This window comes from Castanea sativa, chromosome 6 (genome assembly GCF_040712315.1).
Source record: "Castanea sativa cultivar Marrone di Chiusa Pesio chromosome 6, ASM4071231v1".
In the NCBI taxonomy this organism is placed as follows: Eukaryota; Viridiplantae; Streptophyta; class Magnoliopsida; order Fagales; family Fagaceae; genus Castanea; species Castanea sativa.
In genome coordinates this window covers 17,403,657-17,473,223 of record NC_134018.1, presented here as the reverse complement: position 1 = coordinate 17,473,223, position 69,567 = coordinate 17,403,657, and the positions used below count along the sequence as shown (strand labels likewise).

The 69,567-nt window shown below is 37.5% G+C and overlaps 1 protein-coding gene across 1 annotated transcript; it reads left to right on the top strand.

Annotated features, from left to right (window-relative positions):
* The first annotated feature begins 13,981 nt into the window (after positions 1-13,981).
* Positions 13,982-33,572, top strand: LOC142639556 (uncharacterized). The gene is made up of 6 exons (XM_075813716.1): positions 13,982-14,256; positions 14,578-14,805; positions 16,870-17,793; positions 18,010-19,291; positions 32,358-32,469; positions 33,184-33,572. The coding sequence occupies exons 4-6, from the start codon at positions 18,284-18,286 to the stop codon at positions 33,570-33,572; spliced, it is 1,509 nt and encodes a 502-aa protein (XP_075669831.1). The 5' UTR covers positions 13,982-14,256; positions 14,578-14,805; positions 16,870-17,793; positions 18,010-18,283.
* The last annotated feature ends 35,995 nt before the right edge of the window (positions 33,573-69,567 follow it).

Below are 69,567 nucleotides of genomic sequence, written 5' to 3'. Positions count from 1 at the left end.
CATTTAACTTCTATAAAACTCATACAATTTAAACTACTCTTAAATTCAAGTTTCACTTTTTTGTTGTTTTTTAAATTCAATCTAAATTGTAAATTAATTCAGTCAACAATTTTAAAAAATATATATTTTTTGTTTACAATTTGTTTAGCATAGGATTCTAATAGCCCACTAGCCACTAACAAAAACCTCTCTAAACTCGAATTATGATTTTTCTTTTTTCTAAAAAAAAAAAACCCACATTTTTAATCAGTTAGTTTAGCATAGGATTCTAATAGCCCACTACCCACTAACAAAAACCTCTCTAAACTCGAATTATGATTTTTCTTTTTTCTAAAAAAAAAAAACACCACATTTTTTATACAGTTAGTTTAGCATAGGATTCTAATAGCCCACTAAGCACAACTTCTCCTAAATTCACTATCTCTAACGTGGGGGTAAAATGGTCAAAATATGCATTTGAGCCTTGTGCCTGATTTGGTGGTGTAAGCCTGTCCGAGAAGAGCCTGTCCGAGAAGAGCCTTTGGGGGCCACAAGCTAGCTTTTGCTGAAAAAGTTGGTTATGTTGTCCGAGGAGGGGCATCTCCTCAGCGGAGTCTAGTAAAAATTGTATGACACATCATGGTGTTTGGTGAGAGAATTCTGGAAGGTTTGGTGGGTAAAGATATGTATCATATGGTTATAGGAAAGAAGAATATACGAGGTTGATCAAGGGAAAAGCTGCTACCACCGCATTAAAGACCCTGCACCTACCTCCCTGGCCCCAGTAATGGAGAAATGACCTCTGAACAGTAATATTCAGCCTTCTAGCTATTGTTTGAAGAATTCAAGAATGTGATGGATGAGACAAGTATCTATTTGGAAGATTTGTGCTACACGTGGATGAAAAAGGGAAGAAGAAGATGGATATAAGAAGACGAGAGAGGAATAGAGAAGGGGGAATTTTGAACTTCATTTGTAATCTCTTGCTTAAAGAAAGAAAAGCAATACAAGTGATCCTCGACTTACGTCCGAGGAGAGTTTTTTGGTTATATTCATCCATTGACTGTGTAGATAGCGGCAATCTAGCCAGTTTACCATTTGTCTAGTATCCATAAACCTAGGTTTCAAGCACATACTCTACAAATTTCATTGTATAAGGCTCTTTGGGCCTGAATCCATCTAGTGATTGGACCGGGTACAAATTGTGCACATACATCTAATTTATACTAGCCTTTGAGCGTGTGCTCAGAGGCTCTTAAATTTTTTATTTATTTATTTTATTTATTTTTATTTTTTTTGTAAAGATTAGTTTTCATTCATCATAATTTGGTATTGCTACATTTTTCAATCACGAAAATTCTTATAGGTGTGATGAGTGTTATGCATGTATATCTACTATTTAAAAAGAAAAGTTAAAAAGAAGTAAGATGTCATTTTATTATTATTAGTGCATGGAGTGGAACACAGCTCATAGGACAGAAATAGGGAACGAATAAAGATATGGGTAAAAAAGAAGAAGGAAAATCTCATGTTATTTCAATTTTACCCGTTACCATGTAACCTTGTTCAGGAGCATTCACATATTTTAGCACCAAATGTACTAAAAATAAACATAACATCAAAAGTGTCAAAAGTCAAATTTTTTATAACACTTTACTGGTATACACCAAAAAAATATTATTTAAATGAAAGTTGAAGAACACTTGAGTGGTAAAAAAAGTAATAAATAAATAAATAATATTTAAAATAAACAAAAATAGTTTTTGTAAGTTGGGAAAAAATATTTTTTTAGCAGCTCTTAGATAAAGATTCCCTTGCATGATTAATGTTGAATAGTTACTTGAATAAAACAAATTAAAGCAATCCATTAAGGCATTTTTGCTAATGTTGATAAGGGAAAAATTAAAAAGAAGCCATGTATATTTTTTATTAGTGGTACATGGAGAGAATTGGGAATGAAAGAAAGAGAGATAGGAAAAAAAAAAAAAAACTCATGTTATTTAAATTCTAAAAAAATAAAAATAAAAATAAAAATTCTACCTGTGGGGAATAAAAGGACCTAAGTAAGTATTTGGGCATTGGGCTTTATTGATGGGCGCTAATTCGTTTTAGACTAAAAGCCTCTAGAGCTGCAGGTCGGCCCATAGGTCGAGAGTCCGAGGATTCGTCCGAGGACGAACCTCTCCTCGGAAAGACCCACGAAGACCCTGGGATTTGCCAAAAAGATCAAGGCAGTGTTCTGGACGAACTGTTGGTTAAGAGGGGGATCTAAATACCCTTTAGACACCACGGAATGAAAGAAATATCTTAGAAAAAGGCTGCTATCTCCACATTAAAGACCCTACACCTACCTCCCTGGCCGCATTAATGGGGAAATGACCCTTGAATAGTAGAAGTCAGCCTTCTTGCTATCATTTGAAGACTTCCAGAGGGTGGTGGATGGGACAGGTGTCTAATAGGGTGATTTGCGTTACACGTGGATAAAGAGGAAAAAAGAAGAAGTATTTAAAGAGGGAAGAGAGTAAAGAAAAAGGGTGGCTAAACAAACACTAAGAACTGTAACCTTTGAAAGAAAAAAAAGAGAAATAATACATAAATCGTCCTCGGCCTACGTCCTCGGAGGTTCATTTGCCTTATTCGTCCATTGTTTGCAAATACTGTAACATTCTAGCCTGTTCATCAAGCTTCGAGTATCACTAAATTAGATTGCGAGCCCACACTCTACAAATTTCATTGTTTAAGGCTCATTGGGCCTGAGCCCACGTGTGTTTTTGGGTCCAGGCGCAATTGTGCACTTACAATTGGCGCCGTCTGTGGGAATCTAGTGTTGAAGGAACTGGAACACCATGGCAGGCTTAGGTTCACATCATGCAGAATCTCAGGGATCGCAACCTGAGGATCTTTTCGAGCGTCTTGAGCGCCGGAAGGATCGAGAGGGTAGCGTTCACACTGAGTATCCTAGAACGAGTCATACTCACGGTGGAGGAGATAGTAGCACCCATGAAGATGGTGCCAAAGCCATGTAGAAGGAGATCAATCATCTTAAGAGGAAGCTACGCCGCGTCAGACGGAGGCATTCGCCATCCTCATCTAGTCCTTCTTCAGGGAGATCTCGGGGAAGTAGTTACAGTTCAAGGTCATGGTCGCCCCCCAGCAAAACATCCTCTTGTAAAGAGAATGGCTCACCAGGTCATAGGCACAGGAAGCTCCCCTCCAGGGGCTTGGGGAACGATGCTATGAGCCAGGCATTGCACCAACTCTCCAAATCACCATTCTCACATAGGATTGAGAATGGAAGACTCCCCAGAAGGTTCATCTAGCCCATCTTTACCATTTATAATGGCCGGATTGACCCGGTGGAACATGTGAGCCACTTTAACCAGAGAATGGCAGTGCATTCTCACAATGAGACCCTGCTGTGCAAAGTCTTCCATTCTAGCTTGGGACCTATTACTATGAGGTGGTTCAACGGTCTTAAATCTGGGTCTGTAGGTTCGTTCGGGGAACTGACTAGAGCATTCGCGTCACGGTTTATTACATGCAGCAGAGTTCCTCGACCGTTGGACTCGCTGTTGTCTATGGCTATGAAGGAGGGCGAGACGTTGAAAGCATACTCCGACAGGTATTGGGAGATGTTTAACGAGATAGACGGTGATTTTGACGAGGTAACGATTAATACTTTTAAAGTAGGCCTTCCAGCCGATCATGACTTGAGTAAGTCCTTGACCAAGAAACCCGTACGGAGTGTACGTCGCCTCATGGACCGTATTGACGAATACAAAAGGGTTGAGGAAGACCAATAGCAGAGGAAGGGTAAGGCGAAGGTTATCCCGCAGGAGAGAAGGGATTTCAGGTCGGACAAATATCACAACAACAAGCCGAGGAGAGATTACTCCGTGCAGTTGGGCTCGGCAGTACCTCAGACAGTTAAGACTGTATTCCGAGAACCGGTGCACCAGCTACTGGAGAAGGTCCGTAAGGAACCCTACTTCAGATGGCCCAGTAAGATGGCGGGGGATCCTGCCAGGAGGAATCAGAATCTCTTTTGTCAGTACCATCAAGACGTGGGTCATACTACCGAGAACTGTCGGACCATTTGGAACCACTTGGAGCAGCTTGTCAACGAAGGAAAATTAAAGCAACACTTGTACCAACCTAGCGGACAGGGCAGTCAGTCTGGCTCGAATAATCAGAGGAATAATTCATCTCGGCCTCCTTTGGGAACGATCAATGTTATCTTCGCTGCGCCTGGCAGGACTGGCTCATGTCCCACCAGGGTGATGGCAGTTTCGCACTCCTAAGCCAAGGAGGGGGGCTCCAAGTCGAAGAGATTGAAGTTGAATGTGCCTGTCTTGGGATTTTCAGAGGAAGATAAAGCTGGAACCATCCAACCCCATGACGACGCCCTAGTGGTCACTCTGACGATAGGGAATTATGATGTAAAAAGGGTGATGATTGATCAAGGCAGCGGCGCGGATATCATGTATCCTGACTTGTTTAAGGGGCTGAAGTTGAAATTGGAGGACCTCACCCCTTACGACTCACCGTTAATAAGTTTTGAGGGGAAGGCCGTTATACCAAAGGGACAGATTCGGTTGCCCGTGCAATCTGGCTCGGAGACGGTTGAGGTGGATTTTATTGTGGTCGATGCATATTCCCCATACATAGCCATCCTTGCTCGGCCCTGGCTGCACGCTCTGGGGGCTGTTTCCTCCACCTTGCATGTTAAGGTTAAGTTCCCTTCGGGAGAGTGCATTGAAGAGATTCTCGGCAGCCAATTGGTGGCCAGGCAATGCATATCGGCCGCAGTGCTGCATCAAACCGAAGCGCAGTCCTCAACCTCGGCTGTGAAAGACTTATAGCAATTAACGACTCTGGATATGCCCGACGTGGTGACAGCAGAGGAGGCCATATGCGAAGACCTGGAGAAGTTTCTGATATCGGATGATCCCGAAAGGTTCTTCCAGGTTGGAGTATGTTTACCACACCAAGAGAAGATGGAATTGGTGGAGTTTCTAAAGAACAACATTGATGTTTTTGCCTAGGACCCCTATGAGGCTCCGGGTGTTGACCCAAGCTTCATTTGTCATCATTTGAACGTCAATCCTGCTATTCCTCCTAGAAGGCAGCCCCCTCGGCGTTCCTCCAAGGAGCATTCTGAAGCCGTTAAAGAAGAGGTGCTCAAGCTCAAGAAGGCTGAGGCTATTAAGGAAGTTTTTTATCCGGAGTGGTTGGCGCATATGGTTGTGGTCAAAAAGAAGAATGGAAAATGGCGAGTATGTGTAGACTTCACAAATTTAAACAAAGCCTGCCCAAAGGACTCGTTCCTGATGCCACGCATCGACCAGCTAGTGGATGCCACCGTCGGACATCCTCGGATGAGTTTTTTGGATGCCTTCTAGGGTTATCACCAAATCCCACTAGCGGTAGAAGATCAGGAGAAAACTGCCTTTATTACTCCAACAGGGAATTATCACTATAAAGTGATGTCGATCGGGTTGAAGAATGCTGGGGCTACTTACCAAAGGATGATGACCAGAATGTTTAAATTGCAGCTTAGAAAGACCATTGAGATATACGTGGATGACATGGTAGTGAAGAGTAAGACAATATCTGCGCACGTGAAAGATTTGGATGACACTTTTCAGGTACTTAGAAAGTACAGGTTGCGTCTTAATGCCTCGAAGTGTTCTTTTGGTGTGAGTTCTGGGAAGTTCTTGGGTTATATGGTTACTCATAGAGGGATAGAGGTGAATCCGGCACAGGTCAGAGCCATTCAAACCTTACAGCCACCTTAGAATCCAAAGGAAGTTTAGAAATTAACCGGAATGATCGCTGCTCTCAGCAGGTTCATCTCGCGGTCAGCTGACCGATGCAGGCCTTTCTTCCAACTGTTGAATAAGTGGAAGGGGTTCCAATGGTCTGAGGAATGCGTTGTAGCCTTCCAACAACTTAAGGAATATCTTTCCTAGCCACCCATTATGTCTCGGCCTAAAGTAGATGAGGTCCTATTTGCGTATCTAGCAGTGGCCGTCCATGCGGTCAGCCTGGTCCTCATAAGGGACGACGGTGGGGTGCAAAGATCGGTCTACTACGTCAGCAAAACGCTGAATGACGCCGAGGTACATTACTTACTTTTGGAGAAAGCACTTCTAGCCGTAGTTCATGCCACGCGGAGGCTTCCTCATTATTTCCAATCCCACACCGTTGTAGTTTTGACCCAACTGCCTCTCAAGTCAGTGTTGCGTAGTGCCGACTACTCTGGAAGGGTGGCTAAATGGGGAACTATTTTGGGAGCCTTTGACATCAAATACATGCCACGTACCTTGGTGAAGGTCCAGGTTCTTGCAGATTTGGTGGCAGAGTTTGCTGAACTATTGTTGGAAGAAACTTTGAAGGAATCACACATGGATGAGAAATTAGTTGGCATGATTACGAACGAAAGACCTTTGACTTGGAACGTATCCGTTGATGGGGCAGCTAACCAGAGAGGGTCTGGCATCGGACTCGTCCTAGTATCCCCCGAAGGGATTGTCTTCGAAAAATCCCTAAGGTTGGCGTTCTCGGCTACTAATAATGAGGCCGAGTACGAAGCAGTCTTGGTCGGCATGAACATGGTACATAGGATGGGCGGAAAGGAAGTTCACATGCTCTCGGATTCTCAGTTAGTGGTCGGCCAGGTGGCGGGGACCATGGAGACTAGGGACCCAAGAATGCAAGAATACTTGACCCAGGTTAAACGTTTACAATCTAAATTTGATTCCTTTATCTTGTCTCACGTTTCTAGAAGTGGAAATACACATGCAGACTCTTTGGCTACCTTAGCGACGTCCTCGGCTCAGGGTTTGCCTAGGATTATCCTTGTCGAAGATTTGCTAGAGCCAGCTCTTACCACTGTTTGTGCAGCCTGGATCCATTTAATAAGGCCTGGACCTAGTTGGATCGATCCTGTGATATCTTTTCTGAAAAACGACGTTCTCCCGAAGGACAAGTCTGAAGCAGACAAGATCCGTCGAAAGGCACCGCGTTTCTGGTTGTCCAAGGATCAGAAATTGTACAAACGATCCTTCTCCGGACCATATTTGTTATGCGTGCACCCCGAATCAATGGAGGCGCTTTTGGAAGAACTGCATGAGGGAATTTGTGGGAGCCATACTAGGGGAAGGTCCCTAGCTCATAGGGCCCTGACTCAAGGATAGTGGTGGCCCAATATGCAGAGGTAAGCTCAAGACTATGCAAGAAAGTGTGACCGATGCCAGAGGTTCGCTCCTAACATTCATCAGCCTGGAGGAGTCCTTAATCCTCTCTCCAGTCCTTGGCCTTTCGCTCAATGGGGATTGGACATAGTAGGACCATTTCCGAGGGCTGTAGGAAATAAAAGGTGGCTGCTTGTGGGGACCAACTACTTCACCAAATGTGTAGAAGCTGAGCCCTTGACAAATATTAGGGACGTCGATTTCAAGAAGTTCATCTGGAAAAACATCATCACTAGATTTGGGGTACCACATACACTCATTTCGGACAATGGCGTTCAATTTGATAGTAGAGCTTTTAGGAAATATTGTGGTGACATGGGCATCATAAATAGATACTCCACTCCAGCTTATCCTTAGGGAAACGGGCAAGCCAAGGCTGTTAACAAGGTTATAGTTAATGGACTCAAGAAAAGGCTGGACGATGCGAAGGGCAGATGGGTAGAAGAACTACCACACATTCTATGGACGTATCGAACTACGCTGCGTAGATCCACAGGAGAAACGCCATTCTCTATGACTTATGGGGCTGAGGCAGTGATACCTTTAGAGTCTGGTTTCCCCACACTAAGGACGAGTACTTTTAGCCCAGAAAATAACAACGGCCTCCTGGAGAAGAGCCTAGATTTAGTTGAGGAACGGCGAGAGACAGCTATGGTCCAAATGGCTTATTATCAGCAGAAGCTTAAACGAGGGTATGATGCCCATGTGAAGCTCAGGCCACTTGTGCCTGGGGATCTGGTTCTGAGAAAGGTTGTAGGTACTGTTAGAAACCCAGCTTGGGGTAAACTAGGACCGAACTGGGAAGGACCATACCGGATTATTTTTGTAGTAGGCATAGGGTCATATCGACTAGTTGATCTAGATGAAAAAGTTGTACGATGCCCGTGGAATGTAAACATCCTTCGAAGGTATTATTATTAATAAAAGGCACATTTGTCGTTTGTGGTTTAAATTATAAATGTATATGGGCTTATCAATTACAACTCTCAAAATATCAAATAGAAACTTGGTAATGCATGGTCCTCGGACCACATACCTTGTGGAAATTGATATGTTCTAAAATATCAAATAGAAACTTGGTAATGCATGGTCCTCGGACCACATACCTTGTGAAAATTGATATATTCTAAAATATCAAACAGAAACTTGGTAATGCATGGTCCTCGGACCACATACCTTGTGAAAATTGATATCTTACTAAATATCAAACAGAAACTTGGTAATGCATGGTCCTCGGACCACATACCTTGTGGAAATTGATATGTTCTAAAATATCAAACAGAAACTTGGTAATGGATGATTCTCGGACCACATACCTTGTGGAAATTGATATGTTCTAAAATATCAAACAAAAACTTGGTAATGGATGGTCCTCGGACCACATACCTTGTGGAAATTGATATATTATTAAATATCAAACAGAAACTTGGTAATGCATGGTCCTCAGACCACATGCCTTGTGAAAATTGATATATTACTAAATATCAAACAGAAACTTGGTAATGCATGGTCCTCAGACCACATGCCTTGTGGAAATTGATATGTTCTAAAATATCAAACAGAAACTTGGTAATGCATGGTCCTCGGACCACATACCTTGTGGAAATTGATATCTTACTAAATATCAAACAGAAACTTGGTAATGCATGGTCCTCGGACCACATACCTTGTGGAAATTGATATATTACTAAATATCAAACAGAAACTTGGTAATGCATGGTCCTCGGACCACATACCTTGTGGAAATTGATATGTTCTAAAATATCAAACAGAAACTTGGTAATGGATGGTCCTCAGACCACATACCTTGTGGAAATTGATATGTTCTAAACTATCAAACAGAAACTTGGTAATGGATGGTCCTCGGACCACATACTTTGTGGAAATTGATATATTACTAAATATCAAACAGAAACTTGGTAATGCATGGTTCTCAGACCACATACCTTGTGGAAATTGATATATTACTAAATATCAAACAGAAACTTGGTAATGCATGGTTCTCGGACCACATACCTTGTGGAAATTGATATATTACTAAATATCAAACAGAAACTTGGTAATGCATGGTTCTCGGACCACATACCTTGTGGAAATTGATATGTTCTAAAATATCAAACAGAAACTTGGTAATGCATGGTCCTCGGACCACATACCTTATGTTAAGTATGGAGAAATTAACATCTTAAGTTACTATTACTAAATGACAAACAGAAATTTGGTTAAGTATGGTCCTCGGACCACATACCTTGTGGAAATTGATATCTTATCATTTGTTAAACAGAATCATGTTTAAATAGAATTTTAAGTCATACATCTTTAAGTATCAAGCAGAAATTTGGTAAGGTAGGGTCATCGGACCCCACACTTTACTAAAATTAGCGTTCCAGGTTACAAATTGTAAGTATCATATGGTTTTGCAAAGTGTGGCACTACTTACCATCTAAACCAAGTTTGTTTTTGGTAGGTTCTTGAACATTTTACTTTTCAAATATTTGCAAAAAGTTAAGTTAGCCTATTAGGCGTTCGTTATTACTTCGTGCTTGATATACTCATGAGATGTAGTTTGAGAGGAATTCTTATGGCAAACACAAAGATAAAATAAATACAAGTCAAATGAAAATCAAACGAAACTGTTTTTCATTAATTGTTCTGACATACATTACATTCAAAATCTCAATACAAAAAGAAAGAAGCCCTAAGCTTGGCCCTAAACTTTTGGAGGGGGTTTTGTTGAGAAGTGCTGGTAGCCTCAGTATTTTTTAGCTCCAACTCAAAGGGAGACAGGACTTGTTTCCCTTTGTCTGCTGTAGTTGTTGGAGGGACGGTGGGCTCCGCACTTTGGCTTGGGTCTTTCTCGGCACCTCCACACCCTTCCTTCTCTTTATTGGAACCTGTATGTTCTGTAGGATCCGGAATGGGTTCAGGAATCGCAGGAGGGAGAGCTGAAATGGTTGTCTTAGGGGCAGGTACGACAGCAGGAGCCTCATCTATCTCCTGTATGTCAAGGGAAAGCCAAACGTTCTCAGGCTTCCTCAGCTCGGAAGCTGAAGGAACCCCTGCTGAGTTTAAGGCTTCGCCCCAGACCTGCTAACAGTATTCTCGGCACAAGGGTTCGAACGCCTCTGTCAGCTGGTCTTCTATCGCCGTCACCCCTTCCTTGTAGCTAGCCTTCTTCGCAGCCTTTAGTGAATCCTTAAAGGTGCGAGCTTCCTTCTTCATTTGCGCAAGCTCCTTCTCCAAGTCAGAGCGTTCCTTCTGTGCGTTGGTGAGCTCATCGTCCTTTTGATAGAGAAGCTTGCGCTGCCCCTCCACTTGAGTCCTCATCGTTCTCAGGCTGGCCTCGGCACCATCTCTTTCTCTTTTTGGGTTGGCCAGCTGAGAGGAGAGTTTCTCGTTTTCTGCGAGGGCCTGGCCTAGGGACTTCTCAGTCTCCAGCTGAATCTCCTGCTCCATTCCGGCCTTCTTCCGAGAATCCTCCACAAATTTCTCGACAGCAAAGACCTCTTGAATGGCCTGTGACAAAGTATCAGAGAGTTAGATGCAGGAAAACACTTACTAATAATCCGATATCATGAAAAATGAAATATTCATAAGAAGTGAAACTTACTAGGGCCAATTCCCTTTTCAAAGAAAGGAATAGCTAAGGCTGGCTCATTTTTTCCAAGGCTTCCATATCCTTGGGCAGCAGAAGGGGACGTTCCAATGCCTCGGCCAGGTGGTGGGTGTGGCCTTGTTGGAATGCCCTAATGCTGGACTGGCAAGAGATTGGTGCTCCGTCCAATCTCAAATCGGGAGACCAGGTAGCCGGTGCTCGGCGCACTTCGGCCATGTCCCTGATTTTCCCGCTTTCAACTGAACGAGCACGTCCCTTGCCTTTGTCCAGTTTCTGCTGCTGAGCTTGCTGTGGCTGCTGTCTTGGCTTCTTCTGTTTTTCGCCACCAGCCTCCTCGGCCTCCCCCTTTCTTTTCTTCTTGGGCTCCTCAACCGGAGGTTTAGGATTGGCTGGAGGAGGGGGTGGTGGCAAGGACGGAGGAACTTGGGACCCTCCCGCTCTTTTTTGGGTGACCTTCTCGCCTCTCTTAGTCAGAAGGCCTTGGAGCACATCCATTTCCTCCTCCTCGGAATCGTCGTCAGGTCAGGCAACTATTAAACCTGCAACTCCGAAGGCCTCGGCGGGCTCGTCTTCCTCGTTAGTGAGTACAACAAACTGGCTTCCTCGGGGTCTTTCGACGTCCTCGAGTTGGAATTGGTCTATCTCCTCGTCCAAGGAGTGCGACGAGGACACTTGCTCCTCCGGGGCAGCGATTGTCTGAGAGTGCGTTGAGAGAGGTATCACCGCGATGGGTCGCGTGTATAGGATGGTGTTGGGCTCGTCAGAAATGTCGTGGTCGGCGAGAAAGTGCGGCCTTGCTACATTTATTCTCTTGCGCCTCCTATCCCCCGCGATAATCGCGTTCTCTATCTCTTGGAAATCCGAGGATATAGGGTCGTACCCTAGTATTAGGTGAGCCGCTCTAAGTTGCAGGTCTTCACTCACAAACACTTCTGAGCGCAGTACGCGGTTTAGGTCAGCAACGTTGCAGTGGCTCAGACGTGGGCGCACGAGTTGTTTATCTGCGAGAAAGGATACCAAAGAAGCCAAGTATGGTCAGATCTGTAATGCATATGAGAAATCGAAATTGACAGTGTGGAAAAGGAAATAAATATTAGAAGATTTTGAGATTAAAGTTCGGGGTAGAGAAATTAACTCCTAAGGAGTCACACCTGGGTCTCCCCATACGACCGGGCAGTGAGGGCCGTCGTGCTAGTTGCCTGAGGCGATGAGGTAATCGTCCTTCATGCCTTTATTAGACTTGGGCAGACAAGAAATTAACCTAACTACACTAGACCGGGATTTAATGTAATAACCTACGCTTCTAAGTTTGTGGCATTCATACATGAAGACAACATCATGCCAAGTGAGGTTCAAGCCCATCTGCTCATTTAGAGCATCGACACTTCCTAAGACCCTAAATACATTAGGTGCGCATTGGTCTAGACACAACCTGTGGTTGCAAAGGTATTCCCTAGTTACGCTTCTCATAGGGAGGGTCATCCCACCTTCTATGAAGGCAATCATAGGGATGATAACCTCTCCCGTCTTCCTAGAACCACCTATGGCTTCCGCCGGACAGTACTTCAAGCCTATGTTGCTGGAAATCTGATACTTGGCCCTAAAGCCTTCCATCCCAGCGGCGGTATCAACTAAGCACTTAAATCTACCCATCTAAGAGAAAGGAAATGGCAAGTTTCAAGAGGAAAGTGGTTAAGGAGAAAGCCGGGGACAGAATCCAAGGAGAAAGGAGTAGAGAAAGTAAGAACTTACAAGTTTGTAGTTATGCGAAGTTCCACGGGTTTCTGGAGAGAAAAGATGATGATTGACGCTCTGATGTGATTGAATTCTGAAGAAATGAATGAGGGCACAGATTTCCAAACGTCATGACGTGCGGGAGGCGGCCTCGAAATTGGATTCTTCCCGCCCAAATTTTTAAGGGGGGACACGGGCCGTTGGATGTTCATCTCACCGTTGAACGTGGGGAACAGGGTGTAACTTGCGGTCATAAATGCGCGCATTCTGGAATTCGAAGCGCCAAGCAGCATTTTCTAGGAACGAAACGGTCTCCACACGCGTGTTGATCTAAGAAATGTGTGGAAGGAGCTTTGGTCGGATCAAAACTCTATTTTTCTCCTCGGATGAGGAAAAATAAAGTTTTGAGGGGCTATTATGGGGAATAAAAGGACCTAAGTAAGTATTTGGGCCTTGGGCTTTATTGATGGACGCTAGTTTGTTTTAGACTAAAAGCCTCTAGAGCTGTAGGTCGGCCCATAGGCCGAGAGTCCGAGGATTCGTCCGAGGACGAACCTCTCCTCGGAAAGACCCGCGAAGACCCTGGGATTCGCCAAAAAGATCAAGACAGTGTTCTGGACGAACTGTTGGTTAAGAGGGGGATCTAAATACCCTTTAGACACCACGGAGTGAAAGAAATATCTTAGAAAAAGGCTGCTACCTCCACATTAAAGACCCTGCACCTACCTCCCTGGCCGCATTAATGGGGAAATGACCCCTGAATAGTAGAAGTAAGCCTTCTTGCTATCATTTGAAGACTTCCAGAGGGTGGTGGATGGGATAGGTGTCTAATAGGGTGATTTGCGTTACACGTGGATAAAGAGGGAAGAAGAAGAAGTATTTAAAGAGGGAAGAGAGTAAAGAAAAAGGGTGGCTAAACAAACACTAAGAACTGTAACCTTTGAAAGAAAAAAAAAAGAAATAATACATAAATCGTTCTCGGCCTACGTCCGAGGAGGTTCATTTGCCTTATTCGTCCGTTGCTTGCAAATACTGTAATATTCTAGCTTGTTCATCAAGTTTCGAGTATCACTAAACTAGATTGCGAGTCCACACTCTACAAATTTTATTGTTTAAGGCTCATTGGGCCTGAGCCCACGTGTGTTTTTGGGGTCCAGGCGCAATTGTGCACTTACACTACCATTTCCATGTAAATGAGTAATATTGTTCAGCTAGTTGGATATGGATTGCCTTTGCATGATTAATGTTGAATAGTTACTCTAAATAAAACAAAAGCAATCCCTTCACTTTGTGACCTATACCGACTATAAAGCCACTTTACCAAAAAAACGTTACCCCACAATGATAATTTCTCCTTGTTTCCTTGTCCAGCAGAGAAAAGCAAGTCCACGTACGTGATTCCTTCCTCATCTTCTTCAATTATTATGCTACATTATTACCTTCACTCTAATTTCTTCCAAAAGATTAGCATTTAGCAAGAAGGGTTGCTTTGTTGTTATCTTCTTAGCTTGATCTGTGTGTTTTCTTTATCATCTAGATTTCTTCTTGTATGTTATCAAGTTCCTTGGAGCAACAGCATGTCTAAGTATAGCCCATCAACTTATCCTCTAATTTCTAAACGTTGCTAATTTGTAGATTTGGCTTTCTTTTCGAGAGAGAGATAGAGGACTGGTAAGATCTTTGACTGGATTGTGCGTCTGAATTTATTTATTTATTTATGTTTATAATTTTTTTAATTAAAAAAAGAAAGATTTTAAGTATATTAGGAGGAACTCTACCATTTCTTTCTACGTCTATTTATTTGTTTCTTTTAAAGCTAATTATCTCTCTCTTCCACGTGATTTTCCTTTTAAAGTAGTAATTTATTATCCCTTTCATACAATACAACTTTCTCATATTCGTATCTTTGTTCATATTGGGCTTTAAAAGACACCCAGGAGCTTGTCGTTCTCTAATTGCGTTGCTAACTAGCTGTATGTCCTTCGCTTTCAGGTTATTCTACAAAATATCTGATCAAGGTCGTGAATGATAGAGAACTATCAAACTCTGAGGCTTTGTCTATTTGATTTGTTTCTTTATTTGCGTCATATGATCACCAGTGGTTTGTGCTCCCGAAGTGTGATTGTTGCTGAATAGTAGCCGTCGTCTCGGCCAAAGTGCATGTGTTCACAGTTAAAAGACTCTTCTGTAGCTCACTGATTTGCTTACAGATATACAAAGGTACCCCCATTCTCTTGGCTTTTATATCTCTTTCTGAAGAGAAATTTATCGTCTCGGCCACTTATCCGAGGCCCAAATATGCCTTCGCTCTTTTGCCTTAGGCAGTTAGGCGGTTACCAAGTTTTTGAATGCCATGGATATGGTTGAAATTGGAAAGATTTAAGGGCGTTTGGAATGACATCTTAAGCAAGTTTTTAAATTATATTACACGTATTTTCATACACTTTTTTATCTACACGTATTTTTCAAAAAATATAAACAACTTTAGTAGAACAACGTAACCAAACAGGTACTTATTTTTTCAAATTTTATTATTATTATCATCATCATTTTACATAGATTTAATATATTATCGCACCTATGGATTTGAAATTTCCATCCTCAGAAAAATCCCATATGTGTAAATCTTCCTACAATGGATTTGAAGCAAGGAGAATCCCTTTAATTTCCTGCATGATGTAATCCGGTAAAACAAAGGAAATCCCAATATCATTAGAAAGGAAATCCTTAACAGAGATGTTCCCTTCCCCATCCATTAGGGGGAATTCAATTTGTTTCCTAAGAGGGCCTGAAGCCAACCAGAAATCATCCCAAACACTCACAGCTTCCCAATTGGAAATTGACCATTTAATCCTTTGTTAAACACTACACCCCCTTCCTTACAAGCTGCCCATATTCGAGATGCAGGTAATCCCCTTCCCCTTTCACTAATTAATTCTGGAAGGCGTAAGATATTATTTAATAAGCATTTGAGCCCAAGATGCATTTGAGTTCATAATATTTGCGTGATGGAATCCTTAAATTAGGCTACATAAAATTGCAGAAGCGTATAGAGAAAAAGGTTTCTCTTTTTTGTTTGAGAGATGGTTGACATATTAGCTGCAATAAGAAGCTAGGAAAAAAAATTGATCTAAACAAAAAGTCACCTGAGGGAGAGTTTACACAGTTTACCAACGTTATCTTTGGATGAAACATGGACGTTATCTCAACTAATGTTGATAAAAGAAAAATTAAAAAGAAGCCCGTTGTCATTTTATTATTAGTAGTACATGGAGTGGAACACAGCTCATAGGACAGAACTAGGGAATGAATAGAAGATATGAGTATATGAGTACAAAAGAAGGAAAATCTCATGTTATTTCAATTCTACGGTTCCACCATCCATTATCGTGTAATCTTGTTTTGGAGCATTCACATATTTTAGCACCAAAAATACTAAAAAAAACACTGCATCAAAAGTGTCAAAACTCAAATTATTTATGGCACTTTACTAGTAAACACCAGAAAATATTATTTAAATGAAAGTTAAAGAGATAGACTTAAGTAGTAAAAAAGTAAATAAATAAATAATATTTAAATATATTGATAAAAAAATAATATTTGATATTGGATGTAGAGTATAATAAAAGGTTAAAATAAACAAAATAGTTTTTTTAAGTTGAAAAAAAGATATTTTTTTTAGCAGCTTTTAGTGTACATTTGGATACCGCTTATTTTGCTGAAAAAAAAAAATATATATTTCGATTACTGTTTATTAATGAAATTACTGTTTATAAGCTTGTTTGCACTGTTCGTGTTCCATGAACAGTACAAGAGCTGCTGGACTTTCAAATTTTCTTGTATGTTATCAAGTTACTTTAAGCAACAGCTAGCTAGCATTTGACAACAGCCAATCAATCTCTGTTTCTAAACTTATCCTCGAGTTTTGTAGATTTGGCTTTCTCTTTGAGAGACAGAGGACTGGTGAGATCTTTGAGTGGATTCTGCGACTGAATTTATGTTTTGTTTTATTTTTGATGTTTATAAAAAAAAATTATTTAAAAAAATATTTAAGTATTTTAGGAGGAACTATCATTTTTTTCTACGGCTATTTATTTGTTTCTTTAAAAGTCAATTATATATTTCTTTCCCACGTGAATTTCCTTTTAAAGTAGTAATTCATTCTCCCTTTCATACAACTTTCTCATATTCGTATCTTTGTTCATATTGGGCATTAAAAAGGCACCTATGAACTTGTCGTTCTCTAATTGCGATGCTAACTTGCTATATGTCATTCGCTTTCAGGTTCTTCTACAATATATCTGATCTAGGTCGTGAATAAGAGAGAGAACTATCAAACTCTGAAGCCTTTGTCTATTTGATTTGTTTCTTTATTTGCGTCATATGATCACCAGTGGTTTGTGCTCCTAAAGTGTGTTCTTCGCAATTTAAAAGACTCTTCTGTTGCTCACTGATTTGCTTATAGTACAAAGTGGGGGTGTCCAACAGCAACCGAGACTCGATCCACCCGGCCAACCCGTCCGACCCAACGCCGATGACAGTTGACGACGGGTCTTTGCCACGGAAAACCGATTTAGGCGGGTCGGATGGCGGGTTTTCTTCTCCAAAACCCGATGAACCCGATCCAACTGATGAAACTCGTGAAAGAAGACCGGATCTACCTAGATCCACTCAGATCCAGTGAAGATTTGGTAGTTTTTGGTTAGATCCGGCGATGAGATGGGAGTTTTCGCTTAAATCTGGGCTTGAGGTGGTGTTTTTTGCTTCGATCTCGTGATTGTCACACAGATCCAGCGAAGACCAGTGATGATACGGTGAAGATCCGGTAATGAGATGGAAGTTCTCGTTCAAATCTGCGCTTGTGTTGGTCTTTCTTGCATCGATCCCGTGGTTGTCGCACAGATTGGGCGAAGATTCAGCGAGATCCAGCGAAGATTCAGTGAAGATTGTGCGAGATCTGGCGAAGATTTGGTGATTTTCGGCGAAGATTCGGTGATTTTCGGCGAAGATTCGGCGAAGATCTGGAGGTTGAAACTCACTCCGACTTCGACCAACCCGACCGTTGTCCACCGGAGCCCGATCCGACTCGACCCGAGGTTGCCGGCGGTCGCTACGAGTCATTCAACCTCCCACTCAATGTGAGCGGGTCGGTTCCGAGTTGGGCACAAACCTGACCCGAATTGACTCGTGGACACCCCTAGTACAAAGGTACTCCAATCTCTTGGCTTATATATATAAGTATTTTGATGTATATTCAACAAACAATTCTGTTTTCGATACTTTGAATTATTTTGATATAACAACTGCTTGGCTGGTTCTACCGCCTTACTTTCAATTATAATTTACTTTGAATTATTCCACATATCTGTTATCTGTTGTGCTTCCGCCTTCTGAGCTGTCGTCCTTCCCCCTTTATGGTATCAGAGCCATTTTTTCCTTGGCCGATAGCGTTGTTGATTCTTTCATATTATGTCCGTGTTTGCCTGGCCTTGTGATACTTCGTTGTCGTGTTGATCTAGCCGTCGTTGGCACCACCGCCATTGTAAAAAGTATCAGATCCTAACAGTAAGACCCATGAAGCCAGGAGAGCATGAGGGCGTGAGAGGAATAAGGTTGATGAACGGTATGTGTTACGAAATGCAACGACTGTGAGAAAAACATGATAATTGAGTGTTATAACTAAGATAGATATTGATAGATGTGGAGATCCGACTCCTCTGTTAGCTCTAGGACTGGTTGTCCTCCTGATATTGTAAATAAAGAAGACCTCACTGTTGGAGAAAGTGAGTACCCAGATTTTAGAAAATGGAATATTCTTAAGATTTCTACTAAATCTGTTTATGATCTTAACTGGACTGAAAAAAGTATTTTCTCTGAATATAGAGCTAGAACTGTTGAACAAACCTTTTCTATTTCTAAAACTCATGAAAAATGTTGTTTATTTTCCAAGAAAAATATTAATGAGTTTTTATCCAAGAAAAATCTTAAATATTTACACATTGGTTTGGTTCAAGTTGCTATTAAACCTTTAACAAGAAAAGGAGTTGATGCTTCTATGCTTATGTGTTTACGTGATGCTAGATTTAAGAAATTTAATGATAGCATTCTTGGCATGATTACTGCTTCTTTGTATGATGGTCCTGTTTACTTTGATTGTTATCCTGATCTTGCTCTTGCTCTTGATGATCCTAATATTATTAAAGCCTTAACTTTGAATATATTGACTTCTGGTTATGATATGGATGATGGTAATAGACCTTTTACTCTTATTTACCGAATTTTTTATAGATTGCTTGATTCCCAGCTAACTCCTCGGTCTAGAGGACGTGATCCTGCTGGAAAAACTATGTTGATTCAATGTTCCACCCCTGATGCTAAAATCCAAGTCCCTAAAATGATTCAATGGGAAGATATTACTCTTCCCAGAGAATGGACTTTGGAACAAGTGGCACCTCCTGTTAAACTTGTTTTTGATAAACTTGATCTTACTAAAATTGCACAATATACTGATGGAACTGTTAAAATATTTTTTGATGATACCAAATGTTTTCCTACTAACAAACCTTTGAGAATCAATGTAGGAAGAAAGTCCTTTGCTAGATTTGAAAGCTTTGTTGAAAGAAATACTGATGTTGATGAGTTTTTAAAAAATAATTTTGAACCACTTGATTTAAAGTTAAAAGGAGTTGCTAGCAACAATTCCCAGGTTAGCAATACTTATTATTCAACTAAACCTGAGTTTCTCTTAAAAGATGATCAAGAAGAAGAAGAAGATGCAAAATTTGAGGCTCCTTCTGGATCTAATTTTCCACCTATTGAACTTCCTCCTCCTTTTAAACATCTGCGTGTGATAAATTTGATGGATATGGATTGTGAAACTCCTACTTTTCAAATTGATATGGTTGCTTTAAGTAATGAATTCTTTTCTAAAGCAAACCGTGATAAAAGAAAGTATTACCAAAGTACTTTTGCTCAGTCTGAAAAAGACAGAATCAAAAGGAAATGGAGAGAAAAAATGAATTTGTTAAAACAACATATTTTGTTTTTTGACTATCTTGAGAATTATTATGTTTCAAGAAATGAGGTTCATACCAATTACTTGAATGTAATAAAAAAAATCTGCTTTTGTTAAACTTGATAAAACTGTTGTTAAATCCAGTCATCCACCCCTTGGAACTGTTTTGATTACCTGCAAAAATGATAAAGAAAACACTGAGGTGAAAGCCTCCCCTTTCAAAATTGCTGATGATAAAACTCTTGTTTTTGCCATTATTGAACAAAACAATTTTACTAATGAATCTTTGCATATTATTGGTTAACAACTTAACCGTATTGAATAAAAAATTGTTGAAAAACCTGCTGTTTCAAAGCCTGAAAAGCCTTTGATTGATTTACCCAGTCAAAGAAAAAATATTGATTTTAAAACTTCTCAGAGTAAGACTTTTGATTTAGTTAATTCCCAAGGATCAACTGTTGAAAAGATTGAAAAAATGCTTGCTGATTTAAAAGTTAAAACATAGCAAACTTCTACTTCTAGAAGCGCTGCTTGTGCGATTTCAAGAAATGAGAAAGAAATTGTTTCTGATGAAGACACAAATTCTGACTCATTACCTTCTGATTCTTTAAAAAATGCTTTTGATCATGGTTTAAGTTTACCTGAAATTAAAAGATTTGTTGGAAAACCCAATCCTACTTCTTTTACAAAAAACTGGTATTCTAAACCTACTCCTGATTTACAGTTTGAAGAAAGATCTTCCCAAACTCAATTTTCTGTTTCTGCTGATAAACTTTATGAATGGAATATTGATGGTTTGTTTGAACAAGAAATTTTTAACAAAATGGCTCACATGTCTATGGTTGGCATTGCATACATAAACAGTTATGACAATCTTGATCATCCTGATATTGTTGATTTGCTTGCTTCTGGTTTTACTGGTTCCCTTCGAGGCTGGTGGGATTCACATCTCACAGAAGAATCCAGAGACTCTATTAAACATGCTATTAAAAGAGATACTGATGGTATGTCCATTTTTGATGAAAATATTAACCGTGGTGTTCTTGATGGTGTCAATACTTTGGTTTACACCATTCTTAAACATTTTGTTGGTACTCCATCTAATATTTCGTCTTGAATTTCTGACTATTTGAATAATTTGAGATGTCCTACTATGTCTGATTACAAATGGTACCAAGATGTATTTACTTCCAGAGTCATGCTCAGAAAAGACTCTACGAAGCCTTATTGGAAAGGGAGGTTTATTGACGGACTACCTCCTATCTTTGCTCATTAGGTAAAAAATGAATTAATTGGTAAAAATGATTCTATTGATTTTGATAATTTAACTTATGGTGATATTTTTAGCACTATTAAAAAACTTGAAATTAATATGTGCAATGATGAAAAATGGTTAAAACAACAGTTAAAAGATAAAAAGAAAGCTAAATATGAAGTGGGTAATTTCTGTGAACAATATGGTTTACCTCCTATTGCCCCTTCCAAGCAAAAAGGAAAAAGTAAACATGATAAGGTTTACAAAAGTTATTCCCATAAAAAGCATAAAAGATACAGAACCCACTTTGTTAAACCCAATGATTTTTATGCTAAAAACAAATCTGCTTTTCGAAAACATGATAAACAGAGATCAGGTAAAGGTAAATGCTTTAACTGTGGCAAATTTGGCCATTTCAGTAAAGACTGTAACCAAAAGCCTGGTAAGTTAAAAAATAAGTTAAACATGTTAAACATTAATAATAATGAACAAAATGAACTATTTCAAATCCTTGAATCTGCTGCTTCAACTGATTCCTTTGAAGAGGATTTTTCCTCCTCATCTGATTCTGATTATCACTCCCATAGTGATGTTTCTAAATCCCCTAATATTAAACTTGGCTATAGAGATTCTTGTTGTAACGTGATTAAATCTGTTAAAATGTTAACCAAAAGTAAAGAGAATGATGATCTATTATTAACAATGATAAGTAAAATTGAAGACCCTAATTTACAGAAAGATTATCTTGACAAGTTTTTGAAAAACTTAACAAAAGAAGATAAGGTTAAAAGACCTAATTCTACGATAAATTCTGAAGAAACTCTGAAAAGATTTAATAAAAATAAATCAAAAGATGTAACTGTTAATGATCTTCAACATGAAATAAAAACTGTTAAACAAGAGATAATTCAATTAAAAAATGATGTTAAAACTATTAAACACGATAATGATCATCTTAAACAAGAATTGTTAATTCTAAAGATTGATAAAACTATGGAAAAACACCAATCTGATGATGATGAGCAAAAAGACGGAGATGAATCTGATCAACAAGCTTTTCCTTCTGGTAATGTTTCTGATCGTACCTTGATTAATTTGATTGATAATCAATTGTCTCTTGTTAAACATGCCCAAATGGTACACTAAAGTCAAAATTGTTGTTACTCATGATTATGCTTTTGATGTTGTTGCTATGATTGATTCTGGTGCCGATGTTAATTGTATTCAAGAAGGATTGATCCCTTCTAAATATTTTGAAAAATCTACTGAGAGGTTAGTTTTTGCTAATGGAACTAAAATGAAAATCAAGTTGAATTAAACAATGCTCATGTTTGCCATGATAATGTTTGCCATGATAATGTTTGTTTTAAGATCCCCTCTGTACTTGTTGAAAACATGACTGATAATGTGATTCTTGGTTTGCCTTTTATTAATTCTTTGTATCCTTTCCTTACTGAAGATGATGGAATTACTACTGATCCTTTTGGACAGAAAGTAGAATTCAAATTTTGTTCAAAATGTGAAACTCATATTGATAGTGCTTTTAATCCTGTTAATAAACATCTTAGCTTCATTAAACACAAAAATAGCTCTAAGAAAATTGGTGGACAATTCTCTACTAATTTGTTGCCAACAATAACTGCTATTTGTCACAGAGTCTTAATGAATGATAGTTATCCCGATAGTATTGATGTCTTTCCTGTTGACTTGCATGATGACAAAAACTCTAGTGAAAAGCATATCTTCAATAAAGCTTGTTCTACGGATGCTAAAATTCAAAAAAGCATTCTTTGCACTAGGCTTTTGACCAAGTCTTTGCTTTAGTCCAACCTTGTCCGTAACATGTCTTCCTCCTACCCCAATATTCCCAAAAATAATCATAATCATCCTAACACTTATTGTCCTGCACAACTAATATATACACTTTGGCTTTTGAAACATATTTTTCAAAAGAATTTTATTGATAGTATTTACTCTCATTTTTCCAAAAGACATTATATACTATTAACTATGCCCAACTAGCTTACCATCTTCTCCCTTACTTGGCAGGAGAAAGTAAGATTTAATACTACCACTACTAAGTGGAATATTATGACTTCTTCAGTAGAGAAGAGAGACAAGGGGAAAGCACCTGCACAGGACTTTCCTCAAGACGAAAGGTTCCCAGCGGGACACCCTTTTGTAATGCATGAAGGCGCATCTTCTGGAGTAAAATCCAGTAATGCAACATCCCTTCAGGAATTTGTCCCGGCAGAGGTGACATATTCCAGTGGTGATATCATTTTAACCTTACAAGAAGTATTGAACAAAGATTTGCAATTCCATAATGGAATCTATAGTGAATTACCAGATTCCATTAAATTCATTCTTGACAACCTTCAAGCTTCCCATTCTTCAAACCACCACAAACTATTTGACAAAACCATGAGAGCACTTGAAATTCACCTTGTTAACCTTACCACCCAAATTGTTGACCCCACTACTAAAGATGGTTCCTCTCCTGACCAACTCTTTAATTACCTTGTTAACTCTCAAAACCATTATGATGAATCAAATCTGATTAGTCAACTCTTTGGCAAAGAGGAAATCCATTCAATGGATAGAAAGACTATAATAGGTACTAATTTTGCTAGATTGAGTCCAAAAAACCAATCTTTGCTTAAAAGTGCTGTTGCCAACTTGCCTCCAAAAGTACAATCTTGTATTTTTGAAAGCAAGGCTATGACTAAAGAGCTTGATCTTTGGTTAAAATATTTCAAAACCCTTGTTTCAGTTGCTCCTACCATTGTCGAACCTGATGGCCCCAATAAAGGCTACATGAAAAAGAAATGGGGAAAATACTTTGGGAGCAGCCTCAGAGTACATGAAAAAACCCATCCTTTCCCTGGCCTTTTGATTAATTATGAAGATGGTTCTGATAATGATCCCTTCTGGCTTTCTCAAATGTTTGAATTTGGTTTCGTCAGACTCATCAAATTAACAAGTCATGATCAAATTAACCAATTCCCTGATATTATCCAAAGGGCTGTTGCAGATGTTGCAGTAACCCCTTATGTTTCCATCCGATGTTGGAGTACTTTGCCCAAATGGGAAAAGAATAATTGGATGAATGTTCAACCTTCCAAGCATCTTGTTTTAATCAATGGATATACTCACCAAGGCCAATGGTATGAAGGAAATGCTTATGTTTCACATAGGCGTCCCTATGCTCTTACTGAATGTTGGAGCAGTTACTTTAATAATCAAATTCTTGATGTCTCTGAAGAATTATCGAAAGAATACCATTTCTTTGGTTGTATAGACAGAATTTCTGTTTTTGTTAACAAACCTTTTGCCTCTGCGGTCCGACACTTACAATGGACAGAACATGATGACCCAAGAATATTTCTCACAAGAGATCCTATTTACGAACCATTAATGTATTGTTGTTTCTGTAACCAATATTCAACTTATCGTGAACATGAATGCAATGATGATCCACCATGGGATCCTTGTCCCGAATGGGAACCTGATGAAGGATACTCTACTTAATTCACTTCTGGCTGACACAATGGCTTTCGATGTTACAATATTCACTCGTTACTATTTGCCGAAAATGCTTTCCTGATAATAATGATTCCTTGTTGACAAACCATTTTGGCACCACCACTACGTACCAACACTGCTGCAGCTTTCCTCTATTATTGACTTTCCAAGATGAGGATTTTTTCCCAAAGAAAAAAGCTATTTTTTTGCTACTTTCATAATTGCTGATATTTTGGGCACAACATGCCAAATTACTTTCGGCTCTAAAACCAAGCTGATTCCTTCCGGATTTAAGACTACTGTTGCTCCTGTTACCCCTCACGGGTCCTGATATTAATAGTAAAATGTCACTATTCACTTTGTACTATTCACTACTTTATTTACCTATATAAGGGGGTTGCCCCTTATTGAAAAACTCAGAATCTTTTCTAAGATTTCCCTTAGAACTCTCTAGGACTTCCTTAGATCAAGAAATCTCACTGATTACACAAAGCTTGTAACTAGAACCAGGACTAGCTTTCAAGCCTTGTATCTATTTACCCAACTTGTTGATCACTGTAATCTTGTTGCTACTACTACTGTAAGTATTTTGATGTATATTCAATAAACAATTCTGTTTTCGATACTTTGAATTATTTTGATATAACAACTGCTTGGCTGGTTCTACCTCCTTACTTTCAATTATAATTTACTTTGAATTATTCCACATATCTGTTATCTGTTGTGCTTCCGCCTTCTGCGCTGTCGTCTTTCCCCCTTTATGGTATTAGAGCCATTCTTTCCTTGGCCGATAGTGTTGTTGAGTCTTTCATATTCTGTCTGTGTTTGCCTGGCCTTGTGATACTTCGTTGTTGTGTTGATCTTGCCGTCGTTGGCGCCACCGCCATTATAAAAAGTCCAAGATCCAAACAGTAAGGCCCGTGAAGCCAGGAGAGCGTGAGGGCGTGAGAGGAATAGGGTTAATGAACGGTATGTGTTACGAAATGCAACGATTGTGAGAAAAACATGATAATTGAGTGTTATAACTAAGATAGATATTGATAGATGTGGAGATCCGACTCCTCTGTTAGCTCTAGGACTGGTTGTCCTCCTGATATTGTGAATGAAGAAGACCTCACTGTTGGAGAAAGTGAGTACCCAGATTTTAGAAAATGGAATATTTCTAAGATTTCTACTAAATCTGTTTATGATCTTAACTGGACTGAAAAAAGTATTTTATCTGAATATAGAGCTAGAACTGTTGAACAAACCTTTTCTATTTCTAAAACTCATGAAAAATGTTGTTTATTTTCCAAGAAAAATATTAATGAGTTTTTATCCAAGAAAAATCTTAAATATTTACACATTGGTTTGGTTCAAGTTGCTATTAAACCTTTAACAAGAAAAGGAATTGATGCTTCTGTGCTTATGTGTTTACGTGATGCTAGATTTAAGAAATTTAATGATAGCATTCTTGGCATGATTACTGTATGATGGTCCTGTTTACTTTGATTGTTATCCTGATCTTGCTCTTGCTCTTGATGATCCTAATATTATTAAAGCCCTACCTTTGAATATATTGACTTCTAGTTATGATATGGATGATGGTAGTAGACCTTTTACTCTTATTTACCGAATTTTTTATAGATTGCTTGATTCCCAGCTAACTCCTCGGTCTAGAGGACGTGATCCTGCTGGAAAAACTATGTTGATTCAATGTTCCACCCCTGATGCTAAAATCCAAGTCCCTAAAATGATTCAATGGGAAGATATTACTCTTCCCAGAGAATGGACTTTGGAACAAGTGGCAACTCCTGTTAAACCTGTTTTTGATGAACTTGATCTTACTAAAATTGCACAATATACTGATGGAACTGTTAAAATATTTTTTGATGATACCAAATATTTTCCTACTAACAAACCTTTGAGAATCAATGAAGGAAGAAAGTCCTTTGCTGGATCTGAAAGCTTTGTTAAAAGAAATACTGATGTTGATGAGTTTTTAAAAAAGAATTTTGAACCACTTGATGTAAAGTTAAAAGGAGTTGCTAGCAACAATTCCCAGGTTAGCAATACTTATTATTCAACTAAACCTGAGTTTCTCTCAAAAGATGATCAAGACGAAGAAGAAGATGCAAAATCTGAGGCTCCTTCTGGATCTGATTTTCCACCTATTGAACCTCCTCCTCCTTTTAAACATCTGCGTGTGATATATTTGATGGATATGGATTGTGAAACTCCTGCTTTTCAAATTGATATGGTTGCTTTAAGTAATGAATTCTTTTCTAAAGCAAACCATGATAAAAGAAAGTATTACCAAAGTACTTTTTCTCAGTCTGAAAAAGACAGAATCAAAAGGAAATGGAGAGAAAAAATGAATTTGTTAAAACAACATATTTTGTTTTTTGACTATCTTGAGAATTATTACTTGAACGTAATAAAAAAAATCTGCTTTTGTTAAACATGATAAAAGTGTTGTTAAAACCAGTCATCCACCCCTTGAAACTGTTTTGATTACCTGCAAAAATGATAAAGAAAGCACTGAGGTGAAAGCCTCCCCTTTCAAAATTGCTGATGAAAAAATCCTCATCTTGGAAAGTCAACAATAGAGGAAAGCTGCAGCAGTGTTGGTACATAGTGGTGGTGCCAAAATGGTTTGTCAACAAGGAATCATTATTATCTAGAAAGCATTTTCGGCAAATAGTAACGAGTGAATATTGTAACATCGGAAGCCATTGTGTCGGCCAGAAGTGAATTAAGTAGAGTATCCTTCATCAGGTTCCCATTCGGGACAAGGATCCCATGGTGGATCATCATTGCATTCATGTTCATGATAAGTTGAATATTGGTTACAGAAACCACAATACATTAATGGTTCGTAAATAGGATCTTTTGTGAGAAATATTCTTGGGTCATCCCATAAAGGGGGAAGGACGACAGCGCAGAAGGCGGAAGCACAACAGATAACAGATATGTGGAATAATTCAAAGTAAATTATAATTGAAAGTAAGGCGGTAGAACCAGCCAAGGAGTTGTTATATCAAAATAATTCAAAGTATCGAAAACAGAATTGTTTATTGAATATACATCAAAATACTTACAGTAGTAGTAGCAACAAGATTACAGTGATCAACAGGTTGGGTAAACAGATACAAGGCTTGAAAGCTAGTCCTAGTTCTAGTTACGAGCTTTGTGTAATCAGTGAGATTTCTTGATCTAAGGAAGTCCTAGAGAGTTCTAAGGGAAATCCTAGAAAAGATTCTGAGTTTTTCAAGAATGGACAACCCCCCTTATATAGGTAAATAAAGTAGTGAATAGTACAAAGTGCATAGTGATATTTTACTATTCATATCAGGACCCGTGAGGGGTAACAGGAGAAACAGTAGTCTTAAATCCGGAAGGAATCAGCTTGGTTTTAGAGCCGAAAGTAATTTGGCATGTTGTGCCCAAAATATCAGCAATTATGAAAGTAGCAGAAAAATAACTTTTTTCTTTGGGAAAAAATCCTCATCTTGGAAAGTCAACAATAGAGGAAAGCTGCAGCAGTATTGGTACGTAGTGGTGGTGCCAAAATGGTTTGTCAACAAGGAATCATTATTATTAGGAAAGCATTTTCGGCAAATAGTAACGAGTGAATATTGTAACATCGGAAGCCATTGTGTCGGCCAGAAGAGAATTAAGTAGAGTATCCTTCATCAGGTTCTCATTCGGGACAAGGATCCCATGGTGGATCATCATTGCATTTATGTTCATGATAAGTTAAATATTGGTTATAGAAACCACAATACATTAATGGTTCGTAAATAGGATCTCTTGTGAGAAATATTCTTGGGTCATCATGTTCTGTCCATTGTAAGTGTCGGACTGCAGAGGCAAAAGGTTTGTTAACAAAAATAGAAATTCTGTCTGTACAACCAAAGAAATGGTAGTCTTTCCATAATTCTTCAGAGACATCAAGAATTCGATTATTAAAGTAACTGCTCCAACATTCAGCAAGAGCATAGGGATGCCTATGTGAAACATAAGCATTTCCTTCATACCATTGGCCTTGGTGAGTATATCCATTGATTAAAACAAGATGCTTGGAAGGTTGAACATTCATCCAATTATTCTTTTCCCATTTGGGCAAAGTACTCCAACATCGGATGGAAACATAAGGGGTTACTGCAACATCTGCAACAGCCCTTTGGATAATATCAGGGAATTGGTTAATTTGATCATGACTTGTTAATTTGATGAGTCTGACGAAACCAAATTCAAACATTTAAGAAAGCCAGAAGGGATCATTATCAGAACCATCTTCATAATTAATCAAAAGGCTAGGGAAAGGATGGGTTTTTTCATGTACTTTGAGGCTGCTCCCAAAGTATTTTCCCCATTTCTTTTTCATGTAGCCTTTATTGGGGCCATCAGGTTCAGCAATGGTAGGAGCAACTGAAACAAGGGTTTTGAAATATTTTAACCAAAGATCAAGCTCTTTAGTCATAGCCTTGCTTTCAAAAATACAAGATTGTACTTCTAGAGGCAAGTTGGCAACAGCACTTTTAAGCAAAGATTGGTTTTTTGGACTCAATCTAGCAAAATCAGTACCCATTATAGTCTTTCTATCCATTGAATGGATTTCCTCTTTGCCAAAGAGTTGACTAATCAGATTTGATTCATCATAATGGTTTTGAGAGTTAACAAGGTAATTAAAGAGTTGGTCAGGAGAGGAACCATCTTCAGTAGTGGGGTCAACAATTTGGGTGGTAAGGTTAACAAGGTGAATTTCAAGTGCTCTCATGGTTTTGTCAAATAGTTTGTGGTGGTTTGAAGAATGGGAAGCTTGAAGGTTGTCAAGAATGAATTTAATGGAATCTGGTAATTCACTATAGATTCCATTATGGAATTGCAAATCTTTGTTCAATACTTCTTGTAAGGTTAAAATGATATCACCACTGGAATATGTCACCTCTGCCGGGACAAATTCCTGAAGGGATGTTGCATTACTGGATTTTACTCCAGAAGATGCGCCTTCATGCATTACAAAAGGGTGTCCTGCTGGGAACCTTTCTTCTTGAGGAAAGTCCTGTGCAGGTGCTTTCCCCTTGTCTCTCTTCTCTGCTGAAGAAGTCATAATATTCCACTTAGTAGTGGTAGTATTAAATCTTACTTTCTCTTGCCAAGTAGGGGAGAAGATGGTAAGCCAGTTGGGCATAGTTAATAGTATATAATGTCTTTTGGAAAAATGAGAGTAAATACTATCAATAAAATACTTTTGAAAAATATGTTTCAAAAGCCAAAGTGTATATATTAGTTGTGTAGGACAATAAGTGTTAGGATGATTATGATTATTTTTTGGAATATTGGGGTAGGAGGAAGACATGTTACGGACAAGGTTGGACCAAAGCAAAGACTTGGTCAAAAGCCTAGTGCAAAGAATGCTTTTTTGAATTTTAGCATCCGTAGGACAAGCTTTATTGAAGATATGCTTTTCACTAGAGTTTTTGTCATCATGCAAGTCAACAGGAAAGACATCAATACTGTCGGGATAACTATCATTCATTAAGACTCTGTGACAAATAGCAGTTATTGTTGGCAACAAATTAGTAGAGAATTGTCCACCAATTTTCTTAGAGCTATTTTTGTGTTTAATGATGCTAAGTTGTTTATTAACATGATTAAAAGCATTATCAATATGAGTTTCACATTTTGAACAAAATTTGAATTTTACTTTCTGTCCAAAAGGATCAATAGTAATTCCATCATCTTCAGTAAGGAAATGATACAAACAATTAATAAAAGACAAACCAAGAATCAAATTATCAGTCATGTTTTCAACAAGTACAGAGGGGATCTTAAAACAAACATTATCATGGCAAACATGAGCATTGTTTAATTCATACTTGATTTTCATTTTAGTTCCATTAGCAGAGACTAACCTCTCAGTAGATTTTTCAAAATATTTAGAAGGGATCAATCCTTCTTGAATACAATTAACATTGGCACTAGAATCAATCATAGCAACAACATCAAAAGCATAATCATGAGCAACAACAAGTTTGACTTTAGTGTACCATTTGGGCAGCATATGTTTAACAAGAGACAATTGATTATCAATCAAATTAATGACAGTACGATTAGAAAGATTACCAGAAGGAGAAGCTTGTTGATCAGATTCATCTCCGTCTTTTTGCTCATCATCATCAGATTGGTGTTTATCCATAGTTTTATCAACCTTTATAATTAACAATTCTTGTTTAAGATGATCATTATCGTGTTTAATAGTTTAACATCATTTTTTAATTGAATTATCTCTTGTTTAACAGTTTTTATTTCATGTTGAAGATCATTAGCAGTTACATCTTTTGATTTATTTTTATTAAATCTTTTCAGAGTTTCTTCAGAAACTTATCGTAGAATTAGGTCTTTTAACCTTATCTTCTTTTGTTAAGTTTTTCAAAAACTTGTCAAGATAATCTTTCTGTAAATTAGGGTCTTCAATTTTACTTATCATTGTTAATAATAGATCATCATTCTCTTTACTTTTGGTTAACATTTTAACAGATTTAATCACGTTACAACAAGAATCTCTACAACCAAGTTTAATATTAGGGGATTTAGAAACATCACTACGGGAGTGATAATCAGAATCAGATGAGGAGGAAAAATCCTCTTCGAAGGAATCAGTTGAAGCAGCAGATTCAAGGATTTGAAATAGTTCATTTTGTTCATTATTATTAATGTTTAACATGTTCAACTTATTTTTTAACTTACCAGGCTTTTGGTTACAGTCTTTACTGAAATGGCCAAATTTGCCACAGTTAAAGCATTTACCTTTACCTGATCTCTGTTTATCATGTTTTCGAAAAGCAGATTTGTTTTTAGCATAAAAATCATTGGGTTTAACAAAGTGGGTTCTGTATATTTTATGCTTTTTATGGGAATAACTTTTGTAAACCTTATCATGTTTACTTTTTCCTTTTTGCTTGGAAGGGGCAATAGGAGATAAACCATATTGTTCACGAAAATTACCCATTTCATATTTAGCTTTCCTTTTATCTTTTAACTGTTGTTTTAACCATTTTTCATCATTGCACATATTAATTTCAAGTTTTTTAGTAGTGCTGAAAATATCACCATAAGTTAAATTATCAAAATCAATAGAATCATTTTTACCAATTAATTCATTTTTTACCTTATGAGCAAAAGATAGGAGGTAGTCCGTCAATAAACCTCCCTTTCCAATAAGGTTTCATAGATTCTTTTCTGAGCATGACTCTGGAAGTAAATACATCTTGGTACCATCTGTAATCAGACATAGTAGGACATCTGAAATTATTCAAATAGTTAGAAATTCGAGACGAAATATTAGATGGAGTACCAACAAAATGTTTAAGAATGGTGTAAACCAAAGTATTGACACCATCAGGAACACCACGGTTAATATTTTCATAAAAAATGGGCATACCATCAGTATCTCTTTTAATAGCATGTTTAATAGAGTCTCTAGATTCTTCTGTGAGATGTGAATCCCACCAGCCTCGAAGGGAACTAGTAAAACCAGAAGCAAGCAAATCAACAATATCAGGATGATCAAGATTGTCATGATTGTTTATGTATGCAATGCCAACCATAGACATGTGAGCCATTTTGTTAATAATTTCTTGTTCAGACAAACCATCAATATTCCATTCATAAAGTTTATCAGCAGAAACAGAAAATTGAGTTTGAGAAGATCTTTCTCCAATCTGTAAATCAGGAGGAGTAGGTTTAGAATACCAGTTTGTTGTAAAAGAAGTAGGATTGGGTTTTCCAACAAATCTTTTAATTTCAGGAAAACTTAAACCATGATCAAAAGCATTTTTTAAAGAATCAGAAGGTAATGAGTCAGAATTTGTGTCTTCATCAGAAACAATTTCTTTCTCATTTATTGAAATAGCACAAGCAGCGCTTCTAGAAGTAGAAGTTTGCTCGGTTCTCATTTCTTGAAATATGCTAATGGCCCACTCACAGTAGCTAGAATCAGAAGAACAGGTTTCTCCTACTGCTTCAGTAGCATCAGTTAATCACAATCCAATTGATCCTCTTCAGGATTCCCAAGATCCATATAGTGGGTATAATTTGGAAAGTGATTAAAAGCATCCTGATTAAGCAACTTAGGATAAGATCCCAATCCGGTTACTATTCAAAAATCAGCACCAGCCACTGATATGAATAGTACCCACGTCATGAACAGTACCAGGACTAAGCAAATTCCCCGACAGACTACTATTCATCCAACAACGACAAATGAAAAATACTCCGGAAAAGCAAGGGGACAAGTCACTATTCATGAATAGTAAAAGTTACTGTTCACAGACACAATCATTCAGAAACACTATTGCTTTCGGTGGAAAGAGTTTTCACCTCAGTAAAAGCAATTCACCTTCTATGATTCCAGGAATCATCAGAAACACTACTGCCTCCATAAAAACTTACACGAGGTAGCTCTCCCATATGTCAAAGATTTCAATGAAAAGGATATCCCTACCAAAGCGCGACCTATCCAAATGAACCAAGAACTCATGGATACTTGCAGAGCAGAGATAGTAGACCTCCTTAAGAAAGGAATCATCAGAAAGTCTAGATCACCATGGTCCTGTCCAGCCTTTTATGTCCAGAAAAATGTTGAGATAGAAAGAGGTGTTCCTAGATTAGTCATCAACTACAAGCCCCTTAACAAAGTCTTAGAATGGTTAAGGTACCCAATTCCTAACAAAAGAGACTTAGTCAATAGGCTTAGTAAAGTAGTAGTTTTCAGCAAGTTTGATATGAAGAGTGGATTTTGGCAAATACAAATCAGAGTCTGATAGGTATAAGACAGCCTTCACCACACCCTTTGGACATTACGAATGGAATGTAATGCCCTTTGGCCTAAAAAATGCACCTTCTGAATTCCAAAATATCATGAATGAGATCTTTAATCCTTTCTCTAGCCATGCAATTGTGTACATCGATGATGTACTCATCTTTTCAAAATCTTTGGAACAACATCAGAAATATCTAAGAGCATTCCTCCATACTATCAAGCTCAATGGTCTTGTTGTTTCAGCCCCCAAGATCAAACTTTTCCAAACTAGAGTTCGTTTCTTAGGTTTTGATATTCATCATGGTGTTATAAAACCCATAGATAGTGCTATCCAGTTTGCGGATAAGTTTCCAGATGAAATCCTAGATAAAACCCAGCTTTAGAGATTTTTAGGATCTCTCAACTATATCTCAGATTTCTACCAAAATCTCATACAGCAATGCAGATCTTGTTCTGTGAGCAATGGGTTGCTGGATTGGAGGAGGATAGGCCTTATAGACTTGGTTGATGATTTGTTCAATCCTTAGACTGTCCCACCATTTTACTGAGAATTCTCTATCCAAGAGATTGGTATTAATCTTATAATCCCACTTGCTAATCCAGTGGATTCTGAACCTTTGGGAAAAAAGCAGAATTACTAGAAATTGGGAACGATGGCTTGAAGTCTTATACCTTGAATCAAAGTACCTCAAGGCATCCTGTAAAGGTTCCGAAAAAATCTGAGGAATTGATCCAAACATTTCCCACCATTTGAGAAACCAAGAGGGAAGCTGACCGAAGAAGTCTCTGCTAAACATTAAGAACCAGGAATGGTTGTAATTCTGATTCTGAATGAAGAGAACTTTTTCAAAGGCATCAATATAGTCATAATAACTATAATAGAGTGCTGAGCCTGAGGGAGATCTGTAGTTCTTGAGGATCCTTAATTCCAAAGGATGTTGTCCCCCATCTTGGCAATTGACGAAGCCTGTGATTATAAATTTGTGATAAAGGACTACTGAGGGGTTCCTGTTATTGAAGATGTTTTCTATTTGAACTGACTTTTCCTGGCTGAGGATACTCTTATAGAACTTGATGTTTTTCTCTGGCTGCCATCCTTGTGGCAGAACTTCCATGGCTAGGGCAAGAGGATCTGTAACTATGGCCGGTTGAGGCCATGTGCGAAAAATACAGATAAAGGCCGGTTGAGGCCATGGGGTTACAATTGTGAAAACCGGCTAGGGTGTTACAAAAGTAAAGAGGAGCCATATAATTACAATGCTAAGGGTTGTAAAGAGGAGGCAAAGCTGGGTAAGACCTCTGAGGTATTCTGGAATTCTTCCTAGAATTGAACCTGGGAGGGAGGCGATTTGCTACAATTGGACCTGCTTCAGAATGGAGTCTTGGCTGCCTTATATAGACTGGAGGGAGCCTTGGATGCTATCTGAAGATTGCTAGAATCACGGAAGGTGAATTGCTTTTACTGAGGCGAAAAGTCTTTCCACCGAAAGCAATAGTGTTTCTGAATGATTGTGTCTGTGAACAGTAACTTTTACTGTTCATGAATAGTGACTTGTCCTTTTGCTTTTCCGGAGTACTGTTCATCTGTCGTTGTTGGATGAATAGTAGTTTGTCGGGGAATCTGCTGAGTGCTGGTACTGTTCATATCAGTGGCTGGTGCTGATTTTTGAATAGTAACCGGATTGGGATCTTACCCTAAGTTGCTGGTCATGATAATTTAGTCAGTATCAAGAGCATCTGATGGATACCTTTGTAGGGATCCCACTGGGAATCATCGTCACAATTATGCTCGTGATACATGGCATAATGGTTGCATAATCCACAGTATATTAATGGCTCATAATTTGGTTCTTTTGTGATGAACTGACTGGGATTAATGTAACCAACCCTGTGGAGATCTGGAATAGCAGCGGAGTAAGGTTTGTTGGTGAAAACAGAAATTCTTCCTGTGTTACCAACATGATGGTAGTCTCTCCATAAATCTTGCACAGTATCAAGGATTTTATTGGTGGAATGCTTTTTCTAATAGTCTACAAGAGTGTATGGATAACTATATGATAAGTGGGAATCTCTTTCATACCAGGGCACTTGGTGGGTATGGCCATTAATAAGGACAAGATGAGTGGATGGTTGGACTGTCATCCAGTTGTTTCTTTCCCATTGTGGGATTGTGCTCCAGCATCTGATAGAAACAAAAGGACTTTTAACCTATTTCACAACCTGTTGAATGATTTGTGGAAACTGGCTGATCTGGTCATGGCTTGATAGTTTGATCATTTTTCTTAAGCCATATTCGAACATTTTTGATAACCAGCTAGGGTCCTTGTCAAGTTCTACTTCAAAGTTTATGAGGAGTCCTGGAAAAGGATGTTGTTGCTCATATACTTTGAGACTGCTCCCAAAATATTTCTCCCACTCATTTTGAACTGGGTTATCACCTATATTTCCTAAATTTGCATATGGATAAGGAGTGGTGATCAAGACTTTGAAATGCTTAAACCATTCATCAGATGATTCGAACATTGCCTTGGATCCTAAATTACTGGTTTGTATCTCAGGAAGCAAGTTGGCAACAACACTTCTTAAGATAGACTAAGTCTTAAGACTGAGTCTAGCATAGTCAGTGCCTATGATAGTCTTTCTATCCATGGAATGGATATCCTCTTTGCCAAAGAGTTGACCAGGGAAGGATAGATTTTCTGCCTCAAGGTTTACTAGGTGGATTTCTATTGCTTTGAGGGTTCTTTGGAAAAGTTTATTACTGTTTTGGGTAAAGGCCATTTGAAGGTTATCAAGGATGAATTTAATAGAGGCTGGTAAATTTGTATAGGCTCCATTTTTGAAATGGTATTTCCTGGATAAGACTTCCAGCAAAATAATAGCCATATTACCACTAGAATATGTCACCTCTGCTAGGACAAATTCCTGAAGGGATGTCGATCCTCTATGGCTTGTAGAGGATGCGCCTTCATGCATTACAAAAGACTGTCCCACTGATAGTCTTTTGTCTTGAGGATAGCCCCTTTCGGGTGTTTTCCCCTTGTTCTTCTTCTCTGCTGAAGAAGTCATTGTCCACTTATTAGTGGTTTTAAATATTGCTCTCTCTCTATCCTGCCAAGAAAGGTTTGGATCATTTGGGATTTTCAAATAATTGTTAAAAAACCTTTTGTTTTTAAAATTGATGGATGCAGAGATGCAAATATGTTCATGATGAATGCATGATGATAACTGGGACCGATTGGGGTTAAAAGAATCATTGATGGAGATGAAAAAATCAGGGTGCTGGGCTTGATTATGAGATGGAAGGGATTGGATGGTGACAGTACTGAGAGTTATAGAAGCTTTCTAGAGAGAGCTAACCTCCCAAGATTCGGGGCTTCTTATGAACTCAAACTTGATAGACTGACCAAAGGGATTGGCTGTAATTCCTTCACTGTCTGTGGTAAAGGGGTATAACAAACATAGGAAAGGGTTTCCTAAGATGACCCTATCTGTCATTGGCAAACCTCGACTTATGGGAGATTGAATTCAATTTGCATTCTTCCACCATTTGCAAATTTCAATCGCTCCATAGACTTCTTGAAGTATTTGGAGGGAATGATTCCTTCTTGGATGCAATTAAGATCAGCACCTGAATCAATTAAGGTTATGACCTCGAATTCAAAATCTTTGCTGATGACAATCCTGACTTTGGAATGCCATTTGTGGAAGTTAATCCTACTGATGGTATCTGAGAACAATTCTTTGGGGGGTTCTTAGATAAGGTTCGCTGTAGGGTTAACTGTTTCTTCATTATCAGAGGGGTTCTGAAATGAGGGACCTTCCTCATTGCTTTGATGAGAAGTGTTCTCCAATAGCTGGACTCTTCAGTTAAGAAGATCATAATCTACCTTGAGAATGGTTAGTTCTTGCTTTAGGGTTCTAACTTCCGACTTGGTCTCTTTATTTTCTCTTTGAAGGTCGTTGATCGTAACTTCCTTCCTTCTTGGACTGGGTAAACCTATTGTAGATTTGCTCTAAATCTACCTTGGGTTGCTGGATCGTTAGTTCAGGTTTGCTGGTTTCCTTTACTAAGGTCTGATGGAAAAGGGTGAGCTTCTGAGCTTTAATGACAGGATCTTCTATTGCCTCTATAAGGTCTAGAAGAAGTTCTTCCTACCTGTTGAGAACACTGATGGTTTTGTTCCTACAACAACCATCTTTGCATGGTGTAGGTTCATCCGGGCCACTAGAGGTACTGGTTCTAGAGGATTCAGAGGATGACCGATATATCTGTCTGAGTTTACCGTTACTAGCGCTGCTGAAAGACTCACTATCTGAGTGGTCAAGTTCTAGTAACTTGAAGATCTCATTTTTGCTAAGTTGGTCACTAATGAGGGTATTGATAAGGGATTTGGCCTTAGCTCTACACTCGCTCTTAAAATGACCTTTCTTTCCACAATTGTAGCATTTGCCTGATGCTTGTGGAATGGATTCCTTGGTTTTTCATTTCTTATAGAAATCATCAGTCTTGTACTTCTGTTTTCTATAATACTTGGTTGCTTTCTTCCTATAGGATTTGTCAAAGGATTCCTTTCCTTTGTGCTTAGGTTTCCTCTTGGAAGGTTTGACTGAGGGTAAGCCATATTGTGTACAAAAATGTCTCATTTCGTACTTGGCTTTGTTCTTGTTGACTTGGCTTTGGATTTTGAGATCTTTGCACATCTTCATTCCTTCACTTCGGTGCTAGAGATGTCTCCATAGGTTAGGTTATCATAATCTATGACACCTAAGGGGCTACAAAGTGTTTCTTTGACTTTCTGCCCAAAGAGTGTTGGTAACCCATCAATGAACTTCTCCTTCCAAAATGGAGACTTACAATCAGTTCTGTGCATGACTCGGGTAGTAAAGATATCTTCATACCACTTGTAGTCTCCTAGGGTTTTACATCTAAGGTTACTTAGCTACTCGTAAATCCTAGATGTGATATTGCTGGGTTTTCCTATGAAGTGTTTCATGATCGTATAGATCAGGGTATTGACTCCATCAGGAATTCCTTGGTCAACGTTGTTGAAGATGGGGGTTCCTTCCTCATCTTTCTGAACTGCATGCTTGATGTCTTCTTTAGACATTTTTTTTAGGCAGTTGTTCCACCATTGCAGGAGTTTTCCTGTGAATCCTAAAACCATCATTTCTATGACTTCCTTGTGAGGACGACCTTCATCCAAGTAGTTGTTGGCTACTATAGTCATATGCTGGATCTTGTTTAGGATTTCTTGTTCTGATAAACCATCTATGTTCCATTCATAGAGTCTACCAGATGATACTGAGAATTGGTTACTAACGTTCCGTTCCCTATATTGGAGGTTAGGGGGTGTTGGTCTAGGGTACCAATTCTTAGTAGGCAGTAGTGTTCTTTTGGTATTACAAGAACGATGAATAGGTTGTTTAGAAGTTACTCTTCTACCAACAGTAGATGTTCCCAACCATCATCCATCCCAGAGATACCAGCAGATGTAGGAATAATTAATTTGGAGTCTTATGAGTTACTTATTATCATTCAATCAAGTTGGAAGGCACTGCCTCCATAGTTATCCAAGTTACTTTGAGCATTATAATTATTTTGAATTATTTTATGGATATATCTCCCATACCCCATATATTGTTTTACATCTATTTCATGATAACTTTACCATTCCCATTTATTTATTTCTTCGTCTGCTACTATTTCATCATCTTCTTTTACATCTGTAAATGGTAGGCTGAGCCTCCTTCTTAACCATTCTATTTGTTATTCTGTGATTATTTGTTCAGATTAACTTTTGCTTCCCTGTTATCTCGATTCTTCTTGTTTTTGTGTTTAACCCCAAAGTTTGTTGCAGATTTATACCTGTGAGACTTGTTAGCCGAATTCTGTGTGGTCTCTAAACTATAATTGTCAGAAAATCTTCCTAGGTTTGGTTTGGTCAGCCCGTGTGAAGCCGGGGAAGGCGTTGAAGGGTGGTCCCCATTATTGGAAGAGAGTACGGTAGGTACGAGTTCACAGATTAGGTGTCTATCTCACTGTTGTATAATCCTGTTTTAGATCTAAAGGTTAGATCCAGAAGTTTAAGGATAAAGGTGACTAGGTTGTAATTGTTAATTTAAGCTTGTAATCCAGAACAATGAATAGGTTGTTTAGAAGTTACTCTTCTACCACCAGTAGATGTTCCCAACTATCATCCATCCCAGAGATACCAGCAGATGTAGGAATAATTAATTCAGAGTCTTATGAGTTATCCGATTTAGATCTAGACATAGGAGATTGGATTATCCCTAAAGTAGCCACCAACCAGATCTATAAGTCCTCATGGTCTTGGAAGAGAACCTTCAAGACAGATTACCATGTCAAGACTATAGAACAAGTTTATGGTATAAACAAGGAGTACGAAACGTGCTACTTGTTATCCCTTTCATCCATTCAAGCACATAGGAACAAAGGACATAACTTCCTACATATAGGTTTAGTCTAAGTCGAAGTTAAACCACTCATCAGAAGAGGTTTGAACAACTCAATCCTCATGGCCCTTAGAGACGCTCGTCACATCAGATTTAATGATAGCCTCCTAGGAACCATAGAAACCAGCCTTAGCAACGGACCAGTCCATTTTGATTGTTTCCCAGATTTCACTATCAACATCCATGATAAAAATGTTATTAAAGCCCTCACACTCAATATCAAGACCCATGGAACCTTCATGACGCAGGGAACTAGTCAGATCGCCTTGATATACAGAGTATACTACAAGTGCATGAGAACGAACATGAATGTCGGAGCACTTGACAGAAGAGAAAGAGGTGAGACAACCCTCATCCAAACCACTGACCCTAGTACCAGGATTCAGGTCCCAAGAACCTTGAAATGGACAGAGGTTACATTCCTAGCCAATTGGACTTTAGAGAATGAGAACCATGCTTTACAGATCCAAAACCCAACCCAAAATCCAGATCTAGAATTTGTCCAACAGCTAGCCGACGGCATGGTTAGGTTAAGTTTTGACAGATCTAGGCTTAGCACTCCTCTAGATTATGAGTGTAGACCAGCTCTGGATATATCCCGGTTTAGATCCCCAACAGATCTACACCAGCCCCATAAGAAGTCACCTATCTACCTTATAGATAGATCTGCATCCTAGTGTAGCTCAACCAGACCTTTAGGATCACCATTCCCAAGGTCTAGCAGAGATCTAGGTGTACAGCTCTAGGGAGTTAGAACTAATTCCCAGCTTACGACACCTTGTTACACAGCCAAACAAGATTCGGTTGTCAATGAGGAAGACAATCAAGAGCAACCCCCCCATCTCTATCTGGAACTGATATGGAACAACCATCATCTCAGCAAGAGTCCATAGATAGCCAGCTTCTGGTCTTAAACAGAGAATTCATTCCTGGCCTAGAGGAATTAGGAAAAGAATTTAGTTCTGAGGAAAACAGAAATAAAAGAAAAGCCTACAAAGCCAATTACACCAGAGAGCAAAAAGAAAAAGTATTTGAACCATGGACAACATTCATAAGGGAAATATCCCGTAATGTCCCCTTTTTCATATACTTTGAAAGATACTTTGGCCAGCACAAGCAGTTTTGTGTCCTCACCAAATCCTAGACCATAGAAGGACCCAATGCAACTAAGGAAGTTGTCAAGCCATCCACAAATAAGCACACCAGCCTTAGTTACCCTAAGGACAAAACAGCCTTAGAAATAGTTGCCTAGAAGCCAGAAGAACTAGTTAAGAAGGAACCAGCCATTCCTTCACCAGTTTCAACAAGTTAGTTTAAGGTTTTAGATATCCATACAACCTCTAGCAGTTCCTCCTCTAACACAGAAGAAGAGAAAGAACCCCTAGAAGCCAAATGTAAACATCTAAGAATGAAAAGACTTGAAAACCATGATAACAGAGCTCCTAGGCCAAGGATAGTTTCAAAAGCCTATAGTAAGGCCAAGAAACTTGAACATGGTGTTCTACAGAAACTAGGAAAATGCTTCCATTGTGGTAAGTGATACCATCTCAGAAAAAATTGTGGAATCAAATCCTTTACTAGAAAAGCAGATAACCTTGTGGTCAAATCTCAAGAGCCTAGCCAAACCCATCAACCTTTGGTACAGGAAACCAGCAAACTTGAACTAAGGAACCAGCAACCCAAGGTAGATTTAGAGCAAATCTACAATAGGTTTACCCAATCCAAGAAGGAAGTTACGAACAACGACCTTCAAAGAGAAGCCAAGGAAACCAAGTGTAAGATTAGGACCTTAAACCAAGAGCTAAATGCCCTCCAGAAAGCCCAACAGTTGGAAAACACTTCTCATCAAAGCAATGAGGAAGGTCCCTCTTTCCAGAACCCCCCTAATGATGAAGTTGATCAAACAGTTAACCCTACAGCTGACCTTATCCAAGAACCCTCCATAGAATTATGCTTAGATACCATCAGCAGGATTAACTTCCATAAATGGCATTCCAAAGTCAGGATTGTCATTAGCAAAGATTTTGAATTCGAGGTCATAGCCTTAATTGATTCAGGTGCTGATCTTAATTGCATCCAAGAAGGAATCATTCCCTCCAAATACTTCAAAAAGTCCAAGGAGAGATTGACATCTGCGAGCGGAGGAAAAATGCAAATTTAATTCAAACTTCCAAAAGCCTATGTTTGCCAAGATAACATGTGTTTCAAAACCACATTTGTTCTTGTCAAAAATATGACAGACAAGGTCATCTTAGGCAATCCTTTTCTATGCATCCTGTACCCTTTCACAGTGGATAGTAAAGGACTTACTACCCATCCCTTCGGCCAAACCATCAAGTTTAAGTTTCTTAATGGACCAGTGCCTAGAAACATTAGCACCATCCAAGCAGACTCTGTCTCCAAAACCTTAAACCTAATTAGTGCCAAGACCATACATCTTAAGTACCTTCAAGAGGAAATGAATACAAGAAAGTTGAGGACCAACTAACTTGCAAAACCCTCCAAGAAAAGATTAGAAAGTTTGAAGAAAAACTTAAGCAGGAAGTTTGCTCTGATCTACCCACAGCTTTTTGGCATAGAAAGAGACACGAGGTAGCTCTCCCATATGTCAAAGATTTCAATGAAAAGGATATCCCTACCAAAGCGCGACCTATCCAAATGAACCAAGAACTCATGGATACTTGCAGAGAAGAGGTAGAGGACCTCCTTAAGAAAGGAATCATCAGAAAGTCTAGATCACCATGGTCCTGTCCAGCCTTTTATGTCCAGAAAAATACTGAGATAGAAAAAGGTGTTCCTAGATTAGTCATCAACTATAAGCCCCTTAACAAAGTCTTAGAATGGGTAAGGTACCCAATCCCAACAAAAGAGACTTAGTCAATAGGCTTAGTAAAGCAGTAGTTTTTAGCAAGTTTGATATGAAGAGTGGATTTTGGCAAATACAAATCAGAGAGTCTGATAGGTATAAGACATCCTTCACCACGCCCTTTGGACATTACGAATGGAATGTAATGCCCTTTGGCCTCAAAAATGCACCTTCTGAATTCCAAAATATCATGAATGAGATCTTTAATCCTTTCTCTAGCCATGCAATTGTGTACATCGATGATGTACTCATCTTTTCAGAATCTTTGGAACAACATCAAAAACATCTAAGAGCATTCCTTCATACTATCAAGCTCAATGGTCTTGTTGATTCAGCCCCCAAGATCAAACTTTTCCAAACTAGAGTTCGTTTCTTAGGTTTTGATATTCATCATAGTGTTATCAAACCCATAGATAGAGCTATCTAGTTTGCGAATAAGTTTCCAGATGAAATCCTAGATAAAACCCAGCTTCAGAGATTTCTAGGATCTCTCAACTATATCTCAGATTTCTACCAAAATCTCAAACAGCAATGCAAACTTCTTTTTGATAGACTTCGAACCAATCCATCCCCTTGGACTCCAACTCATACCACAGTTGTCCAACATATCAAACAATATGTCAAGACCCTTCTTTGCTTAGGAATTCCCTCAGTCAATTCCTTCAGGATTGTCTAGACAGATGCCTCTAACATAGGTTATGGCGGCATCCTCCTCCAGCGTGTTAGCCCCAATTCTCCTGAACGGATAGTCTGTTCCCATTCAGGAATATGGACTCCCACGCAGATTAATTATAGTACTATTAAGAAAGAAATACTATCTATTGTACTATGCATTTCAAAATTTCAAAGTGATCTTTTAAATCAAAAGTTTTTAATCAGGATTGATTGTAAATCTGCAAAACATGTTTTAGAAAAAGATGTTCAAAACATTGCATCAAAATAGATTTTTGCACGATGGCAAGCCATCCTTTTAGTTTTTGACTTTGATCTAGAATTCATTGAAGGAAGCCAGAACAGCATCCCTAATTTCCTAACCCGTGAATTTTTGTAGAGTCATAGCCAAGATGTCCGGGAAGAAATCCGTACAACAACCCCAACCCCCAAAATTGCCTAAAAAACAAACCTCTGGTGGTACCGATCAAGCACAAAACCCTACCAAACTTGTACCAATCACCCTTAGCCAGATTGTACCATTTTCCCCTAGCCAGGCAAAAAATCGTAGCCAGCATGCTCCAGCCTCACCATCAGCCATTGCTAATCGTTATTTGGTTTCAACAATTCCAAAACCAAATTATGAAAGGCCACCTTATGGTCAGCCCAGTTATAGTATAGCTTTGGCCACCCCAGCACCAAAAGCAACCAACCCTTATCTTGTGGAAGACCCTTTTGGCCCTATCCAAACCCAAAAGCCTTCTTACCCAACCAAAAAAGGAAATTCTTCTTATGTTAAGAAATCTTTCCTCCAGAATATCTCTTATATTGAGCCCCACCTAGTTCATATAACAGATCCTCTTGCCCTAGCCATGGAAGTTCTGCCACAAGGATGGCATTTCTTACCAAAGCACCCAGAGAAAAACATCAAGTTCTATAAGAGTATCCTTAGCCAGGAAAAGTCAGTTCAAATAGAAAACATCTTCAATAGCAGGGACCCCTCAGTAGTCCTTTATCACAAATTTATAATCACAGGCTTCGTCAGTTGCCAAGATTGGGGAAAACATCCTTCGAAATTAAGGATCCTCAAGAACTACAGATCTCCCTCAGGCTCAGCACTTTATTATAGTTATTATGACTATATTGATGCCTTTGAAAAAGTTCTCTTCATTCGAAATCAGAATTACAACCATTCTTGGTTCTTAATGTTTAGCAGAGACTTCTTCGGTCAGCTTCCCTGTTGGTTTCTCAAATGGTGGGAAATGTTTGGATCAATTCCTCAGATTTTTCCGGAACCATTACAGGATGCCCTGAGGTACTTTGATTCAAGGTATAAGACTTCAAGGCATCGCTCCCAATTTCCAGTAATTCTGCTTTTTTTTCCAAAGGTTCAGAATCCACTGGATTAGCAAGTGGGATTATAAGATTAATACCAATATCTTGGATAGAGAACTCTCAGTAAATTGGTGGGACAGTCTAAGGATTGAACAAATCATCAACCAAGTCTATAAGGACTATCCTCCTCCAATCCAGCAACCCATTGCTCACAGAACAAGATCTCAGTCTAGCCTAGATTCTATCCAGATCACCGGAAAATCTAGCAAAGAGTTAAAAGAAATGGCCCACTCACAGCAGCTAGAATCAGAAGAACAGGTTTCTCCTACTGCTTCAGTAGCATCAGTTAATCACAATCCAATTGATCCTCTTCAGGATTCCTAAGATCCATATAGTGGGTATAATTTGGATAGTGATTAAAAGCATCCTAACCAAGCAACTCAGGATAAGATCCCAATCTGGTTACTATTCAAAAATCAGCACTAGCCATTGATATAAACAGTACCCACGTCATGAACAGTACCAACACTCAGCAGATTCCCCGATAGACTACTATTCATCCAACAGCGACAGATGAACAGTACTCCGAAAAAGTAAGGGGACAAGTCACTATTCATGAATAGTAAAAGTTATTGTTCACAGACACAATCATTCAGAAACACTATTGCTTTCGGTGGAAAGAGTTTTCACCTCAGTAAAAGTAATTCACCTTCTGTGATTCCAGCAATCTTCAGATAGCATCCAAGGCTCCCTCTAGTCTATATAAGGCAACCAAGACTTCAGTCTAAAGCAGGTCCAATTGTAGCAAATTGCCTCCCTCCCAGGTTCAATTCTAGGAAGAGTTCCAGAATACCTCAGAGGTCTTACCCAGCTTTGCCTCCTCTTTACAACCCTTAGCATTGTAATCAGATGGCTCCTCTTTACTTTTGTAACACCCTAGCCGGTTTTCACAATTGTAACCCCACGGCCTTAACCGGCCTTTATCTGTATTTTCCGCACATGGCCTCAACCAGCCTTAGTCTGTAGCTTACCCCCCTTTTGGTATCAGAGCCAAGTTGACCTGGTCGGAGTTGTAAGTTACTTATTATCATTCAATCAAGTTGGAAGGCACTGCCTCCATAGTTATCCAAGTTACTTTGAGCATTATAATTATTTTGAATTATTTTATGGATATATCTCCTATACCCCATATATTGTCTTACATCTATTTCATGATAACTTTACCATTCCCATTTATTTATTTCTTCGTCTGCTACTATTTCATCATCTTCTTTTACATCTGTAAATGGTAGGCTGAGCCTCCTTTTTAACCATTCTATTTGTTATTCTGTGATCATTTTTTCAGATTAACTTTTGCTTCCCTGTTATCCTGATTCTTCTTGTTTTTGTCTTTAACCCTAAATTTTGTTGCAGATTTTTACCTGTGAGACTTGTTAGCCAAATTCTGTGTGGTCTCTAAACCATAATTGTCCGAAAATCTTCCTAGGTTTGGTTTGGTCAGCCCGTGTGAAGCCGAGGAAGGCGTTGAAGGGTGGTCCCCATTATTGGAAGAGAGTACGGTAGGTATGAGTTCACAGATTAGGCGTCTATCTCACTATTGTATAATCCTATTTCAGATCTAAAGGTTAGATCCAGAAGTTTGAAGATAAAGGTGACTAGGTTGTAATTGTTAATTTAAGCTTGTAATCTAGAACAATGAATAGGTTGTTTAGAAGTTACTCTTCTACCAGCAGTAGATATTCCCAACCATCATCCATCCCAGAGATACCAGCAGATGTAGGAATAATTAATTCGGAGTCTTATGAGTTATCCGATTTAGCTCTAGACATAGGAGACTGGAATATCCCTAAAGTAGCCACCAACCAGATCTATATGTTCTCATGGTCTTAAAAGAGAGCCTTCAAGACAGATTACCATGTCAAGACTATAGAACAAGTTTATGGTATAAACAAGGAGTATGAAACGTGCTACTTGTTATCCCCTTCAGCCATTCAAGCACATAGGAACAAAGGACATAACTTCCTACATATAGGTTTAGTCCAAGTCGGAGTTAAACCACTCATCAGAAGAGGTTTGAACAACTTAATCCTCATGGCCCTTAGAGACGCTCGTCACATCAGATTTAATGACAGCCTTCTAGGACCCATAGAAACCAACCTTAGCAACGGCCCATACCATTTCGACTGTTTCCCAGATTTCACTATCCACATCCATGATAAAAATGAGGCCATGTGCGGAAAATACAGGTAAAGGCCGGTTGAGGCCATGGGGTTACAATTGTGAAAAGCGGCTAGGGTGTTACAAAAGTAAAGAGGAGCCATCTGATTACAATGCTAAGGGTTGTAAAGAAGAGGCAAATGTTATCAAAGCCCTCACACTCAATATCAAGACCCATGGAACCCTCATGACGCAGGGAACTAGTCAGATCGCCTTGATATACAAAGTATACTACAAGTGCATGAGAACGAACATGAATGTCGGAGCACTTGACAAAAGAGAAAGAGGTGAGACAACCCTCATCCAAACCATTGACCCTAGTGCTAGGATTCAGGTCCCAAGAACCCTGAAATGGACAAAGGTCACATTCCCAGCCAATTGGACTTTAGAGAATGAGAACCATGCTCTACAAATCCAAAACCCAGCCCAAAATCCAGATCTAGAATTTGTCCAACAGCTAGCCGACGGCATGGTTATATATATATGTAAAAAATGAATTAATTGGTAAAAATGATTCTATTGACTATGATAATTTAACTTATGGTAATATTTTTAGCACTATTAAAAAACTTGGAATTAACATGTGTAATGATGAAAAACTGTTATAACAATAATTAAAAAATAAAAAGAAAGCTAAATATGAAATGGGTAATTTCTGTGAATAATATGGTTTACCTCCTATTGCCCCTTCCCGGCAAAAAGGAAAAAGTAAACATGATAAGGTTTACAAAAGTTATTCCCATAAAAAGTAGAAAAGATACAGAACCAATTTTGTTAAACCCAATGATTTTTATGCTAAAAAGAAACCTGCTTTTAGAAAACTCGATAAACAAAGATCAGGTAAAGGTAAATGCTTTAACTGTGGCAAATTTGGCCATTTCTTTAAAGATTGTAACCAAAAGCCTGGTAAATTGAAGAATAAATTGAACATGTTAAACATTAATGATAATGATCAAAATGAATTGTTTCAGATTCTTGAATCTGCTATTTCCAATGATTCCTTTGGAGAGGATTTCTCCTCATCTGATTCTAATTATCACTCTTGTAGTGACACCTCTGATTCTCCCAATGTTAAACTTGGTTGTAGAGACTCATGTTGTAATGTTATAAAATCTGTTAACACGTTAACCAAAAGTGAAGAACAAGATAATTTGTTATTAACCATAATCAGTAAAATTGATAATCCATAATTACAAAAAGAATATCTTGACAAGTTTAAGCAAAACTTAATAAAAGATGAAAAGGTTAAAAAACCAAAATCTAATATCAGTTTTGAAGAAACTTTGGAAAGATTTAATAAAAATAAAAATAAAGAAATAACCGTTAATGATCTTCAACGTGGAATTGCTACTGTTAAACAAGAAATAATCCAGTTGAAAAATGATGTAAAAACTATAAAAAATGATAATCTTGATCTCAAACAGGAATTGTTAATTCTAAAAAGTGATAAAAACATGGATAAACATCAGTCTGATAATGGTAAGCAAGAAGATGGAGATGAATCCACTCAACAAGCTCCTCTTTCTGGTAATGTTTCTCACAATGTTTTGATTAATCTAATTGATAATCAACTTTCTCTTGTTAAACACATTATGCCTCCAAAATGGTTTACTAAAGTCAAAATTGTTGTCTCACATGATTATGCTTTCAATACTATTGCAATGATTGATTCAGGATCTGATGCCAACTGTATTCAGGAAGACCTGATTCCTTCCAGATATTTTGAAAAATCAACTGGAAGACTAGTTTCTACTAATGGAACTCAAATGAAAATCAAATATGAATTAAGTAATGCTCATGTTTGCCATGATAATGCTTGTTTTAAAACTCCTTCTATGCTTGTTAAAAACATGACTGATAAAGTGATACTTGGTCTGCCTTTTATTGCTACTTTGTATCCTTTCCTTGTTGAAGATGATGGTATTACTACTGATCCTTTTGGACAAAAAGTAAAATTCAAATTTTGTTCAAAGTTTGAAATTGATAATGATGATGCATTGAGCCTAATTAGTGCAAAACTCAAACATCTCAACTTCCTTAAACAAGAAGTTAGATACAAGAAAAATGTTGACAAACTTTCTCATAAAATGTCACAATCAAGAATTGATAATTTCCAAAGCATATTGATGAGTAATGTTTGGAGTGATGTTTACTTTGGCGTTCCCCACTCAAGTGTCCCTTATAACTATCGGCATAAGAGAAAATGCATTGATGACACCTCACCTTTTCCTAAACCCCAAAGTCATACCCTATTCTGGCCTACTACTCATATCATATCCCTACATTATCCTGACACTCCTACCAAAAATGCTTTTTGTCCTTCTCATTCTAAAGTTTGTTGTCCTGCACAACTAAGTCATATTATTATTACACTATGGTTTTTGAAATATATTTTTCAAAAGAGCTTTACTAATAATATTTACTCTCATTTTTTAAAAAAACATTCTATCATTGAATTGTTAACTATGGCCAACTGGCTTAACATCTTCTCCCTTACCTGGCAGGAGAAAGTAAATATTAATACTACCACTAGTAAGTGGAATATAATGCCTTCTTCGGCAGAGAAGAAGAATAAGGGGAAAGCACCGGCAGAGGGCTATCCTCAAGACAAAAGACTCCCAGCGGGACAACCTTTTGTAATGCATGAAGGCGCATCTTCTGGAGTAAAATCCAGTGATGCAACATCCCTTCAAGAATTTGTCCCGACAGAGGTGACATATTCCAGTGGTGATATAATAATTGCTTTACAGGAAGTTTTAGCTAGAGATCTACAATTCCATAATGGAGTCTTTAGTGAATTACCAGACTCCATTAAATTCATTCTTGATAATCTCCAAACTGCCTTCTCACTAATCCATCCCAAATTTTTCAAGAAAGCAATGAGAGCACTTGAAATCCACCTTGTTAACCTTACTGCTCGAAATGAAGCCTGTACAAGCCATCTTGCTGAGTTAACTGTTCAAAATGAAACTTATGCCAATTATATTGATAACTTTGTTTCAAATGAGGCTCATAGAAGCCAAACTGATAATCCTACTGATTCTGATGATATTAATATCCTTCTTAGTCAACTCTTTGGCAAAGAGGAAATCCATTCAAAGGATAAGAAGACTATAATGAGCACTGATTATGCTAAATTGGGTCTTAAGACTCAATTCTTACTAAGAAGTGTTGTCGCCAGCTTGCCTCCAGAAATACAATCTTGTATTTTTGAAAGCAAGGCTATGACCAGATCTTTTGATCTTTGGTCTAAATATATCAAAGTCTTAGTCACAACCACCATCCCTAATCTTGAAGATCCCAATGATATTCACCACATGAGGTCTGTTTGGGGAGAACACTTTGGGAGTAGTCTCAGAGTTTTCGAAATGAATCACCCATTCCCTGACCTTTTGATCAATTATGAAGATGGTTCAGAAGATAATCCCAGCTGGCTCTCCCAAATGTTTGAATCTGGCTTTATTAGACTCATAAAATTAACGAGTCATGATCAAATTAGCCAATTCCCTGATATCATTCGAAATGCTGTTAAAAATGTTGAACGTCCTTTTGTTTCCATTAAGTGCTGGAGTACTTTAAAATAGAAGTTTTTATCAAAGTATTGAAACAGAAGTGTTTATTGAATGTATTCGAAATGCTTACAGTAGTAGTAGCAGTGATTACAAGATTACAGTGATCAACAGGGATAGTAGTACAAGGCTTAAAGACTAGTCCTGGTTCTAGTTACAAGCTTTGTGGAAGTAGTGAGAATTTCTAAGAGGAAGATCTAATCTTAAGTTTTTCTCTAAAGAAAGTTATGGATTGCAATAAGGGACAACCCCCCTTATATAGGAAAATAAAGCAATAGACAAAAGTGAATAGTGATATTTTTCACTGTTCATATCAAGACCCGTGAGGGGTATCAGGCGCAATAGTCGCATCAAATTCAAAAGCAGCAGGATGGCTTTGGAGCCGAAAGTAGTTTGGCGTGTTGTGCCAAAAGCAGTCAATAAAAGAATCATCAACAGCATTACTGGATATAACATCATTAAAAGCAGCAGATAAGGCAATAGTGAACATTTTAACTTTTGGTGAATACTGCAAAGTTTGGCAAGGCATGCCAAAAGTCTTCAGTATGAGAATCATTATTAGTGGGAAAGCAATAGGAATGCTTTTATCAATAAGTGAAGTGAATATATCACTCGTATTGTCTTGAGCAATGAAAGTAGGGGCATGGAAGTCAACAAAAGGGGCCTAATAATATGGTAGTCAATCATACCATTATTCAAGGGTAAAACAATAGTAACAATTTTCTCCCTTAAGTGAATATTGAAATCATTGGCCGTATTAGTCAGTAGAGGGAGCATCAGAAGGGTAACCATCATTGGGACCTCATGCAGGATAAGGATCCCATTCATCTTCACATTCATGCTCATGGTAAGTGGCATATTGGTTGCAAAAGCCACAATACAGTAGAGGTTCGAATACAGGATCTCTCTTGAGAAACTTCATTGGATCATCATAGCTTATCCAGTTAAGATTACGGATAGCAGAAACATAGGGTCTTGGCCCAAAAACATAAATCCTATTTGTGCACCCGATGAAATGGTAATCTTTCCATAAATCTTGGATGACATCCAGAATTTGGTTGCTAAAGTAGCTACTCCAACATTCAACAAGAGTATTGGGATATCTGTAGGAAAGGTAGGTGTCACCTTCATACCATTTTCCTTGGTGAGTGTAGCCATTAATAAGAACAAGGTGCTTTGAGGGTTGGACATTCATCCAATCATTCTTTTCCCATCTTGGTAAAGTACTCTAGCACCTAATGGAAACAAAAGGACGTTCAACATTTTTAACAGCATTTCGAATGATATCAGGGAATTGGCTAATTTGATCATGACTCGTTAATTTTATGAGTCTAATAAAGCCAGATTCAAACATTTGGGAGAGCCAGCTGGGATTATCATCTGAACCATCTTCATAATTGATCAAAAGGCCAGGGAATGGGTGATTCATTTCGAAAACTCTGAGACTACTCCCAAAGTGTTCTCCCCAAACAGACCTCATGTGGTGAATATCATCGGGATCTTCAGGATCAGGGATGATGGTTGTGACCAAGACTTTGAAATATTTAGACCAAAGATCAAAAGATCTGGTCATAGCCTTGCTTTCAAAAATACAAGACCCAATTTAGCATAATCAGTGCTCATTATAGTCTTCTTATCCTTTGAATGGATTTCCTCTTTGCCAAAGAGTTGACTAAGAAGGATATTAATATTATCAGAATCAGTAGGATTAGCAGGATGGCTTCTATGAGCCTCATTTGAAACAAGGTTATCAATATAATTGGCATAAGTTTCATTTTGAACAGTTAACTCAGCAAGATGGCTTGTACATGCTTCATTTCGAAGGTTAACAAGGTGGATTTCAAGTGCTCTCATTGCTTTCTTGAAAAATTTGGGACAGATTAGTGAGAAGGCAGCTTGGAGATTATCAAGAATGAATTTAATGGAGTCTGGTAATTCACTTAAGACTCTATTATGGAATTGTAGATCTCTAGCTAAAACTTCCTGTAAAGCAATTATTATATCACCACTGGAATATGTCACCTCTGCCAGGACAAATTCCTGAAGGGATGTTGCATCACTGGATTTTACTCCAGAAGATGCGCCTTCATGCATTATAAAAGGTTGTCCTGCTGGGAGTCTTTTGTCTTAAGGATAGCCCTCTGCCAGTGCTTTCCCCTTGTTCTTCTTCTCTTTGAAGAAGGCAATATATGCCACTTACTAGTGGTAGTATTAATATTTACTTTCTCCTGCCAAGTAAGGTAGAAGATGTTAAGCCAGCTGGCCATAGTTAACAATTCAATGATAGAATGTTTTTTGGAAAAATGAGAGTAAATATTATCAGTAAAGCTCTTTTGAAAAGTATATTTCAAAATCCATAGTGTAATAATAATATGAGTTAGTTGTGCACGACAACAAACTTTAGAATGAGAGAGACAAAAAGGATTAGGAGTGTCAGGATAATGTGGGGATATGATATGAGTAGTAGGCCAGAATAGGGTATGACTTTGGGGTTTAGGAAAAGGTGAGGTTTCATCAATGCAATTTCTCTTATGCCGATAGTTATAGGGGACACTTGAGTGGGGAACACCAGAGTAAACATCACTCCAAACATTACTCATCAATATGCTTTGGAAATTATCAATTCTTGATTGTGACATTTTATGAGAAAGTTGGTCAACATTTTTCTTGTATCTAACTTCTTGTTTAAGGAAGTTAAGATGTTTGAGTTTTGCACTAATCAGGCTGAATGCATGATCATTATCAATTTCAAACTTTGAACAAAATTTGAATTTTACTTTTTGTCCAAAAGGATCAGTAGTAATACCATTATCTTCAACAAGGAAAGGATACAAAGTAGCAATAAAAGGCAGACCAAGTATCACTTTATCAGTCATGTTTTTAACAAGCATAGAATGAATTTTAAAACAAGCATTATCATGGCAAACATGAGCATTACTTAATTCATATTTGATTTTTATTTGAGTTCCATTAGCAGAAACTAATCTTTCAGTTGATTTTTCAAAATATTTGGAAGGAATCAGGTCTTCCCGAATACAGTTCACATCAGATCCTGAATCAATCATTGCAATAGTATGGAAAGCATAATCATGTGAAACAACAATTTTGTCTTTAGTAAACCATTTAGGGGGCATAATATGTTTAACAAGAGAAAGTTGATTATCAATTAGATTAATCAAAACATTGTCAGAAATCTTACCAAAAGGAGGAGCTTGTTTAGTGGATTCATCTTCATCTTCTTGCTTATCATCCTCAGATTGGTGATTATCCATGTTTTTATCAATTTTTAGAATTAACAATTCTTGTTTGAGATTATCATTATCATTTTTTACATAATTTTTTAACTGAATTATCTCTTGTTTAATAGTAGCAATTTCATGTTGAAGATCATTAACAGTTATTTCTTTGGTTTTAGTTTTATTAAATCTTTCTAAAGTTTCTTCAAAGCTTATGTTAGATTTAGGTTTTTTAACCTTTTCATCTTTTATTAAGTTTTGCTTAAACTTGTCAAGATATCCTTTTTGTAATTGAGGATTGTCAATTTTACTGATTATGGTTAATAACAAATTATCTTGTTCTTCACTTTTAGTTAACGTGTTAACAGATTTGATAACATTACAACATGAATCTCTACAACCAAGTTTAACATTGGGAGAATCAGAGGTGTCACTACAAGAGTGATAATTGGAATCAGATGAGGAGGAGAAGTCCTCTCCAAAGGAATTAGTGGAAACAACAGATTCAAGAATCTGAAACAATTCATTTTGATCATTATCATTAATATTTAACATGTTCAATTTATTTTTCAATTTTCCAGGCTTTTGGTTACAATCTTTACTGAAATGGTCAAATTTGCCACAGTTAAAGCATTTACCTTTACCTTTACCTTTACCTGATCTCTGTTTATCATGTTTTTTAAAAGCAAATTTCTTTTTAGCATAAAAATCATTAGGTTTAATAAAGTTGGTTCTGTATCTTTTATGCTTTTTGTGGGAATAACTTTTGTAAACTTTATCATATTTACTTTTTCCTTTTTGCCTGGAAGGGGCAATAGGAGGTAAACCATACTGTTCATAGAAATTACCCATTTCATATTTAGCTTTCTTTTTATTTTTTAATTGTTGTTTTAATAGTTTTTCATCATTACACATGTTAATTCCAAGTTTTTTAATAGTGCTGAAAATATCACCATAAGTTAAATTATCATAGTCAATAGAATCATTTTTACCAATTAATTCATTTTTTACCTTATGAGCAAAGATAGGAGGAAGACCATCAATAAACTTCTCTTTCCAATAAGGCTTCGTAGAATCATTCCGGAACATCACTCTGGAAATAAACACATCTTGGTACCATCTGTAATTAGACATAGTAGGACATCTCAAATTATTCAAGTAATCAGAAATCTGAGATGAAATATTAGATGGAGTACCAACAAAATATTTGAGAATAGTATAGACAAGAGTATTAACACCATCAGGAATACCTTGTCCAATACTTTCATCAAAAATGGGCATACCTTCATTATCTTTTTTAACAGAATGTTTAATAGACTCTCTAGAATCTTCAGTGAGATGCTTATCCCACCATCCTCGAAGAGTACCAGTAAAACCAGTAACAAGTAAATCAACAAGATCAGGGTGATCAAGATCATTATGATTGTTCATGTATGCAATGGCAACCATGGACATATGGGCTAATTTGTTAATAGTTTCTTGTTCAGACAAACCATCAATATTCCATTCATAAAGCTTTTCAACAGAAACAAAAAATTGAGTTTAAAATGACCTTTCTTCAAACTGCATATCAAGAGGAGTAGGTTTTGAATACCAATTTTTTGTAAAAGACATGGGATTGGGTTTTCCAACAAATCTTTTAACTTCTGGTATACCATGATCAAAAACAGTTTTGTAAGAAACAGAAGATAATAAGTCAGAATCTGTATTTTCATCAGAAACAATTTCTTTCTCATTTCTTGAAATAGCACAAGCAGCACTCCTAGAAGTAGAAGTTTGCTCGGTTTTAACTTTCAAATCAGCAAGCATTTTTTCAACTTTTTCAAGAGTTGATCCTTGAGAGGCAACTATGTCAAAAGTCTTACTCTGAGAAGTTTTAAAATTAATTTTTTCTCTTTGACTGGGTAGATCAATCAAAGATTTCTCAGGTTTTGAAACAGCAGGTTTTTCAACAATTTCTTCTTCAATACGATCAAACTGTTGGCCAATAATATGCAAAGATTCATTAGCAAAATTGTTTTGTTCAATAATAGCAAAAATAGGGGTGTTATCATCAGCAATTTTGAAAGGGGAGGCCTTCACCTCTTCCTTTTGGTGGGTTATCAAAACAGTTTCAAGGGGAGGATGACTAGACCGAACAACGGTTTTGTCTTCCTTTTTGAAAGCAGATTTTCTTATTACGATCAAATGATTAGTATGAAATTCATCTTTTGAAACATAATAATTTTCAAGATAATAAAAAAAAAATATGTTTTCCTAACATTTTCATTTTTTTCTTTCCATTTCCTCTTAACTCTATCTTTCTCAGACTGAGTAAAAGTACTTTGGTAATATTTTCTTTTACTTCTGTTTTTGGCAGAAATAAATTCATTATACAAAGCAACCATATCAATTTCAAAATCTTTGTCTACAAGATTTAAAACTCTTAATTGATTTTGATAAAGAGGAGTGTCAATAGGTGGAAAATAAAATCCAGAAGGAGCATCAGATTTTGCATCATCTTCTTCTCTGTCAGAGGGAAATTCCGGCTTAGTTGAATAATAAGCATTGCTAACTTGGGAATTGTTGCTAGCAACTCCTTTTAGCCTTAAATCAAGTTTTTCAAAATTCTTTTTCAAAAACTCATTAATATCATGATCTCGTTTAACAAAACTTTCAGATCCAGCAAAGGAATGTCTTCCTTCATTTTCGTTAACAAATTGGTTTTCTTACCTAGTACTCTAGAATCACAGACGACTCAAAATCTAATATGAATATAGTTGAATGCAATATGACTATTGGTGATTATGCCATATCACATAGCATTTGACTTTTTCTTTAATACAGAAAATTCTTAGGTACTCTTGGAGTACAGTAAAATGGTGTTCCCTCCTCTCACATTCATGATAGACCCTACCATGAATTTAATGAGTGGACCCTACCATAAATGTGAGATAAATGAGCACATTCATCGTGTTCCGGGAGTACCTAAGAATTAATCTTGTAACACAGCAAGAGAAGCACTTGTTATCTTAATAGACAATCCTTCCAATGTGTAGCTCATTGGTAAGATTGAATATTATCTTCAATTTGGAAAATCCTAATATAGCACTCAAAATGAGAGAGAGAGAGAGAGAGAGAGAGAGAGAGAAGTTCTGGAAGAGGAAGAGAAAATAGAGTGGTGGGATTGTTGAGGTTAGACTGTACATTTCCTTTTTATTTTTATTTTTTAGCGTGATTGTATATCTTCCTTGACCATACATCTCCATTTTTTTACATTGAAGGGCTGAATTAAGACTTGAAAAATGAGTAGGAACATTGGTTTGGTTAGATAGGATCAGTGAATCTGAACTACAAACTGTTGTTTGTAAAGAAGTTGAAGAGTGTGTATAGTTTGAAGGGAAGCTTATATGGAGGAAGAGAGAATCTACGCATGGGGGAGGAGAAAGAGAGTTTATAAGTGAATTAGGGTTTAGGCTTTCATCTACAGATGGGAAAGGATCATGCTTAGGTCATAATATGTAAGGGAATAAGTAGACTTAGGCTTTTCATAAGGTTTGGTTTAATTTTCAACAGCAACCATCTTTTAGATTAACAGTAAAAAAAACTTAATGAGATTAGGTTAAAAAGGCTAAATGTAATATTAGAGTGCCACATGGCAGGAGCTTATACACTCTCACATGAGGTCATAATATATAAGGTAATAAATGAGTTTAGGCTTTTCATAAGGTTTGGTTTAATTTTCAACAATACCCATTTTTTAGATAATTGTAAAAATAAATTAACGTGATTTTTTGGGTAATAGTAAAAGCAACTTAATGAGAAGAGGTTAAAAATGCTAAATGCAATATTAAAACGCCACATGACAAGAACTCATGCACTCTCACATGAGGTCTCTGCTTATATATATATATATATATATATATATATATATATATATATTGATGATTGATTAGGGTAATCACAGTAAACCTAATTGTGTGTTGGGTGCTGACACCCATAAGTCCAACCCACACTCTATATCAAAGCTCCTTAAATGATCTTGTAAGAGATGCTCGCCAAAAAGTAAATGAAGTCTTTATGTGCAAAAGATAAACCATATTTATGAAGATATATCTATTTTCTTGTGCGTGTCCTACAAGCTAGAGTAGAAAGAAAAAGCTGAGGAAATATAAAGTGAAGTCATTTGGCCATTTTGGTGAGGTGAAGTCCCAAAAAGAGTGAGTACAGTGCAATCTTTGAAGAACTGTGAGAGAGAGAGCAAGCAAAAGAGAAAAACATAGAAAGCAAGTAGAAAATTGCAAGAGATATATAGTGAGGAAGAGAGCAATGAGCGAAAAAGGGGAAAATATTCTTTGTTATTTACCATTGAATTCATAAACTCATCTTTTATGCATTATTTTAAACTACAAAAACTTAAATTTAAACAATTAATTGATGACATGATTATTGATATTTAATCATCTTGAAATTTTGCAAGCATGGAGAATGCACGAAGATAATATAATCTAATGATTGATTTATTAAATTTAAACAACTAATTGATGACATGACTATTGATATTTAATCATCTTGAAATTTTGCAAGCATGGAGAATGCTCGAAAGTAATATAATCTAATGATTGATTTATTAAAATTTACATTCAATTAAATAATATTGAGTGATGTAATATAGCTTAAAGTTACACCAAGTGGAACTTAAACCTGATTATCAAAAAAGTGTAACTTAAACCTAACCCATATATATATATATATATATATATATTTTAGAATCTAATTGGATTTGAACTCTTCGATTTATACACCTAATAATTCACTTGTCACAAAAATTATAAAATTGGATAGGACACACGACGCAAAATTGAACTTCAATTGAAATCCAATTTAGAATCTGATTGGATTTCGAATTTTCAATTTTTACACCTAATAATTCATTTGATATAAAAATTAAAAATTAGATGGGACACGTAACGCAAAATTGGACTCCAATTTAAAATTTGTTGGGGGGACCACAATTTGACTTCTTACAACTACTCTAAAAACAAGTCTGCGTGGTGTGATGTTGAAAGCCATAAAAAATTTGAGTGTGTCTTTCTCAACACCAATTGGTTGTGAGGTGAAATGGCAACTCACGGTTCAACAAATGGTATCAGAGTCAAGGTCATGGATTCAAGTCACGAGAGTGTCATTGTGAGGGAGAGGTTGTTGGGGAACTACAATTTAACTCTCTACAACCACAATTGAAGGATTTATTATGGTGGAATTTATATTGTGCATTCAAGAGACTTTTTTATTTATTTTGGTAGATGAAAAAATTATTGGGGTCATGCTAATGAATGCCCTTAGGGTATTGGTTAACAATCCAATTTAGGAAAGTTTTGACACAATTTTTATGGAAAATGAAAAAAACTTTCAAAACATTAATTGTTTTATTTCTTTTTCCCATAAAAACTTTCTTTAAATGGATTATTAACCAATGTCCTAAGGGCATTCATTAGTATTTCCCAAATTATTGATATGTTCATATAATTATTTGCCACGTGGCATTATTTTTCCATATCATATCAAATAGATGAAGAATGTTATATAAGATGACACTTGCCATTGTTATACGCATTGTTAAAAGACACGTGTTGCATCCACTAGCTATATGCTTTGGCATTCTTAAGAAGAAGTATTATTTATTATAATATAATGAAGTTTTATGTTTTTTATTTATTTAAAAATTTAGCTACTTTTAATTTGTGGCTGAATTTGATTAGAAGTATACACACACACACTTGTATAGTTGATAATTTAGCTATGAGGATTTTTTTTTTTTTTTTAAAGATGTGTAATTATCCATGACCCTCAAAAAAGAAAAAGAAAAAGAAAAAAAGATGAGTAACTATCCCACTTGAAGTGTAGTACTATAAGGGTATAGGACATGTATTATATAAAACTATTAATTCATGGATTCGTTCATGTGTTTTAAATTATTTTCAAAAGTAAAGTTACTATAAACAATTATAGGCTTTGCATATCTTTGTATTTGGAATAACAATATTTTTTTCATTCAAGTTTTGCAATCATTAATGCGCAATAATGCTACATTTTTTTTTCTATGTTGTAAATTACTAACATCTCAATTCCTGTCATATACCGATAAAACAATAGTTATTAACATCATATTAATTTTTTGGAAAAAATTTGGCTATAAGTTTGGTTGTAGCCTAATGCTACAACTCCATTTAATATCTTTTTATTGGATAACAAATCCACTATTAGATTACATTTTCTTTTTATATCCTCTATGTTTGCAAAAATTTCTAGAAAAATCAAAGATCAATAGATATGTCATCAATTAAATGTTTAAATTTCAAGTTTTTATAGTTTATATGCATAAAAAAATAAGTTTATGGTTCTAATGGTAAATAACATCCGATTGACATGAAATATGACATGCGTGTTAAGAATATAAAAAACATGCAATCCAATGGTTAGATTTTCAAAATATGTATTCATGATAAGTTTTTTTAGTGAGAATTATAGTCTTAGGCTACAACCAAATTTGTAACTAAACTTTGTCCTAATTTTTTTCTTCTTTGGCCACAACTTGAAACCCCCAACTCCTCTCTCATTTTCCATTGACAAAACAAACTCAGCAAGAAATTTAACATAAAAATAAAAATAAATAAATCAACACACTAAATCAAACTTTGCAACCAAAACAGAAGGAAAAAAAAAGTAGAGAAGATTTGATTGACCATTCCATATTTCCATTGTGCCGAATGGGAAAGTAAGTACAACCCAATTTAGAACCCAATACCCCAATTTCACTCTTACATTTTCTCACAACCCAATAAGCCCACCTAAAACAAAACGACCAAAAAAAATCGAATAACTTAGCACCCTTGATGAAAGGAAAACCTATCAATTTTTACGCCAAAGGTTCCTTACTTCTCTTAGCATATACTCCATTCCAAGAACAAAGTGGGTTAGGTTCAGAGGGTGTCTCTCTTTAAAAAAAAAATAGAGGGCTTCGAATTTGGAAACTAAGGTTAAGTTGATTTTAAAGGAAAAAATGAATTGAAGTTGTGGGTAATGGCTGGAACTTGGAAGTTGTAAAGTGGTTAACTCCCTAATAATCTATTTTTTTAGAAAGGTACATAATTAGATAATAATTTGACGTAATTGACTTGTAGACCATTACCTAAAAAAATTAATTCAGAAAAATAGAAAGATTGGAAGTTGTAAAGAAGTTCAATTAATATCTAATAATTCAATTTTTTTCTTCTCAAAAAATTATAATTTAATATATAATTGATGTAAATACCATTATCTAAAAAACATATAATTCAGAAAAATAATAAATGTAAAATTTGACATAAAATCACCAAAAATGTGAATTAAAGTGGTTTAAAAGCCATTAGCTAAAAAGAAAATTAATATAGAAGACACATGACCATGTAATGTAATGGCACTATATATTTTTGATAGTTTTTTGTTTAATTAGTAGTTGTTTAAAAGCCATGCTCTCCTTTTGGAAGTTCCACATCCCCCCCCCCCCCTCCCATAAAGTTATTGGGTAGCCAACGGGCATGTCTGACATTTAAGGGTCATATCATATGTGTTGCATATATATTTTTTGGAGAATTGTCTTTTAGAATCATTTTTGGAGAATCATTTAAGTCTCATATTTAATTGTCCTAATTTAAAATATAGTAATAATAATATAATTAACATTTGTAACCGAAAATAAAAGTGCCATTTAATTATAATATATAATTTTTTGTTATATTTATCTTCTTCCCCTTAAACCTCAAATGTATGACAAATCTTTTTATTTATTTATAAATTTTGATAATTTTTAGATGTTTTCACATGTCAATGTTATAGGGGCACTTTATAATAGGAGAAAGGGGGCATGGTTGGTGTGTTAGTAGGTCAGTATAGAAACAAATTCACATTAGAAATCGCCGACATGAACACAAAAAAAATCTTGAATTGCTTATAGAAACAAATTAAAACGATCTACTTCAATTCTCGGTGCTGAGGTAAAACAAATCTTTTCCCATTGTTTTTGTTTTGCAACAAAATTTTCGGTTTTTTGGACAACAAAGTTATGATGTTTTGCAACAAAATTTTCGGTTTTTTGGACAACAAAATTATGATGTTTTGCGTATATGTTACTTCCATCTTATTCTCTCTCTCAACCTAGAGATAGTTGTAAATGTACTAAATGAGGGAGAGGGAAAAAACAAGCATTAATTAGAAAAAATGAGGTGGAAAGCAAAAAATGAGTATTTTTACTTATAGTAGAAAATATTATAATAATAAGTATTTAACAATAAATTCTCCTAAAAAAAATAGGATGACATGGATATAGTGTTTTTTTAACCGGAAAAGGGTTTGCCGCATGTTGCTACATATTAGTATGTAGCAATTGCTGCATAATGGGTTAAGTGGCAGCAAAAAAAAAAAAAAAAAACATGTGTCCAAGGGTCATGTGTAATGCACATGATCAGATTGACACTTAGACACTTGCCACTTTCTTTTTGCTATCACATAACCCATTATGCAGCAATTGTTGCATACTTGTATACGTTAAAACGTTTCCCTTTTTAACCATTGGATTTCTTTACTCTATCCTAATCTAAGTGTATGTGTGTGAAACCCTTTTAAAGACTTAAATTCCGACCCTTGCCCCCTTACCCCACAAGTACTTATAGTTGTGAAATGACCCTCATGCCAAAGGTGTGCAACGAATTATATTATTATGTATTTATATATATGTAGGGGTGTCGAGTAGATCTAGTCATCCACCTCACCTGTTCGAAACCGATCCGAGCACCTCCTGAACCAACGCCTGTGGCCATTGATGGCAGGCGATCTCCTCCAAAACTTAACAAGAGGGGGTCGAGTGGCGAGTGTTCCCTCTAAAACCTGATTTAAACCAACCCGACTGACCTTTCACCCAAAAATCTCAGAAATCTCGTCGGATCCTCCATTTCTACCAAAAATTTGACCCAAAATCACATCACCATTCAAGATTCTGCCTAGATTCGATGAAAATACAGCCATCTCTAGCAAGATCTAAAAGAGATCTTGCAATCTCTAGCGAGATTTGGTGGAGATCTCACGATCTCCTTTTAGATCTTGCCGAAATCTCGAAATCTTGCAGAAGATCTTAAGGAAATCTGAACATTCCAATAAGATCCTCCTAGCACCGCCGCCTTCTCGATTCTAATCAAAATCGCCTCGACTAGTGCAAAGCTCGACTCAAACAAATCCGATCACCGTTTCGGTGAACAGTGGGTCCTCCAATCTACCACCCATCGGAGTCGGGTCGGTTCTAGGTTGGGCATAAACCCGACCCATGGACAACCCTAGTTATATGTATTATATTATTATGGCTTTTCGATACAATATTATATTGTTATGTATTTATTTATACATATAAAATATCTTTTTATGGGGTTTAGTTGACTCAATTGGTAAAAAAATTTGTCGTCCAATAAAAGTTATGGGGTTTTATAAAAAAAAAAATTAAAAAAAAGTTATGAGGTTTAATCCCTACTTACATTAAAAAAACCAATTGATATCTTACAGTTTGGCTTACTTCCATTACTTTTTTAACTAGACATATTCTTTTGTTTTAAATATACAATGCCAAGTGATAGTGTGTTTTAATCTTCATCTCTTATTTAGTCAGTGGGTGACGTGACAGTCTCTCATTAAAATAAAATGAGATTCTAGTTAAAAAAGTATTAGAGGTAAGCCAAACCTGGTATCTTAACATAATAATAAAAAGTAATCATTATGGAACGGATACCATAACCATTGCGATAATATATTAAATCTATGTATAATAATAATAATAATAATAATAATAATTGCGATAATATATTAAATCTATGTATAACAATAACAATAACAATAACAATAACAATAACAATAATAATAATAATAATAATAATAATAATAATAATTGCGATAATATATTAAATCTATGTATAATAATAATAATAATAATAATAATAATAATAATAATAATAATAATAATTGTAAGGACAGGCCCAAACCCACGGACGAAAAGGGGTGGGCCTGAAAGGCCTTTTACAATAAAATTTGTAAAGAGTGAGCTTGAAATCTAGGTTCTAGTGATGTTAGATAACAAAAATGATGGGCTTTGATTACAATGATACATTAATGCGGGGTGGTGGTAATAGCTTTATAATAGATATTCCACTGCCCTTTTTCTTATCTTCCACGTGTACCATGTTTATCCTTACCTATAGGATTTTCTAGAACATTGCCTATGGATGTTAACTAGCCTTTTACCAACCTCGGCTTTAAATAGCCAAGGACATAATCCTCCTCGGACCATCTTCTTGGACATACTTGTTCATGCATTACTTCTTTATTATTTAGTATTGCTTTGTGAGTTGACATTCATACATCCTCGGATCATTCAGTATCCTTGGATTGGGCCTTTAGCCTAAAGAATACTCTTGGGCCCCCCCACACATATTCCTGAGCCCAATGACTCTACAATAGCCCCTCGAGATTCTCCTTTTGCTACCTCGGGAGGAAAGGAGGATCTCGACATCTGTTACCGTTAACTTGCGTACACCACACATTTTTGCTAACAGAGATGATGACTTTTGAACCGCCCAATGCACATTCCTGACGTTTCGGTATGCGAAGCGTCCCCAAATTAAATTCTGACGTCTCTCTGTCCCCCACGCTCAGCGACGTGACGCGTATCTAACGGTTGAGGGTTGTATTGGGACATAAGTGGGAATTTTCCCGCTTCATAATTCCCATTGATATAAATACTAACAATTCAAAACCCTTTGCACACACTACAACACTCATTCAACGTATTTGCTACCCTTTGCGATCTACACGCGCTCTCATATTTACCAAGTATTGGGCCGAAGTGATTTTGTTATTTAAAGTAAGTTCTCCCAGACTCTCTTTTTCATCATCTATTTTTTTATTTTTTTTATATTTTAATTTCTTCTTCCTTCTTTCTTTTTTGTTTCTTTATCCTCGACCCATCTATGTTCTTAGTTCTTCTACCATACCCACACCCTGCTCTCACAAATGGGTAGATTTGCGTCCCTAGTAGATTCAGACGAGAAAATAGAATAATTTAAGGCTAAGTATAGAATTTCACCGGGGATATCTGTTAAATATTGTTCGGAAGGGGAGTGGTATGAAAAAAGGGAAATGGGAGAGGTAGTAATCCCGACGATAGCATTCATAGAAGGAGGGATGAAAATCCTAATGGGGATCGTTACCAGGGATTATCTTAGGGTGTTTAGATTAGCTCCTACCCAATGCGCCCCAAACATGTTTAGGATTCTGGGTTCCATAGATGCCCTAAATGAAAAGATGAACCTAGGACTCACCCATCATGATGTGAACTGGGTTTATAACCTTCACTACTTAAAGAAACAAGATGGATATTACCTAAAATCTAGACACCTAGAGCTTAGGTTAATCCAATGCCTCCTTGAATCCAACAAGGGTATGAAAAATGACTTCCTACTCATATCAGGGGGATTGGCACGACGACATTCCTTGTCTGACAAGGGAGGGGAAACCAAGTGAAGTTCTAGATCCGGTTGAACTATTCATAACCATTCTTTCTAAACCTGGGTTTATATAAAACATTTACTTATTCTAATCTTGTTTTTCTTCTCAATGATTTGCAGATCCACACGCAGCGGATCGTCATCCTCATCTTGTTGATTTCGCAAGATTAGACAGAATACTGCAGGCCGAAGTGTTTGTGCACACTGACGACCAACTCCGAGCAGCTCATGTAATCCTCGGCTTTGATCCTTTATCCAAAGCTTTCCAGGCGCCGAAGTGCGTGATCAGAGCCAAGGACCCACGTTTACACCATATAAGCGTTGCTGTCGAGGGTTTTCTGCTACCTGAGGGAGCTCCCATTCCTCAAGGCACATTTATCACACATCCCACACAACCCCTAAAAGGCATACCAGACGGTATTCCCCTAGTCCCTCTTCCAACTCAACACACATCTAGCGAAGCAACCTCTTCTCAACCCAGTATAAAGGAAGAAGAAAAGATTGTTGAAGTATCTGATTCTGAGGACGAGTTCGAGGTTTTCAATCAACATCATTCCCCTGAAGACCAAGTTGCAGTCCTCGGCACATCCTCCTCAATCCTACAAGACACCACCCAACAATCTGATATCATGGGCATCCAACGCAAGCCAAAGCAGAGTTTTAAGGATGTACTAGAAGCTCAAGTGGGGACCCAAGAGCTTCCTAAGGTACCTCAAACCAAGACCAAAGATAAAGGTGCCGAGAAAGTCCCTGAATCCAAGCTCCCTCCTCCTCCTCCTCCTACCCAATCTCAACGCACTAACCAAGTTGACCACAAAAGAAAGAGGGATCAGCAGAAAGGGAAAGAAGTGATGGAGGGAGGGAAAGACCCCCTTTCCAAGGAGCTTGAGCCCAAAAAGGAGGAAAACATGTCTGCACAGTGCAGACGAGGTTAGATAGACGGACCGAGTCTTATGCGGCTGTACATGCCCCAATCTGGGCTCCTGAGATGACCATGGACGACCATGCGGTCACTGTTGATGCATCCATCAGGAATTCTGATAAGGGAACAGCCACCTGCGTAGCAGACGCACTGGAGCAAGCTTTACTGTTACCCGAGGACATGGGTGAGCCTAGAAGAATGAGAGATCAGAATGTCTTCATGACTTTGAAGAAGGAACTTGCTATGGTAAGGATTTCATCCAAGCTTTGTTTACCTTCATTTCTGTTAGACTTGAAAATTTTAATTTTGCTTTATTACTTGCCATTCTACGCATAGGCTGTTCAGTCTGCTCATAGGGCAGAGGAGATCGTCATTAGTACGTACAAGTCCTTCAAGGCAGAAGAATTAAGGCGCAGCAACGCCCAAAGGATCCTTGACCTACAGGAGAAGAAACTACAAGAGGTCATGGCTAATCTAAGCAAAGCAGAGAGTGAGAAGTCTGGCTTGGATGCTGCTCTAAAAACAGCCAAGAAGCAGGCCGAGAACCAAAGACTGCAGCTTAGGCAAGCCGACGAGAACTTCATTGCTGCAAAAAAAACTGATTGAGGATATTAAGGGAGATTTAAAGGAGTCTAAGAGGGCAAAGGAGGAGGCCATCAAGGCTAAAGAAGAGGCTGAGAAGGCAAAGGATGAAGCTGAGTAAGAGGGCTACGAAGTCGGAGTGGCAGAGACCACCGAAAATTTTAAAGCTCAAGTCTCGGAGGTATGTAGGCATTATTGCCTCCAAGTATGGAATGAGGCACTTTCCCAAGCTGGGATTGATGCCTCTTCCAACCTTTGGAAGCCAGAAAATGTCTACTTCCCTCCAGCCATCCGAGCCCTTACCTCTTCTCAAACCAAGGATGGTGCTGTCATTCACGAAGTAGAGGATAGACAAGGTGATGTGGTTGAAGACCCTGTCTCCACTGAAAGTCAACCTCAAAAACATGTTGAACCAATAGGAGGGGTGGCACATGAGGATACACAGCCTCCCAGTGATCCCAAGGAGCCTTCCCAGGATAAAAAGACTAATGAAACAATGGAGATTGTCTTAGCGACAATTCCCATAACCATAAAGGAAGATCCGAAAGGCAAAGGGACAACTACTGACTCCTTGGCTCCAATCCAGCCTCCTAAAGATCCTAAAGGCCAGTTGAAGATAAAGTTGAAGCCATGATCGCTCCTCTTCCTTCCAGCTTTTCTTTTTATCTTTATTCAATGTACTTTTGACAATTTGCAAGTAAATTTACTTCCAAAGGATTTCAAATCAATGAAAAAGCAAGTTTATTTCTACTATGGGTTTAAAGTTTATCCTTCCCATTTTACTTGACGCTTGCTTGCCACAATAGAATAATAGTCTATTTCCTTCCATAAGTTAGTTAACAATTCTAAGGAAGCAATCTTGTGGGAATTAGGCAATAAAACATGTTCAATATAATTGCAAATGCTTTAAGTGATGCTCATGAACTTCTGTCCATTTATCACTATTTTGGGAGTCTTCAAGATTTGCAAGCAGAATGGCAAACTTAGGTCTAGATCCATGTTAAAAATCAACTGAGCGAGGATTAAACATAATTAAAATTTAACCAATGCCCTATAGAATACTAAGATACATAAGGTATATGGATAATATGAAGTTGTTAATTTCCCCACAATGGATGATCCGAGGACCAGACAATACCAAGGATCTGGTCAACTCTTAATAAACATATCAAGGTATGTGGTCCGAGGATCCAAGCATAACCAAGCTTTAGTTTGATACTTAGAAAAATGAACTGAAGTGTTAATTTCCCCAAAGTAGATGATCCGAGGACCAGACATAACTAAGGTTTTGTTCAACACTTAATAAAATATCAATTTATATGAGGTATATGGTCCGAGGAGCCAGGCATGACCAAGCTTCAATTTGATACTTAGAAATATGAACTGAAGTGTTAATTTCCCCAAAGTAGATGATCCGAGGACCAGACATAACTAAGGTTTTGTTCAACACTTAATAAAATATCAATTTATATGAGGTATATGGTCCGAGGATCCAAGCATGACCAAGCTTCAATTTGATACTTAGAAATATGAACTGAAGTGTTAATTTCCCCAAAGTAGATGATTCGAGGACCAGACATAACTAAGGTTTTGTTCAACACTTAATAAAATATCAATTTATACAAGGTATGTGGTACGAGGAGCTAGGCATGACCAAGCTTCAGTTTGATACTTAAAAAAGTGAACTGAAGTGTTAATTTCTCCAAAGTAAATGATCTGAGGACCAGACATAACTAAGGTTCTGTTCAACACTTAATAAAATATCAATTTATACAAGGTATGTGGTCCGAGGAGCCAAGCATGACCAAACTTCAGTTTGATATTTAGAAATATGATAACCAAGTCAACACAATATGAACGAAAATGACACAAATTCCCTTCATTAATAATAATACCTTCGTAGGTTGTTTACATTCCAAGGACGTTGTACAACATGTTCATCAAGATCTTTAAGATTATAAGCCCCTATGCCCGCAACCGAGGTAATATGATAAGGTCCTTCCTAGTTAGGCCCCAGCTTTTCCCATGCTGGGTTCTTTGCGGTACCCAAAACTTTCCTCAATACCAAATCTCCAAGTGCAAGTGGCCGTAGCCTCACATGGGAATCATACCCAGCTTAAGTTTGTGTTAATAGTAAGCTAGTTGAACCATGGCATTCTCCCGCCTTTCCTCAACTAGGTCTAGGCTTTTTTCCAGTGAATTGTAGTTACTGCTTGGGGTGAAAGAGCTTGTTCTTAGTGTTGGAAACCCAGTTTCTAGAGGTATTACAGCCTCGGCTCCATAAGTCATAGAGAAGGGTGTCTCTCTAGTAGACATTCGAGGTGTAGTTTGATACGTCCACAAAACATGTGGCAATTCTTCCACCCATCTTTCCTTAGCATCATCTAGCATTTTCTTGAGCCCATTGACTATCACTTTATTGACGGCCTCGGCTTGCCTATTCCCTTGAGGATAAGCTGGAGTGGAATACCTATTTGTAATGCCTAGATCACAACAATATTTCCTAAAGGCCTTACTATCAAATTGTAGGCCATTATCTGAAATGATAGTATGAGGGATTCCAAACCTAGTGACAATTTTTCCGAACAAACTTCCTTGCCTTCGTATCTCTAATATTTGACAATGGCTTAGCTTCAACCCATTTAGTAAAATAATCTGTTCCAACGAGCAGCCACCTCCTATTCCTTGCTGCTTTTGGGAAAGACCCTACAATGTCTAAGCCCCATTGAGCAAAAGGCCAAGGACTAGACAGAGGATTAAGGACACCCCCTGGTTTATGGATGTTGAGAGCAAATCTTTGACATTGGTCACATTTCTTTGCATAATCCTGTGTCTCTCTCTGTATATTGGGCCACCAATACCCTTGTGTGATATCTCTATGAGATAAAGACCTTTCTTTTGTGTGACTTCTGCAAATTCCTTCATGTAATTCTTCCAAAAGTAATTTCGTTGCTTCTAG

Coding starts and splice junctions, on each gene's coding strand:
- LOC142639556 (XM_075813716.1), top strand. CDS start 18,284: ATGTGGAGATCCGACTCCTCTGTTAGCTCTAGGACTGGTTGTCCTCCT. Junction 19,292..32,357: donor TTGCTAGCAACAATTCCCAG/GTTAGCAATACT, acceptor CACTCACAGTAG/CTAGAATCAGAAGAACAGGT. Junction 32,470..33,183: donor TAGTGGGTATAATTTGGAAA/GTGATTAAAAGC, acceptor AATACAAATCAG/AGTCTGATAGGTATAAGACA.